The sequence below is a fragment of the Nelumbo lutea genome, chromosome 7, assembly GCF_056320005.1.
Source record: "Nelumbo lutea isolate HS-2025 chromosome 7, American lotus-T2T, whole genome shotgun sequence".
Classification (NCBI taxonomy): Eukaryota; Viridiplantae; Streptophyta; class Magnoliopsida; order Proteales; family Nelumbonaceae; genus Nelumbo; species Nelumbo lutea.
In genome coordinates, this window is record NC_142690.1 from 19,293,377 (window position 1) to 19,358,489 (window position 65,113).

At 38.2% G+C, this 65,113-nt stretch overlaps 1 protein-coding gene across 3 annotated transcripts; it reads left to right on the forward strand.

Annotated features, from left to right (window-relative positions):
* Positions 1 to 2,193: 2,193 nt before the first annotated feature.
* MED8 (mediator subunit 8) lies at positions 2,194 to 51,245 on the forward strand. 3 transcript variants are annotated; one of them, XM_088955619.1, is made up of 13 exons: positions 2,195 to 2,480; positions 13,144 to 13,268; positions 19,206 to 19,330; positions 19,409 to 19,592; positions 24,118 to 24,225; positions 24,324 to 24,391; positions 31,444 to 31,749; positions 33,134 to 33,190; positions 34,246 to 34,452; positions 41,951 to 42,001; positions 42,941 to 43,003; positions 50,421 to 50,478; positions 50,675 to 51,245. In XM_088955619.1, the coding sequence occupies exons 1-13, from the start codon at positions 2,266 to 2,268 to the stop codon at positions 50,854 to 50,856; spliced, it is 1,749 nt and encodes a 582-aa protein (XP_088811745.1). In that variant the 5' UTR covers positions 2,195 to 2,265; the 3' UTR covers positions 50,857 to 51,245. The 3 variants fall into 3 exon arrangements, with proteins under 3 accessions (XP_088811746.1, XP_088811745.1, XP_088811747.1); XM_088955620.1 differs by lacking the exon at positions 41,951 to 42,001 and having other exon boundaries at positions 2,194 to 2,480; XM_088955621.1 differs by lacking the exon at positions 13,144 to 13,268 and having other exon boundaries at positions 2,238 to 2,480.
* Positions 51,246 to 65,113: the final 13,868 nt, after the last annotated feature.

Below are 65,113 nucleotides of genomic sequence, written 5' to 3' on the forward strand. Positions count from 1 at the left end.
TTCTTTCTTCATATAAAGTGGGGACCACATCATGCATCTTATCTTAGTCGTAGACAATAACCTTCCACTTGACCCCATTCCTTTTTCATTTAAAGTGGAGGTTACTTTATTTTAGGGAAAATTCCCACCTTGTACTTTGTGCCTAGTGCCACTTCGGTCCCCGAACTTTAAAATGTGATAATTCTGTCAGTACCTGAACTTTCAAAATGTGTCAAATCCATTACCTACCGTTAACCAACAGTCAAGTGGCATTTGAAAAGACACAAATGCCCTTCAAGTGTCATCTAATTTTCTCTATCAACCATCCAAACATAGATAAAAAAATTAACAGTCCCAAATCCTCGTCCCATCTATTCAAAAAAGTTGGGGTCACCATAATGCCCACTGAGATGTGACCCAACTTTCTTGAATAGATGAGACGAGGATTTGGGACCGTTCATTTTTTTATCAATGTTTGGATGGTTGATAGAGAAAATTAGATGACACTTGAAGGGCATTTGTGTCTTTTCAAATGCCACTTAACAGTTGGTTAATGGGTTGGTTAAAGGTAGGTATTGGATTGGCACATTTTGAAATTTAGGTATTAACTAAACTATCACGTTTTAAAGTTCGGGGACCAAAGTGGCACTAGGCCCAAAGTACAGGGTACTAATCAAGAATTATAAAACCCTCCCATAGGTTTGTACCACAACCACACACAAATAAAAAAGAAGGGTAAATTATAAAACCCTCTCCTAGGTTTTATAATGATCCTATAAATTTCTCCAACATTTTGACCCTTAAAATTGTACCACAACCATACATAGTAGTAATAATTAATAAAAAGGGGTGAATTATAAAACCGTCCCCTATGTTTATAACGATCCTATAAACTTCTCCTACGTTTTGACATTGAAAAACTCTCTATAAGTTTACAAAGATGCAAATATAACCCTTCCATTAACTTCGTAAATGGAATTATGAAAAAAGCTGATGTAATGCATTAGTTTTCTCTTTAAATACTATATTTATTCTTTACTAAATTCATTTTGATGTACCTTTACTAAAATGAACCAAAAGAATATATGGTGACTCAATCTGTAGGTTCTTTGGCTCTTTGTAGTGAAGATCAAGGTAGTGTTTGGCATCGATGCTGTTTTCTAATAAAACGGTGCCACATAGGCACCATGTCAGAAAAAAAGCAATGCTTCAGAAAACCACCTCTTTATTTGGTAATGTTGTTATAGAAAAAAACATTTTTCCAAACCACGCATTGGAAATCAGGAAAGTGTGGTATGAAGAAACACTAGATTCAATGTTTTCTCATAAAATAACCCATTGTTGCCAGTGGTATAATGATGTGGCATCATCTTGAATATTGGATAATATAGATCAGTGATGAAAACAGTTTTACAGCATTTGTACCAAACAAAACCAGAAAGAATAAGGGAAAATGGTGAGCTCATTACATCTATTGTAAACCCATGAAATGAAAAAAAAAACCAAAGAAGTATATACACTTTTCATTCACTTAGCCTTTTTACCTTACTCTATTCGATGAAAAGAGTAGAGGGAGAATTGTCAAATAAAGTAGTGAAGGGTAGCTTGAAAACTTAAATTTGTAAGAGTTCAAATCAGCTTCCCACAAGAATGTGCCCCACAACGTCCCACAACACATCCCAACTGTATATTGAGAACATCTCCTGATGATGGCTCATCATTTCATATACTATCATCGGGAGATGTTCCCAATACATGGTTGGGATGTGTTGTGGGATATTGTGGGGCGCCTCCTTATGGGGGGGTTTATGTGAAGTTGTGAACTCAATTTATTTTTTTATTTTTGATAAATAGATGTGATCCCAATTTGTTAGTAATGCCTTAATGATGATAAGGGCATTTTGATTACTTTAAGCCTAAAAAACCAATAGAAGTGAGGTATTTGCATGATGCATTTTCTCAAAATTGAATGGAGAGTTTTTGTTATGATCAAAACATAATGGAGGTCTATAAGATTGTAATAAGACCAAGGGGAGGTTTTTATAATATTCCAAAAAGAAAACGTAACAAATAGTTTGTTTGTTTGGACTACTATCCTACGTGTAAAACACCTATTGGGTGGTCAGCACAGGATTTTAACGGCAACGGTAAAGCTAGCAGAGTAGCGAACGCACTGTAATTTTTTATTTATTTCGGGTGTTTATTTGGGGAAATTGGGTACCCTCTTCTTGTAAGAGTGAACCAGTTTATTTCATTCCGGTCTCGGAGTCTCTTTCTATCTGATTCATGGCTGCCATGGAAGGAGTAATCGGAGCTCAGGCTCAGGATCCTTCTCAAGTTCAGCAGCAGCAACAGCAGAAGGTGGAGAAGCTAAATGCGGCGGTGCAGCAGCAGCTCAACTTAGAATCCGTAAAGACTCGAGCCATCGGTCTCTTCAAGGCCATTTCTAGAATCCTCGAAGACATAGACGCCATTGCTCGCACCAATTCCGTCCCCAAATGGTACGATTTCCTTCCCATCCTCGACCATTCGCGCCCTCGACCTCTTTGAAGAACTAACATATGATATTTTCAATTTGACTGGTCCCATTTTCAATTTGTTAAACTACACTGCATAAAGAATTGGAGAATATGTTTTGGCATTGCAACTGTTCTTACAACTGAGCGTTTCTTGTGTGTGCCAATCCTACTAACCTGAATCTTGTTTTTTTTTTTGTTTTTCTGAATATTGTTGTATTCTGTTATTCTTCATTTGTCTGTCATTGGTTTGCTTCAATTTTCCACCTAGTATAGATTTATAGCTATTTTTTTGACAGTAAATAAAATTTCATAAGAAGAAATGGAAGAAAGATACAACCTCGGGTAATAAGGCATCACCGAGACATACCCAAATAATATAACTCCCAGCTCCAACAATACAGAAATTAACGAATTCCTCTCATTACGATCCATGATCCAGCAAAAACAAAGTAATCCCTTATTAACAAAGATCCATATCCACCTACGGCACATCCATAAAACCCATCACTCACTCTCATACAAAATTGCTAAATCATCCCAAAACGTTTTCTATATACCACTCATACTTCCTCATTGCAACATCTCGGAAAACACCACTTAGTAACTTAAATAAATTCTACTCATTCTCCATTTCACCTGTAGAAGAATTCCAGCTCTATCAATTGGGTATTTGCGTAGAAGACCACCAATTGCGCCAGTTAGAAGAAGTGATTTGTTACACATTGAAGGGGCTAGAAGAGCTCGGGGTAGACCAAAAAGAACATGGGTAGAAGTTGTAAGAAATGATTTAAGCACTAATAATTTAACAGTGGATATGGCAATTGAATGTATAAAAGGATTCATGTAGCCAATCCCATATAGTTGGGATAAGGCATGGATGATGATGATGATGATTGGGCTTTGTAGAATTTGATTTAACTTATTCTCTTTCCATCTCTACTTCTTCTTTGTAGAGAACACTGATGTGGTCCCCATTGCATTCGTATGACTGTAATTGGCATTTAGTTATTTTCAGTTTGTTAGTTGGTAGTTTATTTCAATTATAGTTATTAGTTTTCTTTTATTATTTTGCCATGTAAGCAGTAAGGGTAATTCAGCCCTTTTACTTTCATTCGAATATTAATATAAATTGTAAGAGTGGGGTGGCTGTTGAAAGCTCTCTCTCTCTTTCTCTCTTTTGAATTCCCTTCTTTGAGTTCTTCTTCTCCTCTTCTCTTTTTCAATTATTGTTTGTTAATTTCTCATTAAACCTAGGACAGATTGTAGTCCTATTCGACTATTTGTGGGGACCACATCAGTGTTCTCTACACTCCCCCTCAAGTTGGGAATAGATGTTTGTCATTCCCAACTTGCATAGATCTGCCTCTAATTTCTTCTTTGAAACAGCTTTGGTGAGAAGATCTACAAGTTGCATGTTGGAGGTGATGTATGGAAGAGACACTTCTTGAGATGCAACCCTTTCTCTAATAAAATGCCAGTCCACTTCAATATGCTTAGTTCTATCATGCTGTATCGGATTATGGGCTATATTAGTAGCAGTCTGATTATCACAATACAACATTAAGGGCTTCTCATAAGCAATACCCAACTCCTCAAATAGTGATTTCAACCATAGTATTTTAGCCACACCATTTGCCATGAACCTATTATATTCAGCTTTAGCACTGGAACGAGAAACAACATTTTGTTTCTTACTCTTCCAAGAGACAATATTACCTCCTACAAAAGCACAATATCCAGAAGTAGACCTTCTATCATCAACACACCCAGCCCAGTTAGCATCTGTGTAAAATTCCATCTTCATATGACCATTACCCTTGAATAGTACACCTCTGCCTAGACACCTCTTCAAATATGCCAATATCCTCTCAACCGCAAGTAAGTGAGTAGTTCTAGGAGAGCGTATATACTGACTAACAACATTGACTGCATAATTGATGTCTGGTCGTGTGAGACAAAGATAGAGGAGTTTTCCAACTAACCATTGGAACATAGTTTTATCTTCAAGGGGCTCTCCACCCTCTACACTGATCTAGTGATTCTGTTCAATAGGTGTGTCAATAGGCTTAACACCCAACTTTCCAGTTTCATCCAACAAATCAAGAACATACTTTCTTTGAGAAACAAAAATCCTATGTTTGGACCTAGGTACCTCAATACCCAAGAAGTATCGTAGCTCTCCTAGATCTTTTACCTCAAACTCTTGATGAAGGAGTTGCTTAAGAGACTCAATCTCAATGTTATCACTCCCTATCACTACAATATCATCCACATATACAACAAGCAACGCTAAGGAAGACTTTCTTAATAAACAAAGTGTGATCTTATTGAGCCTACACATAGCCAAACTTCCGAGGGACTGTTTTAGTCCATACAAGGCTTTGTTCAGCCGGCATACCTTATTTCTTGTTTCTGCACTATAAAATCCAGGAGGCAACTGCATGTAAACTTCTTCTTGCAAGTCTCCGTTGATGAAGGAATTTTTAAGATCCATCTGAAACAAAGGCCAGGAGTAACTAACTGCAAGAGATAATAAAACTCTAATAGTGGTCATCTTTACTATTGGTGCAAAAGTCTCCAAGTAGTCTATACCTTATGTCTGAGTAAATCCCTTTGCAACGAATTAGGTCTTATACCTTTCAATGGAACCATCAGCATTATGCTTCACAGTAAACATCCATCTACATCAAACCGGTTTCTTCCCTTTAGGTTGATCAACTAGCTCCCATGTGTTGTTTCTCAGAAGGGCATCCATTTCTACCTTCATTGCATCCTTTCACTCAAGAACTGACAAGGCTTCCTGCATTGTTCTAGAAATGGGAATATCAACAATTGATGCAAGAAAGGACTTGTAAGAGGGAGACAGATGATCATAAGACAAGAACTGGGAAATGCAGTGGGCTGTGGATGTGGTGCAATGGCGTTAGCCTTTACGGATTGCAATGGGGAGGTCAAGGTCATCCAATGGAGGTGAGGGATCAACAAAAGGTGGTTAAGGCTCAATAGTAGAAGGTATCTCATCAGTAATATCAGATAAAGGAACTGTGGTACTTCTGATGAGTGCTGATCCCTCACCTCCAAATTGAGGGATTGGGGTTGGCCTGGAGTGCTGATAATTGAAATCAACCTACCTCCATCGTCTTTGGTAGACTCTCAAATCCCGACACCTCTAACAACACTCCCCATTACATCCCTTTTCACTCAATGGGACAGGTAAAGGAACTTCTGATGAGTTAACCCCAACCTCACTACTCTCCCTCTAAGGAGAAATCCTAGGATAATAGGGTACATCCTCAAAGAAAGTGACATCCATAGAAACAAATCTCCTCCTAGAAGTGGGTTCATAGCAGCAATATCCCTTTTGAGTTTGTGCATAACCAAGGAAAATACATTTTGAGGCTTTAGGGTCACATTTGGAACAATGAGGGCCAAGAGTTTGAACAAAGCAAGTACAACCAAAGGTTTTAAGGGGAACGATAAACAAATCTTTATCAGGATATAAAAGAATGAATGGAGGTTTCATGTTAAGAACCCATGAAGGAATTCGGTTAATGAGATATACCGCTGTAAGAATGGCATCTCCCCAGAAACATATAGGCACATTGGAGTTAAACATGATGCTTCTAACCACCTCTAATATGTGCCTATTCTTTCTCTCAGCAACTCCATTATGTTGAGGTGTATGAGGACAAGTACTCTGATGGATAATCCCATGGTCAAGCAAATAAGAAGCTAATGGTTTTGCAAATTACTCTTTTACATTATCGGATCTAAAAATTTTGATTTTGACCCCAAATTGGGTTAAAATCATCTGATGAAAGATTCGGGTCAAGGTAGGAACCTCATCTCGAGAATGCATAAGGTAAACCCAAGAAAAGCGGGTATAGTCATCAACAAACAACAAGAAATATCTATACCCCCCATAGCAGTGATGTGATAAGGTCCCCAAACATCGGTATGCACAATGTCAAAAAGAATACTACTTCTTTTATTACTCAATGAATAGGTTGTTCTACAATGTTTTGCAAGCTCACAACTTTCACATCTCAAATTGGACATCTGGACAGACTCAAACAAACCAGGAAACAAACTTTTCAAAGACCTAAAAGATATATGGCCCAACCTGACTAACAGACTGAGAAACAAAAGACCTCCTAACTTCACTATCTTCCTAGTGAGAGCTCCCTCCAAGCAGATAGATTCCATTCGTCTCATGGCCAATCCCAATCACCTTCCTTGTTTTCAAATCCTGAAAAACACATTCGATCAGGGAAAAAATTCACTGAACAATTTTGGTTTTTAGTAATGCTACTAATTGAAAGCAAATTAGTACTAAATTTAAGAATATGCAAAACTCAAGACAAGGAAATGGCATTAGACAACTTGATGTCTCATTTGCTAGAAATGGGAACAAGAGAGCCATCAACAATAAACACTTTGTCTCTGCCAGAAGATAAGTGATAGGTAGTAAACAGTGAGGGCAAGCCAATCATATGATCAGATGCACCTGATTCTATCACCCAACGGTGTTCAATGTTACATAGAGCTGAAGCATGATAAGTTGAGGCCCATGTACCTGAATGAGCAAAAGCTGAGGTGGGAGGAGCTGATGACTGTGCTGACGGCTGAGATGATGGTGCTGAATTACCAACTTCACTCTCCAACTGAGTTAGAGCAGCCCAGATAGCAGCTAGAGTGTCTAGTGATGTGCCTCTTGTGCCCGATGAGGTTGCACAATCAGTAGTAACAGTCACATTGACATTCCTCTTTTTGTTTATGAGTTTTGCTGAGATGGGGATGCAACTTCCAACAGGTGTCTTTAGTATGCTTAGGTTTCTTTCAATGTTCACATTACTAGGTCCCTCTTGTCCCTCTTTTTCATACCCCTCTCCTTATCACCCCAGACTTACGTTCAACTGCTACCAAGGCTGATTCAAAGGGTTGATGCTGCAACATAACTTTTGTCCTACTCTCTTCACTGTGTACTAAGGAGTAGGCTTGAGATAGGATCACACTATCTCTCGTTAGTAGTTGTTGTCTCACAATATCATATTCAGAATTCAAACTGGCTAGGAACTCAAAAACCCTATTAGTTTCAATCTACTTTCTGTAAGTTTGTGCATCCTTTTGACTTTTCCACTCAATTGTTTCTAGGTGGTCAATTTCATGCCACAAGGACTTCAAGGTTGGGAAGTAAACCTAGACTGGTTTCTCTCCTTGCTTAAGATCATTAACCTCACATTTCAGCTCATAAGCCCTAGCAACATTAAGGGGTTGGGAGTAGGTCTCTTTCATGATGTCCCAAATTTCCTTAGCTGTTTTTGCCCACAAGTAGTTTCGGCTGATATGTGGCTTCATGGAGTTGCGTAGCCATGTCATAGCCAAATAGTTCTCCTGAACCCATTTGGCATAAGTGTGATCCTCCTTAGTTGGTTCCTTCACATCCCCCATCAAATAATTCAGTTTTCCTCTACCCCCAATGGCCATCATGGCTGATTGGGCCCATTCTAAGTAATTTGATCCATCAAACTTAACAGTTGTAATCTGAAAGGTGTTCTCAGACATGTTACCAGAACCACCAGCCCCCAAAACACCTTTCCCTTGGTTCTTAAACTCCATTATTGGTTAAGATGTTAATCAAAAAATAATTTATTATCACTGTGATAAGAGAAATTGCACCCAGAAATTGATAACAGCCGACCTAGGAGGATGAATTGGGTTTGGCAACTGCCCAGAAACAATTAACAGCTTTACTAGCTCTCCAGAGAACAAGAACACTCAGTTCGGAATAAAAAAAGGTCCAACTACTGCCCAGAATTAACAGCAGTCTTGAGTTTTAGGGTTTTCTCTTAAAACCCTAAAAACTCAGGATAAAAGAGGAGATTTCCCAACCACACCTTTCAGAATATGCAAAAATAATCTTTTTTTAGCTCGATCTCAAGAAAAACAACTTCATGAAAAAACTCTGGCCACCACCTTCAAACTGATATCTGAACCCTAATCTTGAGGATTCGAACCTGCTTCTGATTCTTCCAGATCACTGGATCTCTCCAAGACTCTAGAATCTCTTTAGTAGCAGCCTCACACTACCAGCAACCTCCAGGAATCAGCCAATGACTTACTTTCTTTCTGCTGAAACTTCCAAACCTAGGAGGTTATCATGTAGTCAGCCTGATTAGACTAGCATAAGAACTCCTAGGTTGGCTCTGATACCAAGTAGTCGAATAGGACTACAATCTGTCCTAGGTTTAATGAGAAATTAACAAACAAAGATTGAAAAAGAGAAGAGGAGAAGAGAAGAGAAGAGGAGAAGAACTCAAAGAAGGGAATTCAAAAGAGAGCGAGAGAGAGAGAGAGCTTTCAACAGCCGCCCCACTCTTACAATTTATATTAATATTCGAATGAAAGTAAAAGGGCTGAATTACCCTTACTGCTTACATGACAAAATAATAAAAGAAAACTAATTACTATAATTGAAATGAACTACCAACTAACAAACTGAAAATGACTAACTGCTAACTACAGTCATATGGATGCAGTGGGGACCACATCAGTGTTCTCTACATTCATCAACCACTATCAAGATCCAATTTCTCGTTATTTTAAACACCTGGTCTACTACTACTAAATCATCTTCAACCTTCCCCCCCCCATTGTGTCCATGACCTTATCCTGCATCTCTTCCATGCATTACCAAATGCATCTGTTAGGTCATGTTCGATAATAAATATTTTGATCCCTGAGTGCAAATCCTTACTGACAGCTTTGAAGAATTATCTCCAAATATTTTGTAACAAGAACAAAAGGTTGCATAGCAATGCCTTGTTTTTTACCACAATTCTATCCATCCTTGAGCAAACTTCACAAGATTAAATTATCCCTTTCAACATTGATGGTTGAAGGGATACTAGAAAGAGAAATAATCTAATCTTTGTATAGCTCCTCAGCAACTTTATCCAGTTGATTGTTCTCCTTCAATACCTTTCTTTTGTAAACCCTCCTAAACTTTGTACAATGATCAGCCACACAGAGGCTACCACTCAATTGGGAAAAAAACTTTTGTAATATGTAGTGAATTATGATTCTTCTACCCATTACTTCTTCTCCCAGGTCTTAAATTCTTATCCATTCTCATTACTCCTTTTGTGGTTCAAACTTTAAACCTGTTGTCTGTAATTGTCAAGCACTGAGCATCCCCTTGGGCAATGACATCTTTATGTCCCAACTTGTTTTCTGACTGAGACTTCATAGAATTTCTCTATTCTGGACTTCCTCCTATTGCTATTATCTTTAGATCCACCCTCTATAACCCTTTCATATCTTTTCTGAATACCAAATCTGAGATAAAATCCTACAGTAGATGGGTAGAGGACCTACTATTCCATTTTCCATATTAACACTGAAACTCCTTGACTAAAGGAGGACCTCTTTATACAATCAGGAAAGGACTAATACAGGAAATTGGTGTGCAGAATATTTGATTCTTATGGTCCGATTTTAACAATATTTGATTAACTCGTGTAAGAAAAGATAATAAGGGAATAATGGTGATATGTCAATGTATCTATAAAAAAATAGTGATATGTCAATGGGCTCCAAGGGAAGCAAATGGGCTAGCAAATTCTCTAGCTAGGCAAGGGGTTGATAGGGAACATCTGTTTTGGGCTCAACTGTGATTTTGTATTATTTGGGGTAACATTACCCAAGGTTTTAAAAACCAACCCAGAACTGGAATTGTCCTGGCCACTAGTTCCCAGGTCGACGGTTTGATGGTTTGAATGGATGGCCCGCTCCAACAAAAAATAAAAAAAATAAAAATAAAAAAAGACAAAAACCGTTGAACGGGGCGATGGTTCGACTGCCCAGGTCAACAGGTTGTTGACCGGTTCAACGGTTTTTGGCTAGGGACCGGGTTTGGGGTAAAACGGATCGAATTGCCTGGACGGTTCTCGGGCCAAACGGTCTGACCTTCCGGGTCAACGACAGTTCGAAAGTATTGATATTACCCAAGGTTTTAAAAACCGACCCAAAACCAGAACTGTTATGGCCACCGGTTTCTGGGTTGAAGGTTCAACTATCCGGTTCGAATGGACGGACTGTTCCAACAAAAAAATAAAAAAAAAAAAAAAAAAAAGGCCAAAAACTGTTGAGCAGGTTGACGGTTCGACTACCCGGGCCAATGGGTTGTTGACCAATTCAACGGTTTTTGGACAGGGACTAGGTTTGGGGTAAAACAGAACCAGTTGCCTGGACGGTTCCCGGGATGAATGGTCTGACCATCCGGGTCAACAGCAGTTCGAAAACATTGATATTACCCCTCATAATCCTTGTACACTACTGTTTATATTAATGAAGTGTTTTCACTGTTAATCATCAAAAGAAAAAAAAAAGGGAGGAGCATTTCATCAAAGCTAGGATGCCAATTTCATCAGCTTTGGATGGAAGGTTCTTCACGAGGAAGTGGCATAAGATTGGTTCCTTTGTGTGTGTACTTCTCTCGATTACTACCAAAAAATGGAACCACTTCTTTAAGCATCTTTATTATTAATTTGCAGCCAGATTCTCCAGCCAACTGATTGCTGTAATCCGTACTATCAACCTCTAACATGCTGTTCATTGGAGTCCTCGGTACTTCTTCATGAAATTTATCCCTTGTCTTAGAAATCACATTCTTGCCTCCCTTGTCATAATTCAGAAATTCAGGTCTAGTATCTGATTCACCTTTCTCTACAAACCCATAAGAAATCTTGCCCTTGTTGAAGCAGATCTCATCTCCATGTGCCACCCGCCCCCCCAATCCCAAGCCAGACATTGTTATCCTCCATCTTGTAAGAACCCAAATCTAACATGATTTCATCTTTCGAAAGTTACTTTTATATTTTCTCAATCAAATAAGACAAGCCATCTGACTAGTTGTGGATATCTCTTCTCCTATAAAGCCTTCTTCTATAAACTAATTCCAATCCTCCTGTCCTTCAATATATCTCTTTCCCCAATTGACCTGATCTGTTTAACTCAATTCCCAACCCACGGCCACTTCACTCAACTCTTTTATGCTACATCCTTTTGTCTTTTATATATCTTCCAGCTCGATCCTCCAATTGGAACCTGACCTTTTATCCTGCCTAAAAAGTTATATCCATCTTCTCGAGAAACAGCATAAGACTTTGTCACTTTAGAAGGCCCACTTCCTTTCTCTAGCCACTGGCAACATCTCTAACTCTTCCAAAGCTTCTATCTGCATTCCTAAATTTATTAGTCTCCACATGTCCCACTTTTGAGTTTGAAATACAAAAACGTTCTGTCTGTACTCCATTGGTCACCTTCAACATTCAGCTCTTCTGTTTGTTCATCTTCTCTTTGTTCCACCTGGTAAGATTATTTACCTTCAACCATAGTTCTTAACTCATACTTCTCCCCAGCAAACATCAGATTGACAGTAATTTGAATAAAGTTCATTTCAACTATCTCTATCAGTATCCTTGCATATTTAATGAATTTCCAACTGATATTTTCACTGTCTGCTTGTATGAAGTGCCCACAAGCATTGACAGTTTCTCTAAATGTTTGATTGCAAGAAGCATGGAGGGTGATTGCTGCAAAGATATCCAAACCATCCTTGAAATCTTATCATTCTGATTCATCCCGCTGATGGCAACTGCCTATTAAGCTGAAGCTTTGGAAGACACTGACAAGTCCATTCCCGATCAAGGACAAATGAAGCATCCTCTTTTGCTAAGAAAGAAAAAACAAATATCTAGAAGGGCTAGGGGGAGATAAAAAAAAGACGTAGGTTGAAGTAGTGAGAAAGGATTTAAGTGCTCATAATTTAACAATGGATATGGCACTAAACGGAACAGAATGACCAAACAGCAATCATGTAGCTGACCTCATAGAGTTGGGATAAGGATTTGATGATGACGAATTGCCTTTACATGAACATGATATCATACCCCAGACGCCATTCTTGTGAAATTCAATCCGCAACAAAGTCTTCTTGTTGGTTCATTCCTGAATACCTTCCAATCAAACATCCGTCCAGGAATTCAAATGGTTTCATCATTTTCCAATGTTTGTTATCTCCACAATTTGAAAACTACTTTCTTAAGTTGACCACTCATCTGATAGGGGGAATGCAGTGTGCATCAGTTTCATATAACCCTTCCATGGAGATGAACCTCCATTTCAAAATTCAGCTGATCCTATTGCATCCTTTGTCTTTATCAATCCTTGGTCCTAGAAATAAGATTTGATCTCACATGACATATGCTTTTTCTCACTTTAATAAACTTCAATGCCCAAGCTAGTTTGTTATTGAATTTTGCAAAGTTATAAAAACTCACAGAACACATTCTCCATTTATTCTCATTTTATTAGTAAATACCAAAAGAAGCGCATTACATTACTGAAAGTTGTGTAGCAAGGATCACACAATCAACTAAGTGGAGAGGTTTCTATACATCTGTGTAGGTCAATGAGTATTATTTTGTTGGATTGCAGATGACTAAGAACATATGGATGGTTTTGTTGAATATCCAGTAGATTACTTGTATTATTACCTGATTCAGTGTAATTTGAAGATTCAATGTGCTTTTATTGTTGGAAGAAAACTTTGTTTAAATATGTATCTTGTTTTGTGCATCAGGCAAGATATTCTGGGTCAATTTTCTATGGTCAATCTTGAACTTTACAACATTGTTGAAGATATAAAGAAAGTGTCCAAGGCATTTGTTGTACATCCAAAGAATATAAATGCAGAGAATGCAACAAGTATGTTTTTTGCATCCTTCTCACTATAATGGTACATAATCACCTTAATCTTTCTTCACATGAACTACACTAATGGAGATCCAAGCACTGTAGCAGCAGGGAGAAATGGGAAGGTTCATCATAGATGATCTAATGATATGGATTTGATAATACTTTACCATGTTTGCCTTATTCAGGTATTTTGGTTGAATCAGATACTCATCCTTTGTGGCAAGGGGTTAGACTGTGATGCAGGATTAATAACTTTATTAACAAACTGATGCAAAATGGACCTGCAAATAGGGAAAGAAGATAACCTAGGAATCAACACCTAATGGCTTCTGGAAGGATTTACCACCATCAAGAAAATTAGAAATACTCTGACATTTGAAGTAGAAAACTCACATTTTATTATTTGATGTTAAAAAGAGAGGGCTTTACATATGTTTGTAGGCAAAGAGGAGATGGTTGGTAAGACTTTTCCCTAGTTTTCCTACTTAAAAACCAAGAAGTATCACCGAGAACGCAAGTCCTATGGATGACTTACTAAGAAACTGGAAAGAGATTGTTTCACTGCTAGATGCAAGAAGACTCTTTGTCCGTCCTGATCCCCTCCCCCCTCAGGCTTTATAAAGCTGAATTTTGATGGCAGCAGTGTAAGGAATCCAGGGCCCTCTGGAATTGGAGGAGTCTTCAGGAATGAGGAAGGGATTGCTACTGCTTTATTCTCTGGCCCTATTGGAGAAGGTGACTCTCTTAGGGCTGAGATCCTTGCAGCGCTCGAAGGAATTCGAAGAGCAAAAGATCTAAATATTAGCCGTTTGATTCTGGAAGGTGACTCAAAGGTGGTGGTTAATTGGTTGAAGACAGAGGACAGTGGTTTGTGGAACTTTAACAATGAGAAAAAACAGTTCTTATGGCTGGGTAGGGACATTGAGATTCAGTACAGCTGGGTGAAGAGGAGTGCCAACTCATTTGTGGATGGGTTGGCCAAGCAAGGAGTGAATAGGGAGGCTGTTTTTTGGGGTAGTCTTTAATTTTGGGGAGCTAAGTTATTTTATCTCCCTTTGTATTCTTTTCCTTCTATTCTCTTAATTTAATGAAGTTGATGTTATTGATAAAAAAAAAAGTACCACCGAGAACTAATTAGGAATAGTGGTAAGTGAAGAGGACTTTGGCTTAAGATAGATCCTAATTAACTTAATACTAGGAAGAAGGAAAGTTCTGCTTGCTTTATGACTAAAATTCTAGCTTAGTAATATAATTTTGACTCACTAACATAACTCTTAAGCCATTAGGAAAAAAAATCAGTGTAATTAGGAAAACTATTATTGACTAAAAAACTTCTGAAAGATTACAGCAATAGCCCCAAGACTACCAAACTGGTTTCTCCATTTTTTTTTTATCCACAACAGAAAAATTTTAATTAAGAGAGGAACATTACAACTTTTAGGTAGCCTTGGCTACCCTCCAAACAAACTTAACAAAAAGCAGAAAGAACAGAAAAAACTTCATCTTTTGAACTTTAAAACTTAGCCCAAAAACACTGCTCTCTGCTAAGCCCTTGCTTTGCTAAGTGATCTGTTAGACTGTTGGCTGACCTTGGGGTCCATTGAAAAACCAATTGTATATCCCTTGAAAGTCTCCTAAACTTTTTGATTTCATTCCTGAACCGCCATGGAGTCTTTTCATTTTGTTTTAGTCAGCTTACAGTTACTTTTGAATCTCCTTCAACTATCAACTTATTCATACCTAATTCCTTGGCTTTTTGTACCCCCAAAATTACTGCCTTCAATTCAGATGTTGTTTTTTTTTTGATGAACAATAATGGAATTTTATTAAAACAGAAACTGATTCAGGATTACAATCTCATACAAGATCCCTTAGGGAGGCGCGAGCTGCAGCCTTTCCTGACATAATACAAAGAAATTAGGAAAAGATTACTGGAATCACATCTGAGCCCAAAACAATTCTTCCCTATTTTCCCTTTGCTTGGCTAACACATCAGCCAAAGCATTTGCTGATCTTACCACCCACTTTTTTTTTTGAAAAGGTAAGGTAAAAATTTTATTGATAAAGAGGAAAGAGTTACAACAGCAACCCAGTAGAAAACACTGGGAAGACAAACAACTTACAGAACCCAAATAGAGTGAGATTCAAGAAGCAGGAACACATTCTGTTTTTTAAAATCTGAAACAACAGATAACCAGGAAGCAAGTCTGTTGACTGCAATCTTTAACAGATCTTCAGGAGCTATGGCTTTGCTATAGAACACTTGGCTCTTCCTTTCAGACCACAGGGAAACTAGGATGACTGCAGGAATTGTTTTCCAGACCAGCTTCCCTTTCTTACTCAGGCCAGATATCTTCCCACCCACTTTATAGACACTGACATATTCCTTGTTAGCCATTTAATCTTCTTAACTTCATTCTTATAGCACCAGTCTCATCAGGTTTCCTTAACCAGCCCACTGCCACCTTTGAGTCCCCCTCCATAATTAGTTGCTGTACCCCCATTTGGTTTGCAAACTGCACCCCTTGTACAGCAGCTAGCTTTTCTGCCCTAACAGAGTCACCCAGTCCTAAGGACCCGACTATAACCGAACCTCTCCAAGCTCGTTCCACACCCCCCCATTCCAGATGGCCCTGGATTGCCCAGGCTGCTACCATCGAAGTTCAGTTTCAGTAAGCCTTCAGCCGGAGGACACCACCTTGGGACTACCCTGTTCTTGATGGAAGATCACCCTGCTATTGCCAACCAGTTCTCCAAAAGTCATTAAAGGAGAACTGATGGAACAGGTCCAAAGTCTTCAACCATTGTTTTGCCTTGGTCAATACACAGCCTTTTAATTTCTGGTTATTTCTTTCCTTCTCTTGAAATATTCTATCATTCCTTTCTTTGCATATTGTCCAAATCAAGGCTGTTCTAGCACATCTCTACATTGATCTTCCTCCTTTTGTAGGCCAGCTGAAGGTAGATTGTTCAAAGATCAACTGTACTTCTGCTAGCCAGCTCCAACTACACCCAAACAAAGAGAGAAGCCAAACCCACAATTCTGTAGAGAGTGGACAGGAAATGAATAGATGGTAACAGTCCTCCCATGAGCTCTATAGAGGCTAACACCAGTTGGGAGAAATACAAAGGAAGGGTCTTCTCTTTTGCAGGCTTTCTGTAGTGTTTACTTTCCCATAGTACACTTCCCAGCAGAAGGCCATAACCTTTGGGGGAATTGGCCTGAACCAAATTTCCTTAAAAGGAAAGACCTGTTGTTGAGTCCCCTACCTCAAGCAGCCCTGAAAACAAGCCCAATATTACCCCATTTTGATCCCTTATTAACCCTCCTATTCCAGAAGGACCTGAATTACCAAAGCTGCTGCCATCAAAGTTAAGTTTAAGGAAGCCATTCTCAGGTGGGTCCCAGATTCTTGAAATGATGAGGCTGCAACTGTGCCCCACTCCCTATATATCATCATGGGTAAGGTCTGGGAATAAATTCAGTGACTTCACCCAATGTTCCACCTTCACCATAATACTGGTTTCTCCCTCATTTAGCTCATTAGCTGTATGTTTTTAGAGTTCCTTATCTCCACCCTAGCTAGAATTCTAAAGGTGGACAGTAAGTAGATTGGTAGGTTTTGCTAATTAGGGTTATTCTCACTCCTATAGATAAGTAATTCCTCTTCCACAGGGCCAACTTCTTTGTAAACCTTACCACCATTGGCTTCCAAAAAACTTCTGACCTTGGATTCCCTCCCAATGGTAGACCTAAATGCTCCAATGGCCATTGTTTAACTTCACACCCCAGAATCTCAACTAGCTCTCTCATACTTTCATCTTCCGTGTTAATCCCTGCTATACAACTCTTTCCCCAATTTGTCTTCAGTTTGGAGACCGATTCAAAGGAATTAATGAGCTCTCACAGACTTCTTATGTTCTCTTGATTACCTCCCTCATAGAATAATATGATGTCATTTGCAATCCGCAAATGTGTGGCTGTCACCTCAGGTCTTCCTATCCTCCATCCTCTAAATAGGTTGCTCTAGTCAGCCTCCAAGATCATCTTACTTAGAACATCAACAATTAAAGTGAAAAGGAAGGGAAAAAGGGGATCCCCTTGTTCAAACCTCTTTTCATTGGAAAGTAATCTTTAGCCACACCATTAATCATCATTGTGTACTGCACTGAGCTTAAGCAACCCTTCATCCACATCCTGCACCGCTCCCCCAATCTTCCTCCAAAATGCTTCCTTTCAAGGAGTCTGCTTCAACATTCAACTTGGAAAATTCAAGATTGGTTTCCCATCTTGAGTTTGAGGGAGGGTGTGGAAGATAGGATTATATTCTTCAGTTTTCTTTGAGGGAGGATATTGGGGGTTATAGAGGTGTTTTTGTAATATTGTTAAAGATATGGAGACTTTTCTGTATTTATGAAAGTAAAGGTGGTCTATTTGTAATTTTGGGATGGTTGTGTCTTCTTATTTAAGCCCTAACATGGACTTGTTTGGGCTTGCCTTGAGGGGCTTGGTACAAAGGTGGTTTGTAGAATTAGGAAAGCAATATGGTTTACATCACATTAGCTACTTGAAGTAATGCAATTGAGGAAAAAAAAGAGATTGTGGGCTAAATGCTTGAAAATGTGTTATATGTTTGATTTTATTTTTAAATTTTCATTCTAATATGCTTTACATGTTATGCTTATGTATTTTAATTTTAGATAATAGGTTTTTCAAAACATTTGTTTTGAAACTTAAGTTTATATTTTTTTATTAATATTATGTTTAATATTTTTTGGCATTTATTTTATTTTATTTTTTTGTGTTTTTGCCCCTTGCTTCAAAAAAGGCATGCGCCTCACCTTGCGCCTTGCACCTTGGGTGCAAATCACTCCTTGTGCTTTTAAAACACTGTCGAATTTATGGTTGAGAGAGAGTGAGAGAGGCTAGTGCTTCAAGGGCATGGTTTTCAAGGTGCCAAAGCGAGGCTAGGCGATAGGAGGTACCTAGGCCTTTTTTTAACACAAACCATGAATCCTAGCGTAGGTTCCTAGCAACCATATTTCACTAGAAAATGAACATATTCATGAGAAGAAAAAGAAGAAAGAAATGAAGCTCCAGAAATATAGGGGCTGAGCCCCAGTTTTTGTCATAGAAAAGAAGAAAAGAAAAGGTGAAAGAAGAATATTTTGATTGGACCAATTTTTAAGTTCTTCCTTTCTTATTGGTTCAGGTTTAAGTCTTTGAGGGTTCAAGACAGCATGAACCAACATGTATCTTGATTGAACCCCAAAAAATTGGAAAATAATAAAAAGAAACTAGTATATAAACTCTCCATGGGTGCCTTCTCGCCAGGCGTCACGTTGACAACTATGTTTAAGGGTTGTATCCTTTTCTGATTTGTTTCCCAATCACGGATTGATTTCCTCTCCCATTGATGTAGGATTTGTTTTTTTTTTTCTGTTATTTTTTCACTTGTTTTGTGTGGATTAATACATATATGCCGATATTAGTAAACAAATAAGAGTGAAGTACAAAAAGATGAATAAACTGTTAAATTGTATTAATTTCTAAGCTCAAGGTTGGGGCTTTGAACACTGTAATTATGGTTGTGGTGTTGTTGAGTGCAATTCTTCCATTGACACACAAATTCTCATTCTTCTACATAATTTAGGACTATTTATTCATTTTTTTTATTGTGTACAAATGCCTGAGGGTGTGATTGACCTTTCCCAGATTCTTTTTGTAAATCGCTCAGACCATCTATGTTATAGTTCTTCATCTATATTGTTTATTTTGTCATGTGAAAGTGATTTTCTTAGGTTTGCTAGGAAGTTCTAATTCTGTTTTTGTCAATCACATGTAGTGTTTTAGTAACATCTTACTAGTTTTTTATAGGTAACAAAAATACATTCATTAAATACAGATTCTTACAAGTTCTTTATAATGAAATATTTTGGTTACAGTTCTTCCCGTGATGTTGTCATCAAAGCTATTGCCTGAGATGGAAGCAGAGGACAACTCCAAGAGAGAGCAATTACTACATGGGATGCAAAACCTTCCAATACCCACACAAATTGAAACGCTAAAGGTGTTTTGAAGTCAAGTTAAAACCCCAAGTTTCTTTTTCTTTGCTTATCTCAGCCATGTTCTTTCTTCTATTTTACAGAAGAGAATTGACATGATTGGAGCAGCCTGTGAAAGTGCTGAAAAGGTCATTGCTGATACCCGCAAAGCCTATGGTCTGGGCACTCGTCAAGGGCCCACAATTGTTCCAACTTTAGACAAAGTTCAAGCTGCAAAAATTCAAGAGCAAGAGTCTTTACTTCGTGCCGCTGTAAATTATGGTGAAGGTGTTTCTCTCACTGTTCGTTCATCTAGTTCCTACTCAATCGATATTTTCATCTTCATATCAAGTCAGCCTTTAGTGTTTTGTTTTCTTTGTCATTTGTATTTTTTGATTAGTTAATGGTTTTATTAAGATCTGGAATAATCAAGCATCACATGCATCCCTTGGAGAGGTGCAAGATGCAGCCTCTCACAACACAACAAGATAACACTTACAACTGAGCCTGGTCAAAGTCGTGTGCTGTTTAGTAATTGGTTTTATTCTGCTGTTAATCATTGAGTTGCTATACCTGCTGTCATGAGGAGGATTTTATCACTTCTTTGATTTTCATTATTCCCAAAAATTATACTTTAGTACATGAAGTTAACAGTGAGATGGCATGGACTTCTAGGAGCTAAGTGAAGTCATATGTGATGCACTCCATTATGAGAAAAACAGAAGTACATCAAAATTCTTAAACTTCTAGAAAGAAAATGAGAAAGAATAAATACAAGTATATTGATAAAAAAACAATAAATACAAGTAAGCTGTGTACTATACCAAAAACCTTGCTGATTCTTTAGAAAGGGCTTGGATGAATAGAGAGGAGTTGGCTTGGGGGATGCCAGTTATGGGATTGAAGCTGTATCTCTGTTTTGAATAACAGAGTACAAGTTTTGTCAGCCTTTGGCTCTTCTATTGTATTGGTTCCCTTCTTCCAAACTTGTTGGATGTTTGGGTTGTTTTTTTCCACTCCATATTACAATTTCTCGAGGTTCCCCATTGCACCATCACTAGAGTTTTCACAAAGAACAATAATGTCAATAGCAAACTGTAGATGGGAAGCTCTAACTTGTTCTCTCCACACCCTAAAACTTCTAAGGAGACTCCTAGAATTTGCTTTGGATATGAGGTGGCTTGGCACATCTGCTAATAGGATAAATTGAAAAGGAGAAAGTATGTCACCTTGTCTAATTTCTCACCTAGTAGGAATAAATCTTTTCTTTTGGGATAATTAACAGAAATTTTATTAAAAGTAAAAAGCAGAAAGTACAATAGAAATGAAGGAGGGGTAAAATCTCTTAACCCTCCCTGAGATTCATATTCTTGTTACAACATTGGGGAATAAATCCTTTGGAGTTGCACTAACTAAAAGTGAATAGTTCACAGATCCCACACAACTGTTAACCCACCTCCATCTCTTACCAAAATTACTTTTATCCAATCCAAAAACTCCCAACATTATGCTTTTCCTAATCCAAGTTTGCAAACCCAACCTTTCTTTCCCAATCTCTTCATTCCAAGCCCAAACCAAATGAATAGACCCAGCCATTTCTCTTGGTCCCTAAGCTCTCACTTTTGGAGCCATTTCCCTCATTTAAGGCCAATATGCCTCTTAATTTAGTCTATTTGAGCCCAATCTTAGTATCAGAAGAGGTACCAGAAGAATAAGAATACGCTAGAAGATATTTTCTACTATTTATTTATTTTTATTAGGTAACTTTAGTGGCATGTAAGATCAGGGTTTCTTGTCCCTATAAATGATTATGTTCTTTTATTGAAATTAATGAAAGAATGAAGTTTATATGAAATTGATTTTTTTTGCAATTCTTGGAGTTTATGAATTCAGTTGTCCTTTCTCTCTTGATGGCAAAACTATCTATCTATCTATCTACTGGGTTGCTCTATTGCAACCTGGGTGACCAGGGTTAAAATCTTGGAACATCCCACATATTATTGGAGTCACTGGTTTCATCGGGATACTCCTTGATTCCATTCCTTGAGTGCACTTTGCCCATTCTGTGGATGCTCTCCACTCATTCCCACCATTCTACAAGACCATTATGGCTAGTCAATGTCTAGAGATATGGGGTAAGCATGTTGTATGGTGTCCAATTTCTAGAATACATTTGTTTGATATAGAATTGGAGGAATACATTAATCTTCTTAGTATGCTGTAGCCAACAAATATCCATTATTCATTGGGTGCTAGATGGTGGAATCAATGCCTAGATAGGCGGTTTACTGTTAAAAGTTGTTTTATGATGTAATTATTAGAAATCAGGTGGAGCAGTTTCAAAGGTGTTGCTTGGTGCAATGGTAAAATCTTAGGTGACAAGTGTTTGAAAATGGGTTTGAGTAGGTGGGTTCCTCCTTCCAAGTTCCAACATTTCAAGTGTCCGTTGCTTCCAATTCATTTGTCTGTTTGAAAAGGAGGCATAGAATCATGCAGAGAAGCCTTAGATCTGCTGTAACTTGGACTATTTGGGAGGAGAGATGCAAGAATATTTCTTGAGAAAGAGAGAAGTAAGGATGTCTTAATAGAATGCATAAGTCATAACCATCAGAGTTATTCACTGGCTGAAGCCTCTAGAGTTGTTCTCAGGCTTTTTGGTGGAAGACCTACTTAGAAAGTGGTTGGGGGCGGCTAGCTCTTCAGCAGTGAAACCTAGAAGTGGTGTGTCCTGGAAACCACTGACTGAGGGATTCACAAAATTGAATTTTGATGGCAGCAGGGGGGGTGTATCCTGGGGTAGTTCCCTAGGTTCCATAATCATATTTTCTTAATAAATATCCATAATTTTCATAAGAAAAGTATAAATTTCATTTTTAAGTATAGAAAATCAACATATTCCAACATATTCATGGGAAGAAAAAGAAGAAAGAAAAGAAAATTAAAAAAATGTAGGGGCTGAACCCCTATTTCTGTTATAGGAAAAGAAGTATCAAAACACAAAATTAGTAAAGAAAAAGAAGAAAATGTGTTGATTGGACAACATTTTATGTTCTTTCTTACTTATTAGTTCAGGTTTTGAAATCTTTTAGGGTTCAATACAGCATTTAGCAATGTTAGTGTTGATTAAACCTTAACAAATAAGAAAATAACAAAAAGAAATTAGTATATACACACACACACAAAAAAAAAAAGTAGTCTATTTTATAATTATAACCTCAAAAAACTAGGACTATAAAAGTTTGTTATAATACACTATAGAAAACTGCTTGGCGATTAGGTGAGGCGAGACCCCAAGGGTGCCTTGTCTCCTAAGCATCGCCTTGACAACTATGCTGTAGGAATGATCTTGGTCATGTGGTGGCACTTTTCTTGGGTCTGGTTGGTGATGGGGATTCCTTGAGGGCAGAATTAATTGCAGTTGTGGAAGGGGTAGTCAAAGCAAAGGAATTGGGTCTGCACAGGCTAGTTGTAGAAGGTGATTCTCAATTGGTGATCAATTGGCTACAAAGTAAACAGAATGGCCTTGGAAGTATCATGATTAACTAAAGAAAATTAAAAGACTTTCTAGGGATATGGATGTGAGATTCCAGTTGGTCCAAAGGGCAGCTAACAGCATGTCTGGCTACTTGGCAAAACAAGGGGCTGGGAGAAATCAGTTGTTTTCAGATCAATTGTAAAGATTTTCAATTTTGGAGATAAGCCGTTTTTATCTCCATTTGTATTGTACTCTTCCTTTATCACTTTAATTAATGAAAGTTTCAGTTATAGTTAAAAAGGGGTTTTAGTCTTGAGTGGCCACTTTCTGCAAAAAAAAAAAAAAAAATGCAAGGTTTGGTTTGTATCTAGTCCACCCCTCCCAAGACCCTGGATGGCTGTGAACAATGTTCGGTAATGGCCCTTTTGGGTGGAGCAGTTTCAAGTCGAAGGAGTATGAGGAAATGAAATCTCTCTAAAGAGTGGAATTCGATAGTTTTTTGACAATTTATCTCCTAAAGTTTAGATGTTTTTACATGGCAAGTTTGTTTTTCATGTAAAAAAGATGTAAAGATGTGTGGCACTTATTCAGTCGTTGTGGAGTGGCAGAGATCATATGATCATACTTTTTGTGCTATGGAGGCTGTCCTTGTCCCAGATTCAGTCCTAGCTAGCTGCATGAGAATCTTTCCCTTCCAAAAGAAAATGAAATAAACAACCATGGACAAACCAACTATACAAGGAGATTCACTGAGAGTGGAACTAATGGGGTGATTAGACATTTATACCTAAACCTAAACCCAACCAACTATACAAGCCAATTTGCAAAATAGTCCCTATATGTTCTTGTATGCATAATACAAGCCCATCCAGAGAAAATGAAATAAACAACCTAAAGCAAACTAACAAGATGAAGAAGCAACAAAAAGATCAAAGAATGTAACTACTCCAGCTATCTCTCACCTGCAACCAATCATTTCTTCCTTCTTACTCAGTTTCTTCCCTAGTTCTCTTCAATGAAAAGTTTTCACCATTTTATGAATTCTCTCCTCCTTTACCACCCTTTCTTTAATGCCTCCATTTTTCACCATCAAAGCCAAACCTCCCTTTTCAACCTTGTATAGACCTCAACTTATTGAGGTCTATGGTTTAACCATTTCCCTCTAAACAACTTTACAAACCTTGAAAGCAATGGAACTGAGTTCAAATAATTCAGTTCCAATAGAAGTCACTTCTACTGCTTGAAGGGCTAAACATTGTCACAAAATGCAAAGTGCATAGTAATCTTTTTTCTGATTGATAACCATATTACTAATCTTAAAGGATCTTACACATTCAGGATTACGAATACCTGGAGATCAGAGGCACATTTCTTCTGCCCTTCCCTTACATCTTGTAGATGTGCTTACTGCTGGAGATGGTACACAGGGTTTCGCTGATGCTTCTGGTAAGCAGTTTCTATCTTCCTGTTGTTACAAATTTCTGAATATTTCCTATAATTCTAGTGTAACTTTGTTGCTTTTGTGGTGTGCATTTCTTTTGCAGGAATGTATCAAAAGAACACGCCCCCCTTGTCATCGAACACTGTTGGCATTCAGGGAGCTGTACCACAGGTTAGAGTGTTGATATGACTTGAATCTAATTCTTGGTATCTACGGAATGTGTGTGGTTGCTTTAGCATAGATGAAAAAAATTCAATGTACTGGTTCTATGCCATGGTTTATACACTTAATTACTAATCCTCTTTTAGCTCATCTGCTTCTGGTTTCTGTGTAAGTGGATTTTAATGTTTCTGTTCCTACCATGCAGATGCATTTTTCTCAGTCAGTCAGTTCTTTTTATCCTCCCTTTTTCTGATATTGACTTTTTTGTTATCCATAATTGATGTTACAAAAAGTGTTCCATTCCAGAAACCTGCTCTAGTTATATATAAAGTAAGAACGTCATTGTCCATTTTCATTAGTCCACACTCCACAATGGTGAACATAGTTGGCTTCCATTTTGAAGTTATGAGTGAACTTTTGATGTAAAAGGTTCTGTTTGTTGATTTTACCTTCGATTTTATTGGGTCTAACTGCCTATTTGATTCTCATGTTAAAATCTAGGGCTATCTTCATTGTGTTCACTGTGGAATAAATGAGCATGAGTACCCTGATTTTCTTCACATTTATGAAAGATCATGATGGTGCTTTTGAAATCCAGTGGTGGGAAGGGTAACTAAGAAAGTAAGAAGCTTACCACTTGGGAAGGAACTATCTGTTTAAGATGCGGAATTAACCTAATCAAATCCATCTTATCTTACCTATTTACTTTTACCGGTTTCCAAAATCTGTGTTGATAGCAAAAGTAATTTTTTTGATCAATAACTACAGATTTCATTAAACCAGAAAATAAAATACAAAGAGGGAGAGATAAAATCTCTTAACTCTGCCCAAATTTAATGAAGAAGTTACAATTGAGCCCAAAATAACTGATTTCTTCCCACCCCTTGTTTTGCCAAGACATTGGCAAAGCCATTAGCTGTTCTTTTGACCCAATTAAATCTCACATCCATGCTTCGTATCAACCATTTAACTTTCTTCCTTTCATTACTATAACTCAATAATTCGGCTTCTTCCTTTTGTAGCCAACCCACCACCAGTTTTGAATTTCCTTCAATAATCAACTTGTTGATGTTCATCTCCTTTGCTCTTTGTACTCCTTCCATCAAACCCAACATCTCATCCCTCAAGGAATCCCCAACATCAATTGGCCCTAAGAATAGACCAATGATGTTGCCCATCTTGCTCCTGAAGAACCACCAATACCTGAGGGACTTGGGTTGCTTGCACTACTTCCATCGAAGTTCAGCTTAATGAAGTTGTGAGTTGGTGGGGACCAACCATGGTTAATAACTGAAGGAAGGTGAAATCCATCATATGGATGGCCGAACCATGCTAGATGGCTGGGCGAAATTTAAAAAATTTTCTTTTTACCCTTCCGGGAATCGTATTCCCAGTTTTAGAAAAACAATTTTTTCTAGGATTGTTCTTGCACCGAAATCAGACCAGATTTTAAACCAACAGGAAGGGAGAGAAATACCTGATACGGAATCCACAAGTGTAGCTCCCAAAGTGGTAGTTCATGCCCAAAGAGAATACCAAAACCAGCTTCCACTAAAGATGGCACAACTTGAATTGAAGCCGGTTCAACAACACAGGTTTTAGCAAAACTGTGATCCAACACCATGGATCGAACAAGGGAGGTGAGCACGAAATTTTTTGTTGTTTTCTTGTAAAAAATCAGAAATCAAGACTGATCAAGATCAGCTACAAGGTGGAGAATGAACTAGGGTTTCTGGGGCAACAAGAGTAGTGTGATCTGAAGCAGATTCCGATCTCCTCTTTTTTCTTAGCCTTAGATAACCACACCTAATTGAATTAGGAGGCTCTTAGCGCAGATCTTCATAAATTCCTGTGAGTTACGGGAGCTTCCTTTACTACAGGCTACCTACACTTGGTCCAACTTCCAAGAAACCCAACCTGCTCAAAGATTGATAGATTCCTATTTAATGAGGGTTAGGAGAGCCACTAGAGAGGTTTGGTGGCTAAGGCCCTATCTAGGATAACCTCTGATCACTACCCTATAGAAGTAGGACAAGAACCTCTTGGTAATGGACCTAGACCATTCCAGTTTGAAAATATGTGGCTGACACACTCGGACTTCTTGCCTAAGGCTAAGGAATGGTGGAGTGAAGAGATGAGAGAAGTGAAATGGGAAGGGGTTAGATTCCACAAAAAATTAAAAAGGTTGAGAGGAAAAATAAAAGAATGGAATAAGGATCAATTTGGAAGAGTGGAGGAGGTAAAAGCTAGATTATTGGTTCAGATTGAGGAGTTAGATGCAAAAGAATCCCAAGGGATGATGGATGAGCAAGACAGAGAAATGAGGAGGAAACTGAAAAAGGAGTTAGAGGAGACTTTGTTGAGGGAGGAGATCTCTTGGAGACAAAAATCCAGACATAAGTGGATCAAGGAAGGGGATGGGAATACCAGTTTCTTTCATGCTTTGGCTAATGGGAGAAGGAGGAAAAATTTGATACTAAAGATTGAGGTTGATGGTGTGGAGATAACCTCCCAAGAAGAGATTGCCAGTAGGATTGTGGATCACTTCAAATCCATCTTTCAAAGACCCTTAGAGAATCGGTTAATAGTAGGGGAGGAGAATTGGCTAACTTTGAACCCAACAGATAAGGGATGGTTGGAAAGAATGATTGAGGAAGAGGAAATTAAACAAACTGTTTTTTCTATGGATAGGGCTAAGGCACCGGGTCCTGACGGATTTACGATGGCATTTTATCAGGACTGTTGGGACATAGTCAAAGAAGACTTAATTGGAGTATTTAGAGAATTTGAGGATAAACATTTTGTGAGTCCTGGAATCAATGCCACCTTTATAGCCTTAATTCTCAAAAAGAATGATGCTAGACACCCTAAAGATTTTTGGCCAATTAGCCTGGTGACAAGCATCTATAGGATTCTGACAAAAGTGCTCTCTAGAAGGATCAAAGCAGTTCTCCCCTCTCTCGTTAGCCAAGCACAAGGAGCCTTTATACAGGATAGACAAATTATAGATCAGATCCTTATTGCAAACGAGTGTGTGGAAGAGATAAGGAGATTGGGAAGGAAATGATTTGTTTGCAAACTGGACTTGGAGAAAGCCTATGACTTAGTGGATTGGAGTTTCCTGCTGGAGATGTCAAGAAGACGTGGATTTGGGGATAAATGGTGTAATTGGATAAGAGGACCTTCTGTTAGATACAGAACCGACCCAATCAACATCAGTGTATCCCTCTATTTCAAGACTTCCTCCACTCTTGTATAGCGACCCACGGCCAAGAGCTCCCTTCAAATACCATACAATCCTTAGAACTACATCCCAATGCGGAACCCGAGGATTCTGCATAAACTGACTCACCACACTAAATGCAATGAAATATCTGGCCGAGTAATGGTTAGGTAGTTTAACTTATCTACCACCCTCCTATACTTTTCGGGATCTTCAAACTCCTCACCTGCACCACTACTCAACTTGGTATTTGGTTCCATGGGTGTTTCAGCTGGTTTGGCACCTTACAATCCTGTCTCCTTCAATAATTCAAGGACATACTTCCTTTAACATAGATTAATACCTTGCTTAGACCTTGCTACTTCTATCCCCAAGAAATATTTCAATTTACCAAGGTTTTTTGTTTGGAAGTGATCCTGCAGAAAGGTCTTTAGCCTATCAATCCCCAACTTGTCACTACCAGTAATAACAATGTCATCTACATATACCATCGATAAAATCTTTCCAACACTTGAATCATAGTTAAATACCGAGTGATCAACTTAACATGGTTTCCTGCCAAACTTCTTTACCACTTCACTGAATCTACCAAACCATGCACGAGGGGACTATTTAAGTTCATAAATGGCTTTCTCAAGGAGATCACCATGTAAAAAGGTATTCTTGATGCCAAGTTGAAATAGAACCAATCATACATAGCAGATAGAGATATCAGGACATGAACTGAACCAATTTTAGCAACAAGAGAGGTCTCGGTGTAGTCAATACCATACATTTGGGAATAACCTTTGGCAACCGGTCAAGCTTTCAACCACTCTACACTACCATCAAGTAAATACTTAACAGTGTAAACCACTTACAACCTACAACATGCTTAGAAGGAGGGAGCGTGGTGAGCTCTCACGTATGATTGAGCCAAAGCTGAGAGTTCTTCTTCCATTGCATGGCGCCACCTTGGAGAGGCAAGGGCTTTCTAAACATCCGTAGGAGTAGAAATAGAAAACAACATAGAAACAAACTGGCGATGGAAAGTAGAAAAGGTGAGATACAGAAGCATAATTTGAAATAGGATGAAGTGTGCAACTGCATTTACCTTTTTGCAAGGCAATAGGAAGATCAAGGTTCGAAACAGGGGGCGGGGCTGGCGTTGGAACTACCGGATCTGTCAACGGTGAAGAAGTTAGAGGAGGGAGTTGGTACATGTCGATGTGTATTCACTTGGTAGATGGGTGGCCGTTCAATAGGAAGCTGCATTGGAGGCGAAGACTTAGTCACAACTGGAACAAGAAGAATGGGGTCCTCAACGGGAATTAGAAGAGGAGGTTGAGAAGAAGAAACATCACCTGACCCATAAAAAAAATGGAACATACTCAAAGAAAGTAACATTAGGACACACAAATGAACGTTTGGAATTGGGGTTATAACACTTATACCCTTTCTTGGTCCGGGAATAGCCAAGGAAGATACACTTAGTGGGTCATGTATCTAATTTGTCCATTTTAGGCCCAAGATTATGGACAAAGCACACACCCAAAAACCCAGGGAGTAAGAGAATACAGGGACAATGTAGGAAACAAAATGGTGAAAGGAGAATGACCTTCAAGGATGAGTGTGGGCATCTGGTTAATAAGGAAGCAAGATGTAAGCACAACATCACTCCAAAAACGTTTTGGTACATTCATATGGTGCAAAAGGGACCAAGCAGTTTCCAAAAGATGGTAGTTCTTTCTCTCAGCCACCCCATTTTGTTGTGGGGTGTGAGTACATGAGGTTTGATGGATAATGCCATGTTGTTCCAAATACTCCTGAAATGGTGTATAAAAGTATTTTGAGCCATTTTTAGAACGAAGAATCTTAATGTGTACACCAAATTGATTGCGGATTTCAGCATAAATTTTTTTGAAATGGAAAACAATTCACTCCTTTACTTCATAAGATAAAGCCCATCATCCTTGAATAATCATCAACAAAAATTGCAAAGTATTTATAACCATTGTATGACACTATTTTTATTTGGACCTCAAATGTTTGAATGAATTATAGAAAAATGAGTAAAGGACTCGATATTCAATGATCAACCTTAGGACTAAAGGGAACACGATGATGTTTCCCTAACTGACATGACTCACAATCCAAAACAGAAAGACAACTCAAGGATGGAACAAGTAACTTAAGTGCTTTAAGCAATGGATGACCAAGTCTACAATGCCACTGAAAAGGAGAAAGAGATGTTTGAAGAGCCGTTGATGAACCACCACCATCATCAAGATAATGCAGTCCACTAGCTTCATGCCTTTCACCAATCTTCATCCTCGTCTTGAAATAAAAAACACATGAATAAGTGTAAAAGGTGATAGAGCAATTAAGAGACTTGGTCAACTTACTAGTACACATAAGATTAAAAGGAAATTTGAGAACATACAAAATTGAGGACGAGGATAAAGAATCTATGTCAATATTATCAACACCACATATGGAAGATGTGGAACCATTAGCAAGGGTAACAAAGTGTGATGTGGAGCACTGAGAAAGAGAGGAAAAAACACTTGGAGTCCCAATCATATAATCGGAAACTCTAGAGTTGATAATCCATTGGGAGGGTTTGGATGCTAGACAAGCCATACCTGAATGTGCTAGGGTAGTTGTATTCTGTTGAGACGTGGCCTAGATAAGCGCTCATACTCATCACGTGGAACACTCATCATCTCCTTCTCAGAGGCATCCATAGATGTAGAAGGCATCTAATCAGTTTGCTGAATATCCTATCTTAAACTATCATATCTAGCCACTGCATGATTTGCCCAAAATGAAGGTGGGCCATGTAAATCATAACAAAAATTGATAATGTCTTTCCATAACCACAATGTGTACACCTCCTCGGGCCATTACTATGTCCTCTGCCACGAGCTCCTCTTGAATCTTGGCCTCCAATATGTCCACCACCATGACTATACACGGGTCCACCACCATGACTATACACGGGTCCACCACTACCACCACGACCGGGCTGAACTCCTCGACCTCCACCTCTGATTCCATGACCTCCTCCCTCTCATCACTACAAAGGCAGACCTATCAGAGATATTAGAGTTCTTTGTAGGTCCAACAGAGATCCTTCGAAGACGTGCAAACACCTCTTCTAGAGAGGGAAGAGCAGACCTACCTAGTATCTATGTTCTCACTGGTTCATATTCAAGTTTCAGCCTTACTAAAAATCTGGTTACATTGAGTTGCTCTCTCTGTTGTTGCTGAATCTTAACATCAGAAGTGAGGGGATGGTACACATTTAGCTCATTACGAAGATTCCTCATGCTAGCATAGTATTCCTCAAGACTTTGATTACCCCGCTACAGATTGAAGTACTCCTGATAAAGCTGATACACTCTAGTAGTATTGTTTTGCCTAGAGTGCTACTTCTTGGCATGGTCCAAAATCTTCTTGGCTGTATCTAAGAACATAAAATTCACACAAATCTTAGGTTCCATACTATTCCAAACCAGGTCATAATATGTGCATCTTCTTATTCCCAACTTCAATCAGCAAGTGGGTAAGGAGGGTATCGGGTAACTGATACCCTTGGGTAGCGTGGGGCTCAGTATAGCGGAAAATGAATGTGGGTAAGATGTCAATTTACCCCTTTGATCAACCTATCCCTGATAAATCCTGGAAAACAAGCAAGACCTAAAGGAAAAGTAGCTTCAAACAGATCCTTGTTCTATTGGAATTCTTTTCTCCTTGGTGCTAGTGGTTTCTATAAGAAGTTTTATGAATAACAGATGCACCATACTTTTAGCTCCTCTTTTCCCTTAATTTATTTATAGCCAAAACTTCTCAACAGGGCACTGGAGCACAGCTTATAGGGAGGTCAGTTCCATCTCCATCTGGTACAGCTGGTGCCACTTCCTTTGATGGTACATCTGCATCACCGCTGTCATATGCCAATTCACCAAGATCTGGAGCAAATATAATGAATACACCTTCTCCTCAACAACAAACACAGCAGCAGCAACAACAACAACAGCAACAGCAACAACAACAACAGCAACAACAGAGGCAGAAGCTGATCTCACAGCTATCCCCACATCAGCAGCAGCTTCTCGCTCAACAACAGTTTAGACAATCTTCTGCATCAGGCTTAGGGCAGGTACTATTTAGTATTAGGGAAAATATTTGGATTGCAATGCATATATCAAACTGACAATAATACACTCAATGTAACGTGATTCAACTATGTTTTAGATGTATTAATTCTTTATGCTGATTGTTTTGCCTGATGTGTGACACTATAAGTGTCACCTGGAATATTGGGTGCCTTGGTGCTCTTTCTTGCAAGATGGTGCTATACCAGTTATTTCTTTGCTTTTGTGGTGCCTCATCAAAGTTATTGTATGTTATGGAGCATGCATCTTGATTAGAATTCCTTATTCCCGCAGTTCTGACCTTGATTTTTATTTCTCAACCTCAGTTCTCAGAGTAATGCACTTCTCTACCCAAAACTTCGGATAAATTTCTGAAACCATCCTATCTTTTGCAAAATTTTAAAACCTCCATGAGCCTTTCTTAAGTACAAGTGATCTCTCTTTACATTTTATAACATTTTGTTACATCAAAATAATCTTAAGTGATAAAAAACAATAGGTGTCATTTTATAGGCATTTTTTTTCAAAACTATTCTTCCTTAGATTAGTTGATTGCTTAAGTAAAACACTTTGTTAATTTTGTTATGAGAGAAGTATGATTAAAGGGAGAACTTTGCTGTTTCTTAGACTGTGTCAATTTATAGGCAGTATTGTCCTTAAGAATACTTCTAGAATTGTTTTTTGATCAAAAGGTAGAATTTTTTATTAGAGCCAAATAAGAAGATTACAACAGGGTGGGAAGGTTCTTCCCCCCAATCACAACGTTACGGCTTTGCCCAAAACATTTAATGTCTCACAGCCTCTTGTTTAGCTAGAGTATCTGCCATCCCATTTTCTGTTCTTCTCACCCATTTAAAGGTTCAACTCCATTGCAATGCTCTCAATCTCCCTAATGCCTATAGATCCAGGGGATTTGGGTGCTACATCTTGTCCAAGAGAGGTCATTGATATTACTTGCTAAATATTTTGTTAGAGCCAAATAGAAGTACTTCTAGAATTATGCTTCTATTTCCACTTAAAATAATATTACTTACTAAATAAAAAATAAAAGAAAAACAATGGGTTGTGAACAGAGAGGATATAATCAGTACTAATGGAAATATGTCAAGAGAGGTCATTGATATTTAAGAAATGCTTTGGTGAGGTTCTGAGACTTCCAGAAAGCTCAGAGAATGCTTCTGGTTTATCCATGAAATATTTTCGGCATCAGCTGCTCTTCTGGAAAACCTTTTTGGTAGTCCTTCTGGTTAATATTGAAAATTGCACTATGATGTGCTCTTCTTTTTCTTTGTATTACTGACTTGAGTGGACTTATTTTTGTGTAATATTTGTATGTTACATCTATTTGAAACAGAAAAACTGAATTTATCTCTTGTTTATCTTTGGTAGACCCAGCTGCCACAGCTGCATGATTTGCCAGGCCAGACACAGCAGAAATTTCAGCCGGTAACCTCACACTTATCTCCTCTGTATGGACTGTTTCTGTTTAATAATCAAGGTTACTTCATTCATACACATGTATTACTATTAGCCAATTCTTGTCTAGTAAAGGATTTGGATGTAGCCTGGATTTGTCTATATTGATCCTGTTTTACTGTCATTCATCACAAGTTTTTAAATAATTTTTTCACTACTTTGATCTTGGCATATTTTAGCCTAACATTCTTTTGGAGTCTTTGGTGAAACTCCTAACTTGTGCTACTAATACCCTTTGTTGCATATCACTTATTGGAGGTTCTCCTCATTGTGGTTATTTTTTATTTGATCCATTCAAAGATGCTAAGTTCATTCCCATCTATTTGGGGTTGTCTCTAAGCTAATTCTATTCATATGTTTTTTAATTCTTTGTGCTTATTGTTTCATGATAACTGGAGATTTCTCCTCAAAAGATTGCTGGTCCTGTTGTCATTTCACAACATTTCCCTGTGTACACTTCCAGATTATTTTAAATGTGATTATTTTTTATTCTGCCTTTATAGTTTTTTTTTTCCGGGTACAATATGAAGCTTTGATTTATAGGCATGCCTTTCTTGCTAAACTTTTCTAATTCGATTTGCATATTGTTTCATGGTCGCTGGACAGTTTGCTCCATGAGACATTATGGCTCTTATTTGTCATCTGGCCAAATTTTGATTTAATTCTACTGTATCATGGTCACATAATCTAGAAGGCTCCATTCCAGCCATATAGCCTTATTTTTGTGAAGGAATCCTCTTTGATCTCTTTTTGACAGATTGTAGAATGAAATAGTGACAATTCTTACCTGGGGCTTCTGCTATCAACTTGTTACAATTAGAGCCTTCTTTTGTCAGTTACTAGAGTTGCATTAAAAATTACCATCTTAGCTCTGCTTATTCTAGGAACCCTTGGATGTTAAGGCAACAGTCCAAGATTACAAGTTTTCTTTCACCTTCCTTTGGCCTTTGATCAATGCTTGTTAGTGGATAACACTAGCATTAATGAATGCTTAGAGCATTTTCTACGACTGCTATCTTCCCCAGGTACATGGGCAACATCAGATGCAATTTTCTCAGCCATTGACACATCAATCATTCCAGAGTCGGCAATTGCCTGGGCATGTTCAGCATAGCATTGGGCAAAGTCAGCTCAACCAAGGAAATCAGCTTCGGAGTCATTTGAGCCAGTTTCCTGGAACTGCTAATAGTGCATTGTTCAATGCTGCTCAGCCGTCACCGAGTTCTCAGATGGTCAGATATATTTTCTCCTACTTGTATTCTTTTCTTTTTAATTTTCTTGTACATGATATCATTTGGAAAATTAGTTTTTTTGTCAATATCTAATACTGATGTTCAGAAAAGGTAAGAGTGGGGTAGAAATGTACTACATATGCTTTGCTAGAGAGATGGATTATCTTCATTTGGAAATTTAGTTTTTCTTGCACTGGATAAGCTAAGATGGTGCAATGTTATATTTAGTATCTCATACAAAGTGTTCCTCAGTTTTTCTGATATGTGTTACTAAGAGTGATAGGGATTAGAGATAGATGGATACAGCAAATGCTTTATTTTTACATGGAGAAGTAAGAAATAGTTTGTAATGGCCCATTCTAGTATACATAACCATGGCCCATGGTGTTTCTGAATTACCATGGTTGAAAATTTTTTGACATAGATTGGCATTCAGTTTGAAAAGCCCATGAATCTATATTGTGACAATCAAGTTGCCATAAACATGGCCCACAATCCAGTTTAACATGACAGAACAAAACACATGAAAGTGGGCAGTCACTTCATTAGAGGACATGTTGCAAATGGAAGAATATATCTACCTTTTGTGAGATCCAAAGGCCAAGTAGCTGATTGTTTGACTAAGCATGTCTGTCCATGTTAAAAATCCTAGCAAGCTAGGCATGTTTGATATCTATGTTCAGCTTGAGAGTCTAGGGGTATTTTAGCCATGCAAACTTTATTTCAAATTACATAATTACATGGAGCATTAGGAGCTTTCTTGTAATTTTCATACATCATTATATAAATAAATAAAATAGGTGCATGATTTAAGATAGATTTACTACACTACTGTTATTCTTATTCCTCTTCTACTTCTCTTCCATTCCTTCTGTTCCCTCTTCTTTATCTATTTTTTCTGATTAATCAACAATGATTATATCCTTATTCATTAAAAATGTAACTAATATAATGCTAAGGTCTTGTTGAATCAATCTCAACCATTGGATGCACTAATAGGAATAGAGAATGCTCCTTTGCTATGGATGGTTTTCTAAGATGGTCAATTGTGGCATCAACCTCACTGGGAAGGGCTACACTTAGCATACCTTGGTCACCTCCTCTGTGGAACAGGATAGAAATGAACTTTGATGGTTGTACTCTTGAGGATCCTGGTGATTTAGTCATAGGGGGTGCATTTAGAGATTTAATTGGGGAAGCCAAAATGGCATTCTCTGGGCTAATAGGAATTGGCAATCCACTGAAGCAGATCTTGAAGCTGTTATTCAAGGATTGAAATTGGTAGTTGTTCTGGATTTACTGATATACTGGTAAGGGGATTCTAAAACCATAATATCCTGGATGGATCATAGATAGTATTTTGTTTTTTCTTTTTTTTTTTTTTCCATTTCTTTTGGGTGTTGAAGCTCTATGTCTGTCTTCTTTAAGGTCTTTGTGTGTGTGTGAGTGCAAGATATAGGTTTCAGGCTGTATACTGTATACCTTTCATTATTATGTCATTGTAGAATGTAGGTCTTTCTGTATAAATCTTTTGTTTTATTTCTTAGTATGATCAGTATTCTCTCTCTCTCTCTCTCTCTCTCTCCCCCCTCTCCCTCTCTCAAAGAACAAGAATAAAAAGAAAAAAGAAAAAGGGAAAGATGTTTTAGGAAGTCAAAGGGGGTTCAAAGGTCTAGTATGTCTTTCTTTTGTTGCTTTAATTTTTTTGGGCTCAAGAATATTTTTGATAGCTTCCTGCTACCATATCTATAGTTTAAGATTTATTAATATTTCTTTTGCACTTTGTATACAGGAGTAGAATTGTAATTTCCTTATTACGCTGGCTGCACAACCCCCCTTCTAATAACCAATAAATAGTTTTAATCTTTATAATTTTGAAGTAAGGTTGAATAGATTAAGAGTTACTGCTGCTGCTGCAATACTTGATTGTGTGCCACAACTGCTCTAAGAGAGATTTATAGTTTTGGGTGTGATACCCAAAAAGTCCTATTAAGACTCTTAAGTCTATTTTGTATATGTATGTGTGTGTGTGTGTGGTATTTCTGATAGTAAACTAGAAATGCTTTGTTAAAGTTATTTTGCATTTGATTGTCTACAATCCAGTAAAGCCTTTTCTAGGAAGTTGTTTTGTGGATACACAGAGGATTAGATTGCCTATGAATAGAAGTCATTTATTGTAATTATGGCAACTCTCAATTAAGATGAGAGAGTCAAGAAGTTTAAGGTACCTAATTAGTGTGTGGAGAATTAAGGATGTTTGATGAGTTTGATTGGTTAATCTTTTTTGAAATTGGAGAAGATCAGATTCAACTTTGGGAGGACATTTGGTTGGGATAGAGTTGTTTGGTGCACTCTCTCCATGATATTTATCCTTGACCATGTATAGAGAGGAGGTGGCGAAGAATTTTAATAAATGGGTGATAGAGAATGCTGATTTCTTTCCTAGACTTTGGAGATATCTCAGGTCTCAACTATTGGGATGTGGACTCATTTGGTGGAGGATTTTTCCTCAAATGACATGAAAACTAGATGAGTGTTGGTGGTGAACCCTAATGGTTTTCATTTGGTGAAGTTATTATTATTATTTTTTAAAGAAAAGAAAACAGAAAAACTTTTATTAAAATAAAATATGAAAGTGATTACAACCTGGTCCATGCTGAGGTCTAACTCAGCCAAGCTCTCAAAAATATACATAATAATACAAACCAACAAGTTTACAATAATACAACTACCATCATCCATTTCCAGTATTGATCATAAATCAGCTCCAAATGAAAATCAAGATGCATATCTAAATTAGGATGAGTGAGTAACCAATCCTTAATGAGAGGCTTGATATCAGCCACAACTTTTCTAATGTCTGTAGATTTTCATTTATAAATTCTTTTTCTTTTTCTCCATGTTCCTCAACAGAATGCAAAAATTGTACTCCAATATATTTGTGACTTCTTCCAGAAAAATCTGGTCATTTCGAAAAGATCTCTTTTGGATTATCAGGTTAATGTCTAGTCCTACCAAATAATTCAGCAAAGAACCCCTAAATAAAGTCTGCTACTTTGCAATTTCTGAATGGATGTGTCTTCATGATTGCCACACATAATGCACAGTCTTTCCAAACAAAACCCCCTACTTTTCAGGTGCTTTATTGTAAGAATACTGTCAAGGTAAAGATGCCATGCAAAGTGAAGTCCTTTGACTGGTTTGTTATCTGGTAGGCAGGGGCCTTCTTATTTGGTTTTTGAAGTGGTAAAAACATCAGTTTGCATGTATAATAGAACACGTGGACACTAAGGTTGTTTTTAAACTTTCTCTTGGTTTTCATATGCCTTTCTGGATAAGAACTTTATGGAAGCACCTATAAAATGGGAAGGGATTCTCCATAGTTTTTTTGGTGGTTTCTTTTTACGCAGAAGCAGATTTTGTACATAAGCTGCATTAGTCACTTAAAAATTTATTAGAAGTATTGTAGGTGTAGTTTAGAAAATTGATATGGAATCTTAATGTTAAGTTATTAACATCTCAGCACATGTTTAAATTGTCTACTTCATGTAGATGTCAAAAGTCATGAGTACCAATTTTGGGCCTTCAGAATCTGAAGAAAGAAAGTGACTCCAGCAGTCCAGCTTTGCTAGAAGCACTTCTTATCTTGATTGCTGAACACCATTAAAAAATAAGTGCTTCCCTCTCTAGCAAGACACAAGTGTTCTCCAGGAGAAATGTAAAACAATGTGGGAAGCCCTTTTCCATTTCTTTAATTTGGTTTCCCCATATCCCTAGTAGGGTTACATTGATTTATTTGGACAACTTACCTAGAGATCTTTTTTTTTCTATTTTTGTGAAAGGGTAACTAATATGTATTAAATTACATAACAAAATCGAAGGTTGTACATGAGAGGATGCACAAAGATTCCAAGTAATATGATCAAGCAACCCATCCCTCATAAAAAATGATCTGGTTAAGAGCTGTCACCATACGAAAATACCTTCCAGACTCTAGGTTTGGCTTGACCATCTGCTAGAGATTTCAGATCCCTTGGGATCCATCATATCTGCAGTTATCTACTTATCACTGTTTCTGTCATCTCATTTAAAAAGAGGGCAAGGCCACTACCCACCCTTTGGCTTCATCTAATTGAATTAGCCTAATCTCCCTACATGGCTAAGGAGGAATGGAGTTAATTTTCTATGCATGTGCCCATTAGAAGGGCTCTTGCCTTGGCTTGTAGGGAATTGGCATTACTAGTCGCTGACTGAAGGCCCTAACAGTAGTTGAACATGACCTGAAGAGTATTCCAATAGTTCAGTTCTATCTGACCCACCTTACCTTTTAGGAAGCTATAACCAGTATATTTATGCCCTTACTTTTTTTGAGTGCTTCAATAAAGGGGGTGACAGGCAAAAAGTGAAGAATCTCAGAGCATTGATACAACACTTTGAGGAGGTATCAAATTTGAGAATAAACCTGGAGAAGAGTTGTGTGGTAGGTGTTAATATGAATGAGGGGATTATTTAGTCTGTGGCAGATTGTTTAGGTTGTTCTGTCTCCACTTGGCCTTTGCAGTACTTAGGTCTCCCTCTAGGGGCTAACTCATAAGAGAGTAGTTTTTGGACCCCAGTGTTGGAAAAGTTTGAGAAAAGATTAACTTCTTGGAAAAAGAACTACATCTCTATAGGGGCTAGAGTGACCCTATTGAGAGCTACCCTAGCTAACCCACCGGTCTATTTTCTCTCCGCTTTCAAGATTCCTAATGGGGAAGCTAAGAAGTTGGAGAGATTAATGAGAAATTTCCTTTGGGAGCCAGGGGAGGAAAAGAAAAACCAGCTAGTTAACTGAGAAATAGTTTGTAGGAGTAAAGAGGAAGGTGTCTTGGGACTAGGAAGGTTAACTCTCAAGAATAAAGCTCTCTTAGGAAAGTGGTTGTGGAGATGGCCTAGAGAAAGGGAGAGGTTGTGGCACGAAGTGATAGCTAATATACATGGTAGACTGGAAAATGGATGGGATGCGGGTGTATTACGTCAAGCTACGTTGGCTTACCCATGGAAAGCAATCCAGAGTATCCTTCCCCAGTTTCTCAACTTTGTCAGGTATGATGTCAATTCCGGTACCTCTGTTTTATTTTGGGAAGACATTTGGGTGTGTAACGTTGCCCTTAAGGACCAATTCCCGTCTCTCTATTCTATTTCCCTTTACAAGGAAAAAGCTATCTCTCATTTTCTCCCATCTCCTATTTCACCCCCCTCCTTAAGTTGGGACTTTGGCCTTTGTAGAGGCTTGAGGGATGATGAACTTAACAGTGTTTCAGATCTGTTGTCCCTTCTTGGCTGTGTCTTTTTGGACCCCCTTAGTTTGGATGTGAGATTATGGTCCCCTCACCCAAAAGGCTACTTCACCTGTGCTTCCTTTTTTAAATCCCTTTGCTCTTCCCAGGGACAGGGGGGTTTTCCAACCAAGGAGATATGGCCTAGACCGGTGTGTTTGTAGAGGAAAAGGTCTTCTTTGTGTTTGTTCCCTAACTGGTATATACTTTACAGGGCTAGTGGTGAGGATATCTTTCACTTGTATCTTGTTCCTTTTCTAGTGCTATTTGGAGTTGGATTTTCTCTTTGTTTGGGTGCAGGTGGAATCTGCTGTCCACAGATTTAAGTCAACTGTTCGATCCTTCCTTTTTTGTGTGCCTACAAAAAAAGGAAAAATAATGTGGAGATGTCTTAGAACAGCCGCCTTGTGGACAATCTGGGAAGAAAGGAAAGCAAGGGTATTTAAGGAGGAGGAAAGAAGCACTCAAGCTGTTGAGGACTGTATCTTAACTAGGGCCATTCATTGGTTAAGAACCATGGACTTATTTCATACATTTTCCTTTGATGATCTTTGGAGAAACTGGATAGCGGTGGATAACAGCCATAAAAGGAAGGACAGGAAATCTGTAGTGTGGATGCCTCCACCTGAAGGATGGGTAAAGCTGAATTTTGATGGAAGCAGCCAAGGAAATCCAGGCCCATTGGGGATAGGAGGGGTGCTGAGAGATAATGAAAGCAAAATATTAGCATTGTTTTCAGGCCCCGTGAGAATAGGAGACTCCAATAGAGCTGAGATGTTAGTGGTGGTACAAGGTATTCAGATTGCAGAACAATTAGGAGTTCAGAACTTGGTAGTTGAAGGGGAATCTGAGATTGTTGTGGGATGGCTGACAGAACCAGCTTCAGCTATGTGGCGACATAGAGATATGTTAAGAAAAGTCAACTGGATCACAAGAAACATGACTGTTACCCTTCTTTGGGTGGTAAGATTAGCAAATTCCTTAGCAGATGGGTTAGCTAAGCAAGGGGCTTCAAGGGAACATTTATTTTGGGCTGCTTTGTAATTTTAGTTCTGGTTAATTCTGGTCAACTCTGTTTTAATTTGATGTAATACTTGTTAGATGAGGTAACAACTCGTGCCTCATCTTGGGTCTCCTATATTGCCTCATATTTCTGATTTAATAAATTATTTTCATTCATCAAAAAAAAAAAAAACATTCTTTTGGTAATTCCTTTGTTGTGGCCTCCTGGATGTTCTTCTGAGCCAAGGACAAAATTCGTAAAGAGAGAAATCAATAAAAGAAAAAAAAGGAAACAGAGAAACATGAAAGTTAGTTGTAACAAGACCTATGTGTAAGAGAGATGCAGCTGACAGTATTAGCTAATAGCTACTCCTTTCTCATTCTCTTCTATTTTGAGGGGATTCAGTTTCCTGTTTACATATTACTGGTTGACTATATTTTCTTTTCCATCATTTTTAATGTATAATATATGTCTCTCTTATGCTAGGTTGTATCATACTTGTATAAGACTGGATTGTCTTTCTTTATTTTTGTATGGAAGGTTCTCCCTCTGTCTTTTCTAACACTAATATGAATACAAATTATACTTTTACCCATCAGAAGGAAAAAATACACACTCTCTAGGTATGACAATAAGATTAGAGCTGCAAGAAAGCATCAAATCATCAATAGGCAAGAGACAAATCTAGGAGGGTATCCTAAAACCATGGAGAACCAAAGAAGAGTTCCATCCATTTTGGGGATTTAGCATGAAAGCATCATTTTTTTCGATAAATCATGAATCTTAACAATGGTCAAAAGTCTTAACTCTTCAGAAATATCTTTTCTAGATATATGACAGCATTTCAATATATTGGACAATGTCTTCCTTTCCTTTTTTGGGATCTAAAATATAAGTGGATGTTAGGTAGAAATTTTGGACAGTTGAGTTGTTTCTTGTGACTTCTTTAGTGTTTAAATGATTTGCAGTCATTTTTCAAATTTATTTAGAGAACCTTGCCACCTAGGGCTGTAACTAGCTAAATTTCAGTGAACGATATTAATTATATTACTATGAATAAAAAAAAGTAAAGTTTACGTTTTTTATAGATCGTACTGTCAAATATTGTCATTTGACTCCAATGGAAATTTGATTTTCATGAAATGGGATCTATGTACCCTTTTTTTCTTGAGTGCAGAGCAAGTTTCCAAGGGCACTTACTCAAGAATGGGCTCCAAAATCATCAGAGGTTCTTAACAGATTCTTAAATTTTTATCATTTTATCAATGTGGATCTCTGTGGTAAAAATTTAAACTTCTGAATATGATTGAGCTTAACTGAATATGACAGGCATCATATATTCACAAACAGTACAAGATGAAAATCTGTACTGGATTGTGGTGGCATACTTCCAATTAATGTGACATATTACAGCTCATGAGGTTGTTAGGAATGATTTGTTGATTTCTTAGAGAAGATTACTTTACTGGAGTATGACAACATATTTTCAATGTATTTGGAGTAGAATCATTTTTGAGGACCCAGGGAGATAAAAGTTTGAATGTAAATACTGAAAGTACATGGTGCTTATTATTGTTCTGTACTGGGGTAGCTTTTTGCTGTTTTTATAGTTTCTTGTATTCAGAAATGATTACCATTTGAAGTGTAGGTAGCATATTTTGCCTCATGAAATTGTGAGAAAAAAAAAGTTCCTTTGAGAAGGTATGCCCTTGGATAGAGTGGAATAGGAGCAGAATACATTCTGCTAGCCCCACTTCTTTGGGATAAGGAAGAGAACATGTTGAGAGATATGACTAAAATGGAACTTTTGGGGGTTCTTTCTTTGGAAAGGTAGCAATATAGCTAGGAAATATGTTATTATAATCTTAGTTTTGACGACTTTTGACATTTTGGTAGGATATGTTGATATGTTCTTGATTTCTTTCTAAGTTTGGGTTATTTCCCATTTGATTAGTTTCTTTTCTTGGAGTAAACTATTTAAACATGGTTTGGGTATGTCAATGAGAACAGTACCTTTGAGTTGTTATATATTATGCACTGTAATTTAGAGAAAACCCTTTCTAATTTCCATGGAGTTTATTATTCTTCTTTGATATTGGTATATAGTTTTCCCATTTTGGAGATTATCTACATTACATTAAATTTCAGGTGGTTTATGTTATTTCAGCTTTCAAATATGACAAACATGTCAGCGGCAATGCCATCACAGTCACATTTGCCACGTATGCAGGTTAGTGTTTGGTATGTTCTAGAAGTTTAAAGGACGTCTGTTGTTCCCCTCCCCACCATATATTTAATGGAACCAATTTTTGTATAAAATACCTTATCATGAGTTCAAGGAAAATCCCATTTATTGCTATTTTTTTTAAATATTAGAAACTTTGAATGAAAAATAATAGTTGGAAAAATTACCATGCAAGGTGATTAGGGCTGATGTGGTGGTTTTGATAAGCAATGATGAACTTTATTGATTATAGTAAAGGAATGTTGGATACAGTATAAGGTATGTATACTTTTTTTGGTAAGAAGGAAAGAAACTACACAAACTGAGGAACAACAGGACCCAATCAATCCCAGAAAGACAGTGAAGATGATCAAGACTGCTATCAGTCTTGGAATTTCAGGTTCGAACAGAAGAGAAAGTGAAGAAGAAAGAGGAGAAAGATTAGTGAGAGAGCAGTAGAACACAGGTTTGAAAGTAAGGACAGATTCTCGATTATCTGCCGCCGCCACTTCAACTTAATATTTATATGTTATGCTAGTTACAGGAAAAGACACATCTGCCCTTGGTGTTTACATCATAACTCTTAACAATATAAAACTGAAAAGTAAATAACAACTTGAATAACAGAACCAGAATAACAGAAAAACATAACAAATAGACTAGGTACATTCTACCCTACGGATAGATGGCCCCACAGCTGTGGGGCCCACATCAGTTTCTCTACACTCCCCCTCAAGTTGGGAGTAAATGTTTATCATTCCCAACTTGGATAGATCCGCTTTTAGCTTCTTTCTTGATACGGCTTTAGTGAGGATATCTGCTAGTTGCATACTGGAAGTGATGTAAGGGAGGCATACTTCTTGAGATGAGACCCTTTCTCGTACAAAATGCCGGTCAACTTCAATGTGTTTGGTTCTGTCATGCTGCATTGGATTATGTGCTATATTAATGGCTGTTTGATTATCACAATACAACATCAGAGGCTTCTCATACTCAATACCCAACTCCTCAAGTTGAGATCTTAGCCATAGGATTTCAGCCACTCCGTTGGCCATGGACCTGTATTCTGCTTCAGCACTAGACTGGGAGACAATACTCTGTTTCTTACTTCTCCAGGAGACAGGTTTCCTCCCACAAGGGCACAATATCCTGAGGTAGACCATCTGTCATCAATACTCCCAGCCCAATCGGCATCCGTATAGACCTCCACCTTCATGTGGTAATTGTTCTTGAACAGTATACCTCTACCTGGGCATCTCTTCAAGTATGCTAGTATTCTTTCTGATGCTAGAAGGTGCGTGGTTCTAGGAGAATGCATGTACTGACTGACAACACTAACTTCATAACTGATATCTGGCCGAGTGAGGCACAGATATAGGAGCTTTCCCACTAACCGCTGGAACATAACTTTGTCTTCAAGCAGCTCTCCACTCTCTGCACTAATCCTGTGGTTCTGTTCAATGGGTGTATCTGCAGGTTTGACACCCAGTTTTCCAGTTTCAGCCAACAGATCTAAAACATATTTCCTCTGTGAGACAAAGATCCCCTGTTTAGATCTAGCAACCTCAATACCCAAAAAATACCGTAGTGGACCCAGATCTTTCACCTCAAACTCTTGATGAAGGAGCTGTTTGAGGGACTCAATCTCATGGCTATCATTTCCTGTTACCACAATATCATCAACATATACTGCAAGTAGTGTCAGTGAAGACTCCACCCTCTTGATAAACAGTGTATGATCTGACTGAGCTAGTCTGAATCTGTCGAACCAAGCTCGAGGTGACTGCTTCAAACCATACAATGCCTTATTGAGCCGACAGACCTTCTTACCTGTCTCTGTATCATAGTATCTAGGAGGCAACTGCATGTAAACCTCTTCCTACAAGTCCCCATTCAGGAAGGCATTTTTAACATCCATTTGGTACAAAGGCCAAGTGTGGCTTGCTGCAAGAGATAATAGAACCCGAATGGTGGTCATCTTGGCTACCGGGGCAAACGTCTCCAAGTAATCTATGCCATAAGTATGAGTGAACCCTTTTGCAACTAGCCGAGCTTTGTACCTCTCAATGGAACCATCTGCATTGTGCTTTACAGTAAATACCCATCTGCATCCAACTGGTTTCTTTCCTTTGGGCAAGTCAACTAGCTCCCAGGTATTATTTTTCAACAGGGCATCCGTTTCAACTTGCATTGCACCTCTTCACTCCGGGACTGATAGGGCCTCTTGCACTGTTCTTGGAATAGGGACATTGGAAATGGAACTAAGGTAGGACCTGTAAGTAGGAGATAGGCGATCATAGGATAAAAAATGGGAAATACAGTGGGCTGTAGATGTGGTACAATGTCGTTTCCCTTTACGGACTGCAATCGGAAGATCAAGGTCATCTGTAGGAGGTGAAATGGCAACAATAGAAGAAGTCTCTTTGGGTCCTGGGACTGTAATGCCTGGACTTGGAGCTGCAGATGAGATTGGAGCTGGCCTGAACTGCTGATGATCGGGATCAACCTGCTTGCACCGCCTGTGATAGACCCTCAACTCTTGATCCCTCTGACCACCCTCACCATTGCAGCTCCCCCTCAACTCCTGATCCCTCTGGCCACCCTCACCATTGCAGCTCCCATCACCCAATGGAATAGGTAAAGGAACTACCCCACTCTCACTGCTCTCCCCCTGAAGACATGGACCTAAACCCCTACTCTCACTGCTCTCCCCCTGAAGGCAAGGACTTAAACCCCTACTCTCACTGCTCTCCCCCTGAGGAGAAACCCGAGGATAATAGGGTGTCTCCTCAAAGAAAGTGACATCCATGGAGACGAACTTCCTCCTTAAGACAGGATCATAGCAGCAATACCCCTTTTGAGTTCGTGCATAACCAAGGAAAATGCATTTGGAGGCCTTGGGTTCAAACTTGGAGTGATGGGGTCCGAGAAGCTGAACAAAGTAGGTACAACCGAATGTCTTAAGGGGAATAGAAAACAACTCCTCATGTGGGTATAGAAGGGAAAAAGGAGATCGCGAATCAAGAACCCGGGAAGGAATCCGATTAATAAGATATACCGCAGTGAGGATAGCATCACCCTAGAATTGAGTAGGGACATTGGAGGTAAACATAAGACTTCTAGCCACCTCCAAGATGTGCCTATTCTTCCTTTTCTGCAACCCCATTCTGCTGAGGTGTATGAGGGCAAGAGCTCTGATGGATAACCCCATGAGTAAGAAGGTAAGATGCCAATGACTTAGCAAAGTACTCCTTTGCATTATCAGATCTAAGAACTTTAATCTTGGCATCAAACTGGGTTAGGATCATTTGGTGAAAGTTTTGGGTCAGGGTGGGAACCTCATCTCGTGAACGCATAAGATAAATCCAAGAAAACCGGGTATGATCATCAACAAATAACAAAAAATATCTGTACCCACCCATAGAAGGAATGTGATATGGCCCCCAAACATCCGTATGCACAAGATCAAAAGGACGATTACTCCTTTTATTACTCAATGAATAAGAGTTTCTACAATGTTTAGCAAACTCACAGCTTTCACATTGCAACTGGGACAACTCAACAGACTCAAACAAAGTAGGAAATAGACTCTTTAAGGACCGAAAAGACAAATGACCCAATCGGTTTTGCCAAAGCATAACCGAACTCACACTCTGGGAAACAAGTGACCTCTTACCCACTGACTCTTCCCGACGAGAACTCTCCCCGAGCAAATAGATCCCATTCGTCTCATGGCCAGTCGCAATCACCTTCTTCGTCTCCAGGTCCTGAAAAACACACCGGTCAGGGAAGAAAGTTACTGAGCAGTTCATGTGTTTGGTAATACTACTGACTGAAAGGAGGTTAGTATCAAACTTAGAAACATGTAAGACAGAAGACAAAGAGATCGTATCTGATAACTTAATGTCCCCCTTCCTAGAAATAGGAACCAGGGAGCCATCAGCAATAGATACTCTATCCCTACCAGATGACAAATGGTAAGAGGTAAACAGTGAAGGCAAGCTAGTCATGTGGTCGGATGCACCTGAATCTATTACCCAACAATGTTCAGTAGTACTTGGAGCTGAGGCATGGTAGGCTGAAGCTAGAGTACCTGAATTTACGGTTGTAATCTGACCACCCATCTCAGAAACACTACCATAACTAATGCTCCCAAAGCTGCCTTCTGCCTGATTTTTAAACTCCATCTCAGTCAAGTTTTAAAACAGCACTTGGACTACCAATCACAACCAAAAACAGTATAGGCCTGATCTGTATTCACAGTGTATGTGCACAACTGGGATAACTCTGATCTGAAATCAACTAACAAACACAACAGTGGCTGTCCGTAGAGCTCTAACCCCTTTAAGAGAGTTTGAAAATCCCAAAATACTCTGAAAAACAGCTTAGAAGAAGGTCTGATTTGCCTTTGCAGAATTAGGGTTTTAATCAGTCTTTAAAGTGATCAATTCAATTGCACATTCTAATCAGTACTGTATAGATAGACTTGCAGTAGGGTTAATATGAAACCCTAGAATCTGATCAATGCCAACAATAAACTTGAGGACAGCTCTAGGTAGATCACAGGGTTCAGTCCAGCACTAGGGCTTGCCGCAAGATCACTTTCAAACTCTAGTGCAGAAAGAAACAAGGCTGAGACAGTTCGGTGTAAACCAGTAGGGTTTTAATCACAGCAGAACAGTAGGGTTTGCTGTAAAACCCTAGTGAATCGAAGTGTAAAACAGTAGAGTTTTAATTACAGCAGAACAGTAGGGTTTGCTGTAAAACCCTAGTGAATCGAAGAGATGAAAACCTAGAATGGTTCAGCCTTCCTCTCTAGATAGGTCCAGCCTATCTTTTCTTAGAAAAGTAAATGACTTACAAGAAGAGAATTGTTCGCTGCCTTCTAGGGTTACCCGAACCCTAGTCTTCTCTGCCTGACCACCAATACTCTGCAACCATAACAAAACTTCCAACAGCTGCTAGCACTTCTGGCGATCTCCAAGAATCAGTCTGTGAACTCCACCTTTTCAGCTTCTAGTCTTAGGAGATTCTCATGTGGTCAGCTGGTATTAGACTCACATAAGAAACCCTAACTTGGCTCTAATACCATGAAGATGATCAAGACTGCTATTAGTCTTGGAATTTCAGGTTCGAACAGAAGAGAAAGTGAAGAAGAAAGAGGAGAAAGATTAGTGAGAGAGCAGTAGAACACAGGTTTGAAAGGAAGGACAGATTCTCGATTATCTGCCGCCGCCACTTCAACTTAATATTTATATGTTATGCTAGTTACAGGAAAGGACACATCTGCCCTTGGTGTTTACATCATAACACTTAACAATATAAAACTGAAAAGTAAATAACAACTTGAATAACAGAACCAGAATAACAGAAAAACATAACAAATAGACTAGGTACATTCTACCCTACGGATAGAGTGGCCCCACATCTGTGGGGCCCACATCAGTTTCTCTACAGACAGGAACATCAAAGCATTGGGATGGGGGGGGGGGGGGGAGGACCCATCCCACCAACAGAAAAACCCATATAGCCTTCCTTGCCAACCAGTTGGCAGCCCTATTAGCCTCTCTAAACTTATGTGAAAATTTGAATCTCAACCCTATAAGGTATGTATACTTGTTAGACTAGCTTTGCTACCTAACCCCGATAGCTATTAAACAGTCAATAACTCCCCAGTACAATTGTTCCCTGTTAATCCCTTGTCTAGGCATCTAGCAAGTGAGTCATCCAGACCATTTATTTTTCTATAAATCCAGTTCTATGCCACTACTAGGTCCCTTGTAAGCTGCTTGGTTTTGCATTCGCCCAAAGTATGCCAATGCTACGAATATAGGATGCTCTACCTTGGTGGATGTTTTGAATTGGCATTTGTATACTTAGAAGACATATAGGGGGTCATTTAGGGAAGCTCCCTAATTCTTTAGCTTTAGATTGACCATGTAGCTGTTCATGTGGCCCAAATTGTTGTGATGGTAACAGAGATTAAAACTACTTCCATTTTTCTGCCTACACTTTAACTGTCAACTAAGAGCTTCCACCAACTTTGGAAGAAAACCAGTTAACCTGCATGGTGCCAACTGGCTGGTTGGTTAGGTCTCCTGCTGGTTGTAGCAGAGACTTGGGTTCGCATCCCAGCTGCACCTGGGTTGTGGGGGTTAATGGGTTTGGGGGATGGGCTACCCTCGTTGTGTAGCCCCTTGGAGCAAAAAAAAAAAATTAAAAAAGTAAAATAAAAAAGAAAAAAAAACCAGTTAACCTAAAAGCTTCAAGATAAGGTTACATAGTCTTATGTTATCAAACAGGAAAAAAAACTGACTTTGGGCCTTCCACGGTGCCAAATTATGTCCCAGGGTGCAATACTTGACCTGATTATTGTTGACCATGTTGTAGGACATAGTTGTCAAGGCACCTAGGCAATTCTAGGTGACAGTGGATTGCCTAGTCACCTAGGTGTTGCCTAGGCAATAGAATTTTACAAAGAAAAATAAAACTAAATTCTAGGTTAGTTCGTTAACTTTACATGCCAATTAGCATGCATATAAATTGAGAAAAAATGATATTTTCTAATAATATTAAGCTGTATATTAAAATTTATGAAAATATTGTGTATCTAAAAGACTAACATTTTAGATACACAATGTTTTCATAAATGTTAAATCAATTATCATTTTATTTATCAACAAAATAAAATGATAATTGATTTAAAAGACTATCACTTTATTTATAAAAAAAGAGACTAACATTTTAAATAAATTAATTTCAATATTTCAAACACAACGTTGTGTCATTGCAAGTATTTAATAGAGCAACTGCATGTTAAAAATTATCATTAGCAACTGAAGAAGGTTATACTTACTAATAGAAATGTTTTAGAGTGAGAGTAATGGAAAGGGAAAAAGAATTAGGGGCGAAATCCTTTTTCTAGTTAACATAAGAGGGAGAGTGTTAAAAAAACCACATCTTTCTTAATTCTTTTCCTCTTAAATTAACACATATATTAATAAGATTTAGTCTGGAATAATTTACAATAAGGTAGTGCTTTGTGATTTTTGTTGCCTGGGTGGGTGCCCAGCCAAGGCCTTGATAATCATGTTTTAGGTGTCGTTGAAATTTGAAAATCTCATTAAGACTCAAGTATGCATGCTTTATCCATGTGGGTTCACCATAAAGGGTATTGGTGTGTTTCCCAAAATGAGAAATCAGGATGAAGCTTCAATCAGGGCTTGCATCTTGCTGTTGATTGAAGTCTTAAATTTTTTTCTTTATGGCATCATATCTTGACATTAATGGGTTGAATAAGATATGCATACTGCATATATTCTTTTTCAATAGCATGTTAAGTATAGATTTGATTTAGATTATTACAATGATACTGTTTTGTTATAACTTGATTTATATTTGACAATATATTTTCTGCATTCAGTTTGGTTTAGCTGGTGCCCATCAGCGGAATCCTGCTTCTCAAATGATGAGTGATCCAAGTATGTATTAATTATAATTTTCTCTAGGCCTATATTTATTAAGTTTTTCATGAGTCTAAAGATGGTGAAAGATAGCACAGACTTCCTTTCTTATGATTTATTGGTTCTTTCGAATGGGAGGGCCACCTGATCTAGGTGATTCAATGTCTACAATTAGAGCGGAGTCTGAATCTCAACTTGTGATAATCCATTGCAGTGTTTAACATGGGTACAACCAATCCTAGTATGATGCCAATGCAACAGCAGCAGCAGCATGGTGTACAAGGTGGGTTTGGAAACATTCCAGCAAATGCTCAGAATCTGCAACCTAATATGGTAGCTCTTCAGAATGCTGCAGCAAACCCTAATTTCCAACAGAGACAACAAGGTCAACAGTAACCTCAACAGCTTGTTTCCCTTCGACGTTTGATATGTTGGCCGTTGCTTGACTACTTGGCAAGCACATATGCAACAGCAGTGGCTGATTCCTGTCTCAACTGGTAGAGCACAGGGTGCAATTTTGGAATTTATCATGGTGAATGGGTTTGTAGTCAGTTGACGTGAGGTTATCTTTTTTACTAAAACATGCCTAATCAGCTAATCGTTGTTTAGATTTTTTAGAGCTAAGGTCGATTTCGTTGTAAATTTTTTCTTTTTTTAATGTTTTGCTCAATTACCATCTCTTGTTCCACTGTATCCTTAAAAAGTTATACCCTTTGTGTATCGTTACAAAGTTATTTTTGGCATAATTACAAAGAAATGATATAAATGTTCCTTTGCTAGAAAAAGGCTGAGCATTTGATGCATTACATATTTTTTCCCCTTTTGCTCCATTCGTTTCACCGTAGAAGAAACAGTATTTTTCAACCCGAAATGGATCAGTTACATCTTTGCCTTTTAAATATTAACCTTTTCTTATCAAACCCATTTTACATGGAAACAAATGCAGCTTATGGTGCATGGTACTAGCGATTTTTCTGGGTTTGCCGTACCCACTTCCTCTCATTATTTTTACCGGATGGAAGAGCTTCTCTTGGGCTTAACATTAAGTGCCTTTTATTGATCAATAGATTTCATTAATTAGGATAATAGGATAATTACCACCCAGGCTGTATTTCCCGAGACCCCCAAATGTATTACAATGCAGTCCAAAACAAATTATCCCTGGAGACCCCTTGCTTGAGTGGAAAGTCTACCAAGCCATTTGTAGATCTTTTAATTCAAGCAAAAAGGTGGCTGCAACTTCCCTGGCAATGCTTCTAATCTCCCTTAAAAACCTGTCTATGCATCGGCATCCACACTCCTTGATTTCTGCCTTTTCAACCAAGATATTTATTACCAGCTTTGAGTTCCCTTTCTACCTTCACTAGTCTGACATTTTAATTGCTTAATTAGTCTCATTCTCATCCCATGAAATAATGCCATAATTTCTGCAAATGGAGCGTCTCCAATCCCTAGAGGACCTGAGAATATAATTTATAGCCATAAGTAAACCCTTTGCTTCCTTAATCGCACCCCACTTCCAAATAGGCTCTGATACAAATGCCGAACTGGTGTATTTTATGTACCCCGGTTTGTGTTTGCGAGTATCTGTTTGATATATAAAGAAGTAATGACTATCAGATCAAAAATGTATTTTCTGACATTTTTGTATTCTGAAAGGAGAGAATTATTATATTTTTTTATATATAATTTTGTATTCATTTAATAATTAACTTTTTGACCAAAATTAAGGCATAGGAGTATAAGATAATTGGAACATTTAATGATGGACCCACACTTTACACCGATTTTAAACAAATAAGATGAGTGCAAAAACAGGGTTTCATCAAAATTCAGCTTGAGAGCTTCCAAAAAAATTCAGCTTCACGTTGTTATTAATTAGGGGTTTCCATTCTTCATGGACTGCGCTGTTCATTGAAGAAGAAACTGCTATTGCTTCCCAAGTTCTTATAATGTTTTCCACTGTGTATTGAAAATCTCCATTATTTTTATCCAATGCACCACTTTTATAGTAATACTCTTCTAAATTAGGAATCCATTTTTAAAGTCCAAGCCTCCTTTCTTTCTGGAATACAGAATTTTGACCAGGTAGGTATATATCGTGGTCTTTCCCTCGCTTTCATACCACTATAAATCTCTTTTCTGCTTCTTGATCTCACTGATGAAGGATGGTTGTGGTCATTGTATATGTTGGTATAGGCTGAATGACTGTTTTGATGAGACTGGTGCAGCCTGCTTGTGTTTTGGATTTGATAGGGTCAATGAGCTCAGTTTTGGAGAGGATTCAAAATCCATTCCCCTACCATAACTCGGAGGGAGCTCCTTCAAGGAAGCCATGCTACTCAATTCACCCACAGTTCTCATGTTATTTAGTATTCGACATTATATCTGTTAAGCTCCTTCAAGGAAGCCAAAACGTTGGTTATCAAAAACCCGTTTGTTGTATTTTCACAGGTGGAGAGTGATACTTGTGGACACATCTTGCTTTCTTGTTTTCATCTTTCCTCTTCCTAGACCTGTTCATGGACTGGGCTTTGGGCCTGAATTCACACTGCATCTGGGCTCTGGATTCATTCCAGGCCCGTTCAAATTTTGACAAAAGCCAAGTAATGCAAATTGGGTTAAAACTTGGGCTGGATTGGGTCCAGTTGAAGCATCAAGTAATCCAATCCCATTCAACCCAAATATTACACAACCAGTGGGGTGGAAAAATTCCCGCAACACTAGTGAAGGTTGACTCAATCCTAGGTCTCCGTCACAACCAGTCAAAGTCTTTACCAACAGGCTAGAGTGGGACATATGCCATTCTAAATTATTACCCTTTTTCTGAGTCCAGATCTCTTGTCCATGAGAATTCTTCTATCCATATCTATTCACATAATGTTACAGTCACACATGAAAATATCTCATCCTCTTACATAATATTCTATATGGAAAAATATTTCCAATGCATGGGGATAGCGTGTTATAAGTAGACATGAATAGAATTTTTATGGGCAGGAGATCCGGAATCTCTTTTTCTAGTGGAAGGCTTGCCACATGTTTGAAGAAAAATCCCTTGCCACATTCACATATGACCCTAAAGGAGATCCTGCTCCTGAGAGATACAGGATCATTAGTTGCAATTTGGGGCCTTAGATATACTGGTGCAGTAAATCAACCTACATGAAAATTCGCCATGTCTCTGGAATTAGATTTTAGGGAAGATTATTTACAAAGGTTGCATTTGAATTTAGAGAAGAATGTTGTCATAGTCACACTTAGATTTAGGCTTACAAATCAATGAGAGGCGGACAAATGTCTTAAGCTGCATTTCCTCTTGGTTATCATAAGGCCTGTGACACTTTTTTATTTTTTATTTTTCTAAAGATTGCACAAAACTCCAAATTAAGTATGCTGACTGCAAATTTGTTGACACTCAAGGAGTACCATGGTTGTCCCTTTAATGGGCTAATCAATCCATAATCAATCAATCAATCAATTAATTTGTAAAATAATTTATCAATTAAAAATAAGTCGTGTAAAATAAGTTATCAATCAACCAATCAATTAAAAATGGACGTCCCAATGTTTATCAAGAATGAACACTTCAGTGTTTCGTATATACTTTAGGTTTGTATGCATGGAACATGTTCCCTCTTGATAAGTCCCATAGCCTGCTGCATTTAACTTAGTAGCCTATCCAGACTCATGGATGGGATATGCAACAGGCCCCATGTGCACTGCAAACAAAGTGGTGTGCATTAGCCTTTTTTTTAGTGGGTCTTTTGGGTCCAGTTCCAGCATTACCTTCAAAGCATTCATATTGCTCATGTCCCTATCTTACCTGTTTCTTTGAGCATGCCAAAAGAATTCCTTCAGCCTTACCCTTTCAATTAATAGAAACCTTAAAACCATGGTTTTTAAAAATGAACCGGTGATCGAACCGGTCAGGGGTCTGGTTATTGGTTTGAACGGTCTGATTGTTCGATTTGTTCTGACAAAAAAATTAAAAAAATTAAAAATTTGGAAAATGATCAAAACTGTTCGAAGGGTTCAAACAGTTAATTGGTCGGTTCAGCGATTTGCTGACCAAAATCAACGGTTTTGAAGGAAAAAGAAGTTTTGAAAATAAACAGAATCAGTCAGGTGACTGATTCCTGGTTTTTCCGGTCCAACTGTCCGGTCCAGTCCGGTTTTAAAAACAGTGCTTAAAACCATTGACCAAGGTTTAAAATTTCACATAGTATTTGACGGTATCAATCATTGAGGCATTGATGGCCTTTTCATTTGTAGTTTTCCTGTTTGAATGTAAATAATCATTTTTCTTACAACACCTCAAATCACAACTTGCATCACTTTGAGTTGATCTAATTGAATTTAAGCTAAGCATCTTCCTACCATTATTTGGTGTAATGGTAAAATTTTGAGTTGGCAAGCTTGAGAACAGAGGTTGGAGTCTAAGATCAAGATAGTATCCAGTCTATCCCTAGATAGCTGGGATTAACATTAGGCAATGGCCTTTATCTTAACATTAAGCTGAAACCAAATGCTTTTTCACTTGGATTAGCCTTTGAATCCAATATTGCCTTCTCATTACAGTTCAGCTGGCTTTTTCTTCTAGTAGTAAGTGTAAGTGTTATGTGCTCAAATGTATCCTTCCTTGATTTCTAATACCCATTGGCATTAACAAAAGAGACCAGAGAAGGGGATGGAGGGAGGAGGGTGGACAGAAAGAGAAGAAAATGGGTTGGACTTGGAGGAGATGTCACCCTCTTCAAAAAGAATAAGAAAAGAAAAAAGCCATATTATATGGGGCTTTTTAATTGATAGGAAAAACTTATGGGTAGTTCATTAATAAAACTTTCTAATCATGCTTAGTGTTATCAGCAAAATTCCCTTGAATTTTTAGCTGATTTTTGGCTTAATAAATTTTCAAGGTTAAACCATCTGAAGAGGATCCTGATTAAATTATCCAGGTTCAAACCGTCCCGACTAGTAGTAAATTTGTTTTGACAATGAGATGATAGGTGCTTTCGATTTTGGTGATAAGAACACGCAAATGGCCAAATTGCTTCAGTGGGTCCCCTTGAAAAGTCAATACCTCAGCTCAGACTTCCACGTAGAAAATCATAAAAATCATATTGCCACAAAAAAAAGGGAAAAAAGACTTCACCTAGCTAGAATATCAGAAACAAATATACCCACCCAATATCAGCCTCTTTAAGACATTAAGCAACTTCATCTCCTTTCTCCTATAGATAGATTTCTCTGCTTTCAGACTTCCGGTGACGGGAGAGGACAGAGAAGATGGTCAACTCTGATTTTCCATCCTCTCTAGCGTTCACCATCAGACTCATTTGTATTTACATCCTCTGTCTCAAGTCTCACGTTCATGCTCAAGGTACTACAGACCCGATTGAAGGTACCTTCTCCCTCTCTCTCTCTCTCTCTCTCTCTCTCTCTCTCTCTCTCTCTCTCTCTCTCTCTCCATACATCAGAAACTTCGGATCTTCTACAAACAGGATGTGTGCAACCCAATTAAGAGGGAAAACACCCAACTGCACCATACAACTGGTACATGTACCTGTATGGAAGATTAGTATGTTCATTCTTGATTGGTTCATTTAGGCTATTGTACACATCTTGTTTGTAGCAGATGCCATCCCATTAGCATGTTCATTTAGCCTGTTGTACACATCTTGTGTGGATGATTCCCCTGTTCATTCGGATTCTCATCTCAACCAAGCAGGCGGGAGGAATAGACAATTCTGAATCCAATAGGTTTTTGATTTCAGTTCCAACTATGAACCAAATGGACCCTAAGAGAGTCTATTCAATTCTAAATGTATAATCTTATATCTACTTGAAAATTATGTTGCATTTATCAATAAATTTATTTGAAAATTATATTATATTATATGGTGGAGAGGAAAATGAATGATGATGCATGGCTTATTCCAACTATATATAGGGTCAGTAATCCTACAATCTGTCCTGTTTAAAAAGCCATATACCCATGCTAAGTATTAGTGTTTAAATCATTTCTTACTATTATCCGTATCCTTTTTGGTCCAATCCCAGTTTTTTTATTCCTTCTATCCGTAAAAAATCACTTTTTCTAATTGGAGTTGTTGGTGGTCTTTTATGTACATGATCAAACCATCATAATTTATTATTTTTTATTTTATAACTTATTTGAGCTACTCCTATGTTTTCCTATCCTTTTTACTTTTTTAATTAATCCATCTTAGCATTTGCATTTTTGTCATGCCCATTTTTTTAACAATATATTAATTCAGGGATAAGTAGATTGCACTCCCCTCAGAAATCTGAAATTACAGCTCCTTCCTAGTCTAATGGTAACCCCCCTATAAATCGCATCCTGACCGTGGATTTGGCATCGATCCACGGTCAAGATTCATCCCACCTATACGGTGGAACTAAAATTTCTAGGGATGGACTAAACAGTAAAAACCCCATTTTAGCCTCTACAAATTAAAAACCTCCCTGCACGTTTCAAGCAAATATGTAAATACACCCCTTTCATTAATTGTCTTAATGGAAAATATTGACATAATGTTTTGAAGTTTTTTTAAATCAATTGACTCTTTCAAATTTTTGGTATTAGATTCCCTCCCAAACTTTCCACACCCTGGAAAGGTGTTTACAATGATTGCCCACACAATTTGTCCATTCATTTTCTATATGTGTATGACCAAGATTGCCACCAAATAACTTTTTTTTTTAATTTCTATAAAATACAGCCACTTAAATGAAGTACCAAATAACATATTTACTATGATCTGTTAATTAATTTCAACCATCTTATCTAGTCTGGACAAATAATGCACCCAATCATCCCAAGTATTTAGACCACCACAATGGTCTCTAAAGTTTGATGGATTAATCTCAACCATCCGATGTGCAAAGAGTTCAATTGATTTCAGTCATACAAGTAATACATGAAAATATCTAAAAAGAATTAGGTCATATAAAGTAACTTTTGAAATAAAAGGGAGATGTTCTCAGTCATACAAGTAATTAATGCATGAAGTAATTTAGGGAGTTGAGCAATAAAACCATTGGGGGATATTTTCGACACTCTGGATCTACTACCTACAAAATATTTCCACATCTTTACTCATGTAACATCACCATTGTGTATTGGGAACATCACCATGTAACATTACCATTGTGTATTGGGAACATCTTGTAAATGTCTTAATGTGAAGCTGTAATGTACCGTGAGTAGAACTGTGAGAAGCATATCTGAGCGCTATTTTTGAGTTCACCCAAAATTTTATTTCAATGAAGATTAATTTGTGCTCCTGATAAGGTGATTCACTTTATCTATACAAAAAAAAGGTGATTCACTTGAGTTCATGGTTCTAAAAAAGGGTGGTATCATTTTAGAATCATACCAAGCAAAATTTCAGGATGTCTTGGTTTGATTCGACTAAAATAATTTTATATTTGAATTTGAATTCAATTTGAAACCTGTCCATTCGATCGAGTTTGGTTCAATTAAATATTTGATAAATTCGAATTCGCCTTGAAAGTTCGAAAAACTAATTGATCTTGCAAGTTCAAACTCAAAGAGAAGAGTTGGAGAGGATGAGAGGCAATGAGCTAGTGAGAGTTTCTATTTACAATGAAGTAACATGTTTTGCTCTTTGTTTTAGATCAAAATGACATTGTATATATCAAGGTTCCAAATTTCGACACAGGCGTATTGGCCTGTGTCGGTAATTTTTTTAGTTTTATTTATGCTTTTTAAAACCAGTTCAGAGGGGTCTGTTTAAGACCTAGCTACCCTCTGAACTGGTGGTGACCTGATACAACCCGTGGAGGGATGTATCGATAAACCATCGGCATGATATGTATCAATACTTTGCACGTTGGTATAACTATAAAATTGAACAAAGCTCACAAGCTTTTGAGCCAAAAATTTTATTGGTCAAATTTGAGCTTGAAAAACTAATTGAACTTACCCTAAAATACTCTATATTTGAATTTGAGTTTAAGTTTAAGTTTGATTTCGACTTGATTAAAAAAACTAATCGACCTTGCAAGTTCAAGCTAATGAGAGGGAGTGGGAGAGGTTGAGAGGTAGTGTACTAGTGAGGGTTTCTTGATTCAAAATGAAGTAACACGTTTTGCTTTTTAGTCTACAGCCAAGTTGCAAGTTTTTCAGCCAAATATTTTATTGGTCGATTTTGAGATTGAAAAACTAAATCAAACTTATCCTAAGGTTTGAACTTGATTAGGATCGAATTCAAATTGAACCTAATTAAATTCAAGCCCAAAATGTTCAATTAAGACTTGATAAAATTGCACCCCTAGTCAAAAAAGGCTATAAAAAGCTGTTTTCAAAAAGAAAAAAAAAAAAAACCCGAACATTTTGCTGGTTCTAGAACCATGGATTGGTAATTTCAGAACCAATAAGAGAATACAAAACATTGGTTGTGTTTATGAATCAAATAAAGATGAACACAACAATGAACAAAACACCCCTAGCCTACACCTGGCAATTGGGTTGGGTGGGTCAAGTTTGGGTTTAGATTGGGTCAAGACACTTTGGTTTGATTCGGGTCAGGTTGGCTTTCGGGCTGGGTCAGTAAATGCTAGACCCTAACCCTAACTATTCGGGTTAGGGTGATCCATATGGGTCAATTCGGGTCATCCCTAAAAATAATTGAAGATTTAAAAAATAAAAAAATGTCAAAATTAAAGGAATAAACCTTAAGATTCTAAAAATAAAATAAAAAACTTCAAACATTCAACAATTCAAAGAGTAAATGATAAGGTGTAAAGACTAAAGCTAACAATACATAAATAGTCCCAATTAGACCTGACAATCGGGTTGATGGGTTAACACATGGCCCAATCCAACCCAGTTTTCCGGGTTGGATTAGGTTGCACGGGTCATTCTCACATTCAGGTAGCTAACTATGAGACCCTAACCCTATTTTTTCGAGTTGGATTGGGTCAACTTTTTGCCAAGACTGCCCCTATAGTAGGTTTCATTGTTCACTTCATCAATTGAATAACAAAGGTAAGTTGAGGTTGAACCGTTGAACATAAACACCCCCTATTAGTAAAGACGCTGGATGTACGTCCACATGCAGCCAATTTTATTTGACAAAGGTGCCTTGTCATTGCCATGTGGGCATTTGTCTCATCATCCTATTTTGTACACCAATTTATCTTATAAATGATTGTTTTGGTTTATATGCAAGCCAATTGTTGGAGGGGGCTTCTTTTTAATGTCACCCCCAACACAAAGGTGTTTATCTACTGTTCCACTTATGTGGCACCTAGTGCCATTTAACTGTCAACAAATATCAGAAAAACGTTTATCAACCACTTTTTTTCGGTTTTGAAGACAAATCTAGTATAAATGTTTATTTAACATGGAAGCCATACCATTAAATTTCCCTAAAACTATGTTGTGTTTGGGTGTAAGTGAGCCAAGCCTATTTGTAAGCTACTCAATCTACTCGAACTCAGCTCGAAGCAATCAAGTTTGAGTCAAGTTTGAACTTCATAATACTTGCCTCGAGTGGCCCGTGCTTATAATAAAATATTAATTTTTAATACATCTGTATTTATAATATAAATAGATATTAATTTCTTGACATTAACTTATTTATAATATTAATTTTTAATACTAATTTATTTATAATCCGGTTGAATTGAATTAAGCTCGAGTAGCTCATAAATATCAACTTGAGTTGAGTTCAAAGTAGAAATTTTGAAATTTGATCAAGCTCAATTTAGCTCGATTACACCCCTAGTTGTATTTATTAGTAAAGTTTGAATGTTGCAAATTTACAGAGTCACATATTCAAGTTTCTAAGAAGTTATTTTTGTTTCATTTTGTTTATGATATGTAATATCCACACTATTTTTAGTTTAGTTTATTCACAACTAATTTAAGGGTATATGCTAGGTATTCATACTCGTGCAAGTAAAGATAAAAGGGTAAAGAATAAAAAAAAAATATAAAGACAAAGATAGATTTTAAAATATTTACTTCATTTTTTCTTAAATGTGTTGACTTTATAATGATATATGATACTATACATATTCTAATTTAACTTCTATAGATCTACACGCAGACTAGACAAGCATTTGCATTACATAGTCTAGGTATATAATATATTGAACATTGCTCTAAAAAAAGAAATCATTTTGATTTTAATTTTAGAGTTATTTACATACATTTGTTCAACCAAATTAATCAAAACAAAATAAAATAAAAACTAAATGCTGATTTTGCTTCTGTATTTTATTTCTAAGAGATTGATATGGGGGTGCTCATGGTTCACTTTGGCTTAAATCAATCCGATCCTTAGGTTTTTGTAAAATATCAAATCAAAACAAAATTGAAATCAATCAGTTAATCGGTTGATCAGTTTAACTATTCAATTTTTTATATTTATAATATATTATAAATAAGCATAAAAATATATTATATAAATACTAAAAATATATAATGTATTATATATATATATATATATATATATATATATATATATATATATATATATATATATATATATATATGTATAATAAATCATGTACAAGGTAATATTTACAAAATTTAAATTATAATGACAAAATTTTAACCATATATTAATATATTATGACAGCGTACACATTAAATTACTCAGTTTAATCAATAAAGATATTTTTGGAATAATAAAACATAAGGCCATGCCCTTTCACATTTTCCACTCAGTTTAAGAGGTCACATGAGCATTCCCAAACTATTATAAGGTCTAATTATGAAAAGTGGTTGCAAACAACATGAGTATTTTTAAAATATATGCAAATTATAAGATGGGTTTTAGGAAGTACTAAAACCATGAGGGTGTATAAGTAAATGACCCCAATTTATAACAATCGAAAATTGATTTTAATCAGGCTAAAAAAAAGAAATTGATTATAATCCCGACAATCCCATAGATAAGAGTTGATCCAATCCGATCCATTTGCAGACTTTATTTTTCAGCATTTTTTCGGGAATTGACGAATTGTGGAAGTAAAAGAATCCATGGCCATAGGCCCAAAGTCATATAGGGAAGTGAAAACTAAAAAGGTTACTCGGTTCTCATAGTAGTTCGTTGCGTGAAGAGAGCGAGGTGTTGCCTGCAAGAGAACTGGAGAAATGAATGCGAATAAAGGCTCTGACTAAGCTAAACTAGTGTCATGGGGGTAGTTCTACGACGGAAGAAACCCATGCGGCGTCCTGACCAAGGCAGGCCAGGACAAGCCTTTATACGCATAGAGGCTAGGAGTTGCCCGATGGGATGGCTCCACCAAAGTCAGTAGCACCGGATCATGACCTCAAGTCCAATGGCTGGGGCACTCTCCTGGCTCAGACTGGTCCATGGGAGGCACCGCTTACGTGCTCAAGGGGGGACAACCATAATGCAAGGCGACCATGCGCCGATGAGGTGACTAGGCACCGATGTGATGGGTCTCTTGTATGCCGATGATGATAAGCACCTGTGTGCCATGATGATAGGCAACCGCTTGGGCCGGAACACACCCATGCGCTAGAGGCAACGAAATAGCTCACTCAGCTTGTGTAGGGGACTAGCATGGTGAAGGGTCATGCTTGAGCCAAGCCCGCATGCCAAGCCTCCCTTGAGTATTGGTAGCGCAGTGCCTGTCCAACACTGTCTCCATGAGCAAGTGTGCGCCCATGAGGAACCCTGGTAGCCATGCTAGCCATTAACCAGGGCTGCCCCACAAGGGGATGAAGGTCTAGGAGTGCCAAGGTTAGGCACCCAAGGAGGTCGACCACCCCTCCTCAAAGAGTACGTTAAGCTTCTGGTGGTCTGCCTGAAGATGACATTAGTTCTCCCAAAAATCTTACAAGCAAAAATGATGGGCATGTCCCTAATGTAAGCTTGCTAAGCGTAGGCAAGGCTAAGCCTGTGTCAGACCGTCACAGGCTCCCCCACTCAATCCATTGTCGACCTCGACAATGGTCTTCACGTGAATGCGCGTCTGTGTCCCGCACCATCCACTTCTCCACCAGTTCCTGGGCTCACCTGGTCAACCAGGGTCTTGCCTATGTTGGTGTCCATTTATGGGGATGGAACCATTTCACAATGCCTGCTTGCCTGGACTTCACCCCTCCAATGTTGAGGTTACTCAAACCACACAATGGCTATGCCGATGAATTGTGAAAGAAGGGCCCTCGAAGAAATGTGTTTGGTGCTTCGCGGAGGTCTGCCCCATGTATCATCTTACCTCAGGGCTCAACCGTCTTTTTGGTAGCTTTTTCAGTGATGCTACCGAACACGCTGATAGGCCTACTCCTCATGTTGGCGATGACCTGGGCACCCTTTCACCATGCTGGCCTACAGACTTCACCTCGCCCTGTGTAGGATACTCAAACCTAGCCATGGCTTATGCTCTCTTGGCCCTCAAAACTACGCTTCGCCTCGCCGACTCGGGCTACATCTTCACTCCGAGGGGGCCCCACTGCTGCTGCCTCAAGGTGACCTGACCGCAATCTATGCGAGTGTGGCAACTTTTACCCATGAGTTGCCGAACATGCACTCGCCTTGTGATGAGCTTCTGTTGCTACAAGTGTTCAACCTGAAAACTGAGCATGTCCACTTGAAACTTTGCCGGTGTAAGGCCGCCGTTCTCCAACGGCCAGCGTAACCACATTCTTAACAAGGCCTACGCGTCTGCTCCCGCATGAGGACAACAACCAATGCGTCTGCCCCCGCAAGGGAAGTTATTTTAGTGTCATTGGAATGGGGACATGAACTATGAAATGGCCTCTTGCCAGGCCTGATTTGAACTTTGCTTGATCCTGGGTGGAAGTGCCTAGGGACCGCACCCCACAAAATGCTGCTTGTCGAAATGACCGCTTCAATTGGCTCTGAGCTAATCTACTAAAAACCAACTGCGACTGCAATTGGCCAACTTGCTCTGATACCAATCGTCATGGGGGTAGTTCTACAGCGGAAGAAACCCGTGCGGCGTCCTGGCCAAGGCAGGCCAGGACAAGCCTTTATACGCATAGAGGCTAGGAGTTTCCCGATGGAATGGCTCCACCAAAGTCAGTAGCACTAGATCATGACCTCAAGTCCAATGGCCGGGGCGCTCTCCTAGCTCAGATCGGTCCATGGGAGGCACCGCTTACGTGCTAAAGGGGGGACAACCATAATGCAAGGCGACAATGCGTCAATGAGGTGACTAGGCACCAATGTGATGGGTCTCCTGTATGCCGATGATGACAGGCACCTGTGTGCCATGATTATAGGCAACCGCTTGGGCCGGAACACACCCGTGCGCTAGAGACAACGAGATAGTTCACTCAGCTTGGGCAAGGGACTGGCATGGTGAAGGGTCATGCTTGAGCCAAACCCGCATGCTAAGCCTCCCTTGAGTATCGGTAGCGCAATGCCGGTCCAACGCTGTCCCCATGAGCAAGTGTGTGCCCATGAGGAACCCTGGTAGCCATGCTAGCCGTTAACCAGGGCCGCCCCACAATGGAATGAAGGTTTAGGAGTGACAAGGTTAGGCACCCAAGGATGTCGACCACCCCTCCTCAAAGAGTACGTTAAGCTTCTGGTGGTTTGCCTAAATATGACATTAGTTCTCCCAAAAATCTTACAGGCAAAAATGACGGTCATTGTCCCTAACGTAAGCCTGCCAAGCGTAGGCAAGGCTAAGCCTGTGTCAGACCGTCACATTAAGACTTTCTTAGGAAGATACATCTGATTTGCAAGAGAAAATCATGGGTTAAATGAATCTGCTCTGATTTGCGAGAGGAAATTATGCTGCAGAATTTGAAAATTTGACGAAAGAAGGAATCAAGGAACCTTTCCTCTAGAGTCAGTTTCATACTGTAATCGCTTCCAATGATCCAAGCCATCTGCACCAGAAAATCAAACAATGCGGTGATTACCGTGATAGTGATACTGGTAAATCTGTTTACTCAATATAACAGCAATCCGTATTATTGGATTATTGAACATTTGGATATAGATTTCCCATTCAGATATATCATGCTTTCCAAAACCCTAGTTTGCTTGAGCGCGAAAGCATGGAATAATGTATGAACAAAGGCAATTACACATCTCTGTCAGACTATCACAATGTTGTGAGTTGTGACTGTAGATTTTATCACCAGAAACCTTGTAGCTGGAATCCTCTAAAAACCCTTTCTCTCTAGTAAACAAGAATCAGTTAGATGCCGCCGAAGCTGCAATCGTCTTCGTCGATTTACTGGACTTCAGGACAGATTTTTTTTATTATTTTATTTTTATTTTTATTTTCTGAGGAAACTCCTTTGACGGTGGCAGTTCTGATGTCGGATGTCACTGGGTCGGGTTAAGTGGATAACCGGAATTATCCCGAACCTTTTGACTTAGGTTCGGATACGGGTTGAGACGGAATGGTTTCGTTGCAGCACTCAAATATTACAGCTTTTCATCGAATCTAGGATCATTTACTATAACATTGTTTTATGAATTTAATTATAGGGAGAATTCCTATCAGTATCATGAAAGTTGGGCCTAATGCCACTTTGGTCCTAATCTTTAAAATGGGAAAATTTAATATTTGAATTCAATCTAGTCCCTACGGTAACTAGCAATTGATCAGTTGCTAAGTGGCATTTAAAGAAGACATAAAT

Excerpts from the sequence above, each read along its gene's own strand:
- MED8 (XM_088955619.1), top strand. The coding sequence starts at position 2,266 with ATGGCTGCCATGGAAGGAGTAATCGGAGCTCAGGCTCAGGATCCTTCT. Across the intron at positions 24,226-24,323 it reads GGGTTTCGCTGATGCTTCTG|GAATGTATCAAAAGAACACG; the intron begins GTAAGCAGTTTC and ends TTTCTTTTGCAG. Across the intron at positions 43,004-50,420 it reads CACATTTGCCACGTATGCAG|TTTGGTTTAGCTGGTGCCCA; the intron begins GTTAGTGTTTGG and ends TTCTGCATTCAG.